General features: G+C 43.1%; 1 protein-coding gene across 1 annotated transcript; it reads left to right on the top strand.

The window, feature by feature from the left end:
* Window positions 1-42,853: 42,853 nt before the first annotated feature.
* On the top strand, window positions 42,854-60,314 carry FAM241A (family with sequence similarity 241 member A). Its single transcript, XM_074148047.1, has 2 exons — window positions 42,854-43,006; window positions 56,467-60,314. The coding sequence occupies exons 1-2, from the start codon at window positions 42,893-42,895 to the stop codon at window positions 56,710-56,712; spliced, it is 360 nt and encodes a 119-aa protein (XP_074004148.1). The 5' UTR covers window positions 42,854-42,892; the 3' UTR covers window positions 56,713-60,314.
* The last annotated feature ends 11,775 nt before the right edge of the window (window positions 60,315-72,089 follow it).

The raw sequence follows: 72,089 nt of genomic DNA, 5'->3' as shown, positions 1-72,089 counted from the left end.
ACTGACATGTGAGCCTTCCCATCGGGCAGTTTGGCCCGCGTGAACTTTGTTCTAAAAGAAAAGAGCAAAAAAGTTCAGATTTTATTACATTTGCAACTTGCAGAGGGCAGACTGTCCTCAGCTGTCGCTTGCAAGCTCTTTCTTGAGCTTTGCTCATTGTCAGAGACAATATTAATTATTTCAGTCATTTTCTTTTCCATTTATTGTTCAACACCAAGCCATGAAAAATGAATACTGACGTAATGATTGATCACGAAGCTGGGGGTTGAAAGTGAAGGCTAGAACTGTTGGGCTGTATATGAAAAGGGTTTGGGGTTTTTCATTTTTTTTTAGATGATAATATATTGTTTGTGAATGGGTTATTTATTAGAGCCATGTGTAGCCTAAAAGGTTTGTAAAGATGATTACTAAAGCATATCCATATGTGGAATGTGTGTGCATATTTGTAAACTTGGCAATTTGTCCAGAATTTTTTTTTCAAGGTTTGTAGAAAAAAGGTCTCTGAAATTGTGTAGGGCTATTGTTTTTCTCAATAGTAGGCAATATATTTTCCAAGCTATTGTGCTTTGCATAACTTATGTTTGAGTTCTGACATCAGATGCATATGTACTGTCGTATACTTCTAAAATTATGAATAATCTAAATATTTGATAGCCCAGCATCAATCGTAGGAGAAAATTGCTTCTTTGCCAGCATATCTTATTCTCCAAATATTGTACGAGATCAGATACAGATCTCCTGATGCATCTGTACTGGAAGGTAACAAAAGCTGGGCATGACTAAACTACCGTTGGAGATCCGAGCACTTTATCGCGATGAAAATTGTCAGATTGTTGTTAAATTTTTAGAATCCTGGAGTACCGGATTTTTCCTAAAGACATTTTTGGCCAGATCACGCCCTTCCATGACTTTTCGAGATACAAACAGCGGAGGATCAGACGAGACACGAATGCCCTCATTTCCTGCTCTTACCTAGTGGGTCTAAATGCAGAGCTGCAGCACTGCTGGACGCAGAGGAGCTCGGCAGTAGCGCTGGCGGGGCTGAGAACGGGACTTTTTTCTCTCATATGTTCCGAGACGCTGCCGGTGTTAATGGGAATGGGTTCTGTTGGGTCCGGTGGCATTAAATCAAGGCTTTTACAAGATCTAAGCATTGTGCAAAGAGGAACGTCCTGCAGCGCACCTCAGAGGCAGGCTGCTATCTATTAGTCTCATTTTAAAGGAAATGAGGCAAGCGGCACAGGCAGGTGCTCCCTAGCAAGGCAGCACAAACATGAAAGGAAACCCATGAGCTCCCGCTGCAGAGAGGAAACGGGCTTGTAACTCAGCGTTGACAATAGCCGGCCAGCGGCGAGAAACTCCAGCGCTTGTGTTCGTGGCTAAATTCAGGCGTAGGGCTTGGTTGCTACTCTCCAGTCTGGGGGGATGTGCGAATCTCTGCCCCTCACTGCTATTCGGAGCTGGGCAAACGCGCCGGACTTGTCTCTTCAAGGTGCCCACAGCAGCACGATGCTGTCGGTCCGTAGATCGCCCCGTGAAGTCCGTGGCTTGGACTTTTTTGTGAATGTTTTCTGGTACCTGCGTAAATGTCAAAGTAACAAAAGAAACAGGGAAAGTGACCTGGGAAAACAGCCCCAGATCCTTTCCGTGTAGTTGGGAGTTTATATTTCAGGAAATAGGGGTGTGATTAAATTACGCCTGTAGTTAAAAGCCTTATTTTGTCAAGGCATATAATATTCACTGGAACAGGCTGCCCAGGGAGGTGGTTGAGTCACCATCCCTGGATGTGTTTAAGAGTCGTTTAGATGTGGTGTTGGGGGATATGGTGTAGGGGAGAACTTTGTAGAGTGGGGTTGATGGTTGGACTCGATGATCCCAAGGGTCTTTTCCAACCTGAACGATTCTATGATTCTATGATTTATTTACAATACTCATATAAAAGAAGAGAAGGATCATTTAAATTCATTTTCAGGTTGCCAGGGTGCCTCGCCGGTTTGGACTGGAACTGAGAAAGATCAGAAAGTCATGTCACAAACACACCAAATATATAAAATACAGGTTTACTAGAGAAAAAGATCTAGTAAACAGACCAATCTGAAACTCAATAAGAAACTTAAAAGGGATTTGGGAAGTCAAACACTGGAAGCTATGATTTGCTTCTCATGTTAAAAATAGCACCTCCTTCACATCTCCTTAGGATCAGGCTTATTTCAAACAATTCTAGTTTATGGAGACTATTCTGTGGAAAAATATTTAATATATTAATTTTCCTTTAGGCAGACACTTCAGCTGCAATAATAAACCATACTTGAATTTTATGAACAAATTAATTTTACATCAAAGCTATGGTTTATGCCCCTATAGAGTTTTGTGTTATAGTCCAATGTGGAAAAAAATATTTAGAAAAGGGAAAGCATTTAATTCCTAAAATATGCAATAAATGTCCTTGAAAAAGGTATACGGTGTCTTGACAGTGATGCTGTTATTTATCTTCAGGTAACTGTTATTTTGGGGAGTAATTTAAATATTTAAAATGAGTAACAGCAGTGAAAGGGTACATGAAATAATTGTAGAATTTTATAGCTGAAAGTTATGAAAACATGTAACTAGGTTCTGATTTTTCAACTTGGTCGTATCTAGTCTCTAATTTTGTACCAACAGTTTTAGGGAGGACGGTTGGGGGGGGGTTTACAGTAATTGTGGGCGTGATTGATGCCAGTTTAAAAGTCTTCAGAGCTGGCTTGTTTCATTTTAGTCAAAGATCAGCAATGGTTACACAGGGTTTAAGCCATTACTGAGTACTTAAAAATTTCTCACCAGATGTCTGTATGATTATGTTATCTAGCCTGATGTTTAATTGGGCATCTAAGCATTATCAGCAGCCCTATGATTCTTTCTGTTCACAGAAATGGAAAGTAAATCCTCACTAAATTCATCAAATTAAATCCTCAATACATCCCATTGCTTGGTATCTTGCAATGTGGAAAATTTACCGTTCTGTTTCTGTCTTAGATTATTCTTTCATCCATCACCATTTACTTTATTAACGTTTTTCTTTGTAACCATCAAGGACTTCATTAAATTCTTTAAGTGAATTTGGGCTCATTTGTGTTAAATTACCGCAGCTTGTCCTTTGTACACTGCGATGTAGACACATGCACAAGACATATTGGTAGCTGCTACGCTGTAATACTTGGTCAACTGCTCCTCCCCCCCAGGCATTTGTGCCTTCTGTCTGAGGGCTTTTATTGCTGTCTTTTATTGCTGCCTGTTAAATTACAGCAATCCCATTAATGCCTAACTAATGTCTTTGTTCTCCTGGAATTGTCGTTATACTGTTGGTCTTCTCCCAGCTGTAGTTCCCAATCTTTGCTAATTATCTCAGATGCAGGCTTGAATTTACTTCGGTTAGATGGAGCACCAAAAGTTCTCCAGCACTATACCAAGGTAATTTCTTGTCTCTTCTATGCTGTGTCTTGAGTCCCTGTTTCTCCTCTTGGCTAGCTTGGCCTTGCGTGCTGAGGGGGAAGCGTCACAAAGAAGATTACTTTAGAAATGTTTTCACAAACTCTGCTAGTTGTGCATCCGGATTTACCATTGTTTCCAGTATGAACTATAACCACGGTATCCATTTCTCCTTTACATACCAGCCCTCCGGCACACATGTGTGATTTATTTTGTTTGCTTTGCTGACAGTTAAAGGTTCTTGGCGTCTGAGAAAGTAAGTGTTGGCATTACCAGTCCTGTGATCGTCAAATACAGGTAAGTATTCCCCTGCAGATATTCAGGGAGAGTTGTGTTTCTTGCTACCTGAGCTGATAGGGTGCAAATATAAATGCAATATAAATATAGGTTTTGAAAGCAAGAATGAGCAGTGTGCCCAGGTGGCCAAGAAAGCCAACGGCATCCTGGCTTCTGTTAGAAATAGCGTGACCAGCAGAAGTAGGGAGGTGATTGTGCCCCTGTACTCAGCACTGGTGAGGCCACACCTGGAGTATTGTGTCCAGTTTTGGGCACCTCAATACAAGAGAGATATCGAGGTGCTGGAGCGAGTGCAGAGGAGGGCAACGAAGCTGGTGAAGGGCCTGGAGAATAAATCGTACGAAGAACGATTGAGGGAGCTGGGACTGTTTAGTTTGAGGAAGAGGAGGCTGAGGGGAGACCTCATCACTCTCTACAACTACTTGAAAAGACACTGTAGAGAGGTTGGTGCTGGTCTCTTCTCACAGGTAGTTAGCGATAGAACAAGAGGGAATGGCTTCAAGTTGCAACAGGGTCCAGAGGGCTGTGCCGCCATCCAGCGTGACCTGGACAGGCTGGAGAGCTGGGCAGAGAAGAACCTAATGAGGTTCAACAAGGGCAAATGTAGGATCCTGCACCTGCGGAAGGGAGGAAGAACCCCAGGCACCAATATAGGCTAGGGATGGATCTTCTGGAAAGCACTGCTGAGGAGAAGGATCTGGGAGTCCTGGTGGATAGCAAACTTTCCATGAGCCAGCAATGTGCCCTTGTTGCCAAGGGGGCCAATGGGATCCTGGGCTGCATGGGAAAGAGTGTGGCCAGTAGGTCAAGGGAGGTCATTCTCCCCCTCTACTCTGCACTGGTGAGGCCACAACTGGAATATTGTGTCCAGTTCTGGGCTCCCCAGTTCAAGAGAGACAGGGAACTACTGGAGAGAGTCCAGCATAGGGCAACAAAGATGATTAAGGGATTGGAGCATCTCCCTTATGAGGAAAGGCTGAGAGAGCTGGGGCTCTTTAGCCTGGAGGAGAGAAGGCTGAGGGGAGACCTTATCTATGTTTACAAGTACGTAAAGGGTGGGTTGAAGGAGGATGGAGCCGGACTCTTTTCAGTGGTTTCCAGTGATAGGACAAGGGGCAACGGGCACGAGCTGGAACATGGGAAGTTCCATTTAAATATGAGGAAAAACTTCTTTCCGGTGAGGGTGCCAGAGCCCTGGAAGAGGCTGCCCAGGGAGGTGGTGGAGTCCCCTTCTCTGGAGATCTTCAAGCCCCTCCTGGATGCAGTCCTGAGTGATGTGCTCTGGGCAACCCTGCTTTGGCAGGGGAGTTGGACTAGATGATCTCTAGAGGTCCCTTCCAACTCTGACAATTCTGTGATTCTGTGAACTCAGGCTGCACCAAGGGCAATACCTCACGAGGGATTTGCTTGCTGGAAAGGCATAGTGCTTTGGGTGCGTGTATGTCCAGACTAACTGGACAGAGAAGTATTGTTTACTGAATAAATGGCTAATAAGCACAAGATACTACTGATTAAAAAAAGCCAAAAACAAAAAACCATCTAATTGTATTTAGTAACCTGGTAACAGTTGCAAAGGTGTCTGCAAAGCAGGACGCTAACAGATGCTGCTTTGTAGTGTCTCAGTGAAGAACAGCAACATCAGCTTCTGTCTCCAACATACCTTTCACAGAATCACAGCGTCGTTTAGGTAGCAGGGACCTCTAGAGTCACCTCATCAAATCCACTGTTCAAAGCAGAGCAGACCTGCCTAAGTTACTCAGGGCCTTGTTCAGTATTTTGTTCAAGATGAGGTTTCTTTTAAATGTGAGTTGTTCCACGTCACGCCAACTGGTCCGCTTCTTGTGCGCCTTGCTTTGCTCCTGGATAGCTCCATCCATGTCCGTCAAGTTATTCCTCATCCCCAGTGCTTCCAGAAGGGAATGGCTTTGAATAATCATAGAATCATAGAATCATAGAATCCTCTGGGCCGGAAGGGACCTCCAAAGGTCATCTAGTCCGACCCCCCCCGCAGTCAGCAGGGACACCCCCAACTAGACCAGGTTGCCCAGGGCCTCGTTGAGCCTCACCTTGAATGTCTCCAGGGAAGGGGCCTCAACTACCTCCCTGGGCAACCTGTTCCAGTGTTCCACCACCCTCATGGTAAAGAACTTATTCCTAATGTCTAATCTAAATCTGCTTTTTTCCAGTTTAAAGCCATTACCCCTCGTCCTGTCACTGCAGGCCTTTGTAAACAGACCCTCCCCAGCCTTCCTGTAGGCCCCCCTCAGGTACTGGAAGGCTGCTATTAGGTCTCCCCGGAGCCTCCTCTTCTCCAAGCTGAACAACCCCAGCTCCCTCAGCCTGTCCTCATAGCAGAGGTGCTCCAACCCCCTGATCATTTTCGTGGCCCTCCTCTGGACCCTCTCTATCAGGTCCATGTCCTTCCTATATTGAGGGCTCCAGACCTGCACACAGTATTCCAGGTGAGGTCTCACCAGAGCAAAGTGGCAGAATCCCCTCTCTGGATCTGCTGGCAACACATCTCTTGATGCAGCCCAGGATGTGGTTGGCCTTCTGGGCTGCAAGTGCACGCTGCCTGCTCATGTCCAGCTTCTCATCCATCAGCACCCCCAAGTCCCTTTCCTCAGGGCTGCTTTCTAATACCTCATCCCCCAGGCTGTATTGATAGCGAGGATTGTTCCGGCCCAGGTGCAGAACCCTACACTTGCTCTTGTTGAACCTCATGAGGTTTACTTGAGCCCACCTCTCCAGCCTGTCCAGGTCCCTCTGGATGACATCCCGTCCCTCTGGTGTATCGACCAGACCACACAATTTGCTGTAACAGTGCATGGTACTCTCAAAGAACCCAAGAACTGATGGAACTCACATGGCAGGGAACTTCAGACTTTTTTTTAGAACTTCTTCAGCTGAATGCTTATCCCAAGACATGGTTATTTCCAAAGACCATCTGAAGGAGCCTGCAACTTTAACTGCAGGCTTTAACTGCATTTAACTGCAATATGCCTTAAGTAAGCCAAATTCTTGTCTGTGCTACGTGTGGCTTGTAATTATGTGAAAGAAAATAAGGCTACAAGCAACAACTTATCAAGTAGGAGGAGGACATGAAAGAAGGGAACAGCCTTCATTGCGAATGGTCTACACTTGCCTCCATGCCATTCCTAGTGTAGTTCTCGCCTGTACCTATGGCACATGATGGTCATATGTTTCTCAAGAAAAATTATGATCTTTCTAATAGACTGAATCTCTGATGTCAGTGCTTAATGCAGAAAACATCACCAGCATTTACTGCAGCAAATGGATACAGAGAAGGTACCACCAGCCTTCCTGGGAACCAAAATGTTATTGACCCTCTTTCACATTTTCTTTCACATATTCTAGTGCTAATCCAAACAACTCTTCTTCTCAACTTTCATAGCAATAATTATCAAATCCTAGATAGGGCAAGAGTGTATCAGGCCCAAGCACAGTTCATGGGCTCTGTGCAAATGCTGGAGGGAAAAATGGAGAACACCTGCATAACTATTTTATTACTGAACAGGACTCTTTGTCTAACCTGTCAACCACCCGGCTGGGAATCTCTCATTTTGACACAATAACGAGAGAACCAGTTTTACGAATGAATGTTCAGATGCTGAAAAAAGCAAGTCCCAACTCATATGCTCCACATGTCACCTTTCTGTTTAATAAGGTGTAATTTAGATGCCAGTTCAGTGGAGGTTTCACCCCTTGCTTTTTCACTTCCAGTTAAGCACGTCAGTGGGTTGAGATGTATATACCCTGGAGCTGTGGCAGTCTTCCCTGATAATAGCATAGAAGGGATTAACCAAAAACACATTTTAAAATAATTCCCCCTCTTGGTTCGTTGGTTTTCCTTTTAAAGTTCTCATTTTATTCCTTTGACTTGCTCACCTGGTTTAACACTGCGGTGAAGACATAAAACTAGCTCCCTTGGGAAAAGCGATAATGTAGCTCTCACCAGTGCAACACCGTCCCAAGTTATATTTGCCCAGGCTCTGCCCCTTCATTTTTCAGGAAGTCAGGCAACAAAACTGCAAATCTTGTCTTCTAAGCCCGATTGAGCCCTCTGCATGCGTCGGGTGTCTGCCAGGTTGCTCCGTTCAAGTCCGTAGGATTTGTAGTCTCCTCCAGAAAAATGATCTCACTTGTTCTGTCTGAGGTGCCTTGTACGCTGGCGGTTGGAGTACGCGTGGATGTGCAATCCCTGCAACTGGAACTGCCAAAGAAGAGAGCTGTTGGATGCGGGCCAGCTTTAGAAAAATTAGCTCCCCAGTAATTTGTGATCGCAGCAGTTTTGAAGGTTTGGTGACTCTGCAGCCAGAGACCAGATTGTGGCCACTGTACGCAGGGGTGAATGATACAGGAAGCCTTCATCGCCCCATCTGAGGCACTGGGCAGTGCCTCCACCCAATGGCAGTCCCCAAGAGCTTTGAAACCAGGCAGTGCTCCTTCCTTAAAGCATCAGTTCTCTATCAGCAAAAACGAGCGGAGCGTACCTCTAAGTAAAATGTGGAGAACAAATAAATGGTGCTGGGCATAGGGTCAGTCTCTTTGTTACTGAATGAAAGAGGAGACAGTAACACTGGCTTGAGTTGGTGGCAGGAGCCCAGACATCAAAGAGGTACAAGGAGAGGGTGACAGGGAAGGGACACTAGCAGACGCTGTGTCATGAAGAGAGCGAAAGGCCAACATGACCGGTGGGGAGAAACACCAGCCACCTGGGAGACAGACAAGAGAGATTTAGTGGAATAAGAAAGGAAATCCCAACCCTTTGAGAATGGCAGACTCTTGGTGATGGAAGTGCTTTTCCCGAGTGATTAGTTGATCAGTTAGGTAGCTTTACTGCAGCTTTTGTATGGATGGATGAAGCACTAGCCCAAGGTAAATCAGTGGCTGACAGAATCCGTGCCCTTCCTTAGATGTTGGCAGACATACCTGTGCTTCAACAGGCAAGAGAACTTCATCAGCATTTGGATGAAGCCAGTGGCCATTTGCAATAGATAGTTTCACTATCCAAGACCTTTTTTGGTTTCAGATATGGCCTTTATTCAGTTTTATTTCTGTCTCTTAAACTTTATTCCTTGCTCTTCCACTGGCCTGCTGGTTGATTTTGAGCATTTTCTGTGTACCTCAGTTTCTACATCTGTATAATAAGCATAAAATAACTTGTCTAAGGATGCTCTATCAACCAATATGTGGGAGCTCTGGACTCAGAAGAGAGAGAAAAATATTTTAATTAGATTAAATTACCTTTTTAAAATCAAATTATTTTTCTAATGCGTTTCCTTTCCATTTGGAATGCATTTTAACAAGTGTTGCATCTAATTCATTAGATGTGGCTTGTCTCTTATCTACCTTATTTCAGTTTTTACTTTATTTGACTGCAGAGAAATTTGACGAGAATCCAGGGAATACCAAACATTTGGTTCATCTGTCTCTGATATTGAACAGCCACATTGCAGGGGTTGTGCCTAGCCAACTAGGAGATGTCTATAATAATGACAGGTTTTGACTCTTTCTGAAAAACAAGGTTTGCTTGTCTGACACTAAAATCTCTGGCTCTGACACCCAAAATTGAGAAGCACACTGAACGTCTGAGAAGCATATGTTCCAAATCAGCTGTCATTAAATGACCGGGCAAATGCATGGAACAACGTAGAAATACTTCACACATTGCAAATGCGTAGACACTTTCCTCTAATTTTTTTCCTTTACACTCATGTTCAAATGGAAACCTCTCCAAAAGCCAGGTACTCTGGTACACAATGGGAAAATAGCACTGGGAGTGATTGATTGCAAAAAATGGAAGATGTATTGTGTAATCACACGCCGGGAAAAGGAGCAGGCAACTTGACTTGGTTTCCATTTCAAATAAATAGACAGTGGAACAATCGAGAAACTGCCAAAGTAAATGAATTCAGCATGGTTGGAGCACCAGCACATCGCTGCTTCAGAGAAAGTTTCTGTCACAAGTTACAGCATCAATGGTGAAAGACACGGGTCTTCTGTTTTATTTTTCACTTCCTGAGCCCCACTCTGCTCTCTGTTATTCTGACTGACATCTGGAGGAACGCCAGTGAGTTCACTGAAATTAGTCTGGTTTTAAATTATTGTAACACAGATCAGATTCCTGCCCACTGTCCTTGAACCCCTGAGATATGCAAAACGTGTGATGGACTCTTTCTCGTGGGGATTTATACACTGATGCAACTGTTCCCGACAGCTTCTTTACCACATTATGAGCTTTAGGGGAGACAGAAAAAAATCTTTTAACTATGAAAAAGTGACAGAAATAAAGAAAAATTAGTTACTCTCCAACAAAATTGTAAGCGGTCCCTAGGCCATATCAGAGCACATTATATAGATTCTTTTAGCTATCATCAGCAGTGCAGAAATTCTCTTCGAACATGTCAGAATCTGCATTTGGTCTTGTAATTTGAGAGATGTTAAATTAGAGGTTATCATGCTCCTTTACTTTGAGATCTGTGTCGCCGGGGCTTCTTGCAAAAGGCTTTGATTTTGCATAAGCTGAATATAAACATTACAACCTGCAGACCCCGTGACTCGCACCAAATACTGTACCTTGACAAACTTCACCGGCGTTGCGTATGTGTGTAAGCAAGGACTAACCAACACACCAGGTCATGCACAGCTTGTGTCAGAAGGACAGAGCGCTCAAACAGTATCACGATCCAATGCCTGACGTGCTTTATGTGAAAGCAGGGCACTCCTTCATTAGCTGAAGGTCATAGATTATAATAATGCTTGGCACTTGCAATCCTGAAGGTGTTGTACCCCATCTAATTAAAATTGGCAGATATGTAGGCTTTTATGCGTAGGGAAAGTAAAGTAGAGATTTCCCTGAAGGCACAGATAGAAGAGGAAAGTAGTCATAGGCACAGAATCCTAATTCTGTTTCATTTCCTGGGCACCAGTCCTTCCTCAGATTCCTGGCCACGCTTTCTAATAATAAGGGAAGAATTAGAATTTCATCCCCCCCAAAAAACCCCAAAATGAGCGACGAGTAATAAGCCTATCATTCATGCTAAAGCATGACACAATATCTTGAATAACAAAGAGTATTTTTGGGAGTATGAGTAGAAAAGAAAAGCATAACACCCACTGGTGTTAGAATTTATAGGACTATTACAAGTCCAAAGTCATCTCTTATTTCCCTTACTACTTCTTTCACATCTTCTTTCCCAGAGCAAAATTGTGGACTATGTACCAGCAGCTTTAAAGAATATTCACCCTGCTGCATATGAGAACGTCATCTTATACAGACTTTGCATGTCAATGTATTTATTAAGCTGAAAACCATAACATTACTCTTTAGCTTACATTAACAATGAAAGTAGAAGGGGAACCCAATTCTAACCAATTCCGTCCTTATATTTTAAGATTTTTTTAATTCTCTTTTATTTTTCAGTTAAACCAAGTTTTACTGATAAATGAATACTTTGTAATGCAATTTTCAATACTTCAGAAATCACAGGAAAGCATCTTCACTGGCGGTTGTGTGAAGCTTACTTCAGCTGGGAGTACCACTATCTGTCGTTCTTCACTCTTGACTATGTGATGTGAGAGGCGTTCACGAAAGCCAGCTCCCTTGGCTTTCTCCATGCTCATTGAGGTTGGCTGTTACTAGTGTTTGGAGCAGCTATGGTCATATCCCTTTTATTGAGTCGCCAACTGAAGGGATGCACCTCCTTTGCTCAGAAAATTCCCTGACATCTGCAAAGTGAAAAAAAAAAAAAAAAAAAAAAAAAATTAGGTTTATCTTCAGAAGCGTTTTGGAATATTTCTGCATCACGGACAGACTCCGCTCTCCCTGGCTGAGTTACGCCGCTGATGGTCAGCAAGGCCCACTTGCAGTAGGAGGAGCAATGGCCAAGGACAAATGTTCTCTGTGTTTGGGATGCAGCCTTGCAGTGTGTCTTCAAGCAAAATGCCACGGAGCTTGGCTTAAGTGCGAATGTAAGTTAAGGCCTGTGTATCTTCTCAATCAATAAAGAGAGAGGCGGAAAACTGCAGGGTACACACAGTTGACTGGCTGTAGCTTGCAGTTTGTAAAGTTTCCTTTCCTGTTATTCTGGAGGGCAACATCATTAACTTGAAATGTTAATAATCGTATATATATATATATTATAGCGTGTCTATTCTGCTCTTAAAATTGAATACATGCACAACTCTTCTAGGGTTTCTCCATTTCATTGTATATGAGCTTAGAGAACATCTTAGCACTTAATAAATATTATCAGTTTCCCAAACCATACTTCACACTCTTACAACACTGTGCAAGCATTGTCTAGTGACACCTGAAAAATATGCAGAGATCAGTGCTCAGTAAAGTGCACCACATAGGGCTTGTTACCTTTATTCAGTGGCCGTCATTTCAACTCTTCTGGAGATAAGGAGCAGACAGAGTGGGCTGCCACCATCTCTGTGGTATTTTGTGGCTACCACCTTGATTTTTTTTATGTCAAACCGGGGAAGTCAGGAAGGACATTCTTAATAAAAGCAACAACTATGGAGAAGATGAACTGTATCAAAGAATTAATTTTTCAAGACCAACCAGAATGGTCTCTCAATGCGTCTTGTGTTTTGAAACAGAGGAATACACTGGAATAGCTTTTCTAAATAGGCTACATTTGCTTCTGATAAATTGAAAACAGTGAAAATGATAGTGTGGAAAGCTGAAAAGTTTTTTTCCTCAAAGCACTAGCTAGAGAAGATTTCACGTTAAGAGTGTGGAAGACATTTTCAGGAGTTGAATAAACAGGCACAGTTATTTATACTGAAAAATTCCAAAGATTAAGCTTCTGCTTTTTAATGTCTCAGCTCTAAAAGGTATATGATATATGTGTTCGGTTTGTTCTTTTTACATTTGCCCTTTAAGTGCAGAGTCCATTGATATCCATTTAGAAAGCACCCAGGACTTGAGTGCCATGTGTTTTAGCAAAGCTAACAAGACAGAGATTTTAGATATGGGGACTAGCGTTTAAAACAACCTCGTGAAATTGCTGGTTTCTATACACTGCTGGGAATCATCCCGGGATGGGGGGGGAGCACGTAAGCTTCAGGGAAAGTCTTAAAAGAAATGAGCTGTAGCCAATGCTGTCATGGATGCCAGGGAGGGTCAGACCGGCAGTTTAGTCAGGGTTGAACTAGTGTCTGGAATTTGGACACCCCTGGCCAAAACTTATTAATGCCAGGGAGCTCCGTAGCTGCCTGGCACTTCAGCCAGCCATACAGACATGGAGTGGCTGTCCTGCCATGGATGACACGTCTAACCTTTGGAAAGAGTAAGGGATCAGGTGGGTGGGTGTCAAGAGGATGGGGCCAGTCTTTTTTCAGTGGTGCCCAGGGATAGGACAAGAGGAAATGGGCACAAACTTGAACATAAGAAGTTCCACCTAAACGTGAGGAGGAACTTCTTTACTTTGAGGGTGGCAGAGCCCTGGAAGAGGCTGCCCAGGGAGGTGGTGGAGTCTCCTTCTCTGGAGACATTCAAAACCCACCTGGACACGTTCCTGTGCAACCTGCTCTGGGTGGACCTGCTCTGGCAGGGGGGTTGGACTAGATGATCTCCAGAGGTCCCTTCCAACCCCATGTCATTCTGTGATTCTGTGATCAGAGGTACACAGAGATGACAACTAGTTGCTTTTCTCATGCCGTCACATGGGATGGTTCAGAATCATATTTGTCCTTCTCTAACAGTACATTCCCATATTTTTTCATCCATTTTACACCTCCAAGGAGTCATCCTTGCTGCTGAACAAGGCAGGATGCTGCAAAATTATTCAGTATTCCAGAAAGATATTTAAAATGTAAGCCACCGGCTTTAGAGAGGGGACAGGCCTTTTCCAGCACTCACCAAGTCTCTGGAACGTTTTTCCTTACTTTTTCTGAAGCAGTCCAATTTTTCATGGCCTTGGAAGAAACCTTTTTTGAGAGGGTTGCATGTAACGCAAGGGTTTCTGGAGATGACTGCAGACTGTCAAATTTGACCCACTGCTGTGATTTGATGGCGGTATTCAGAGTGGCTGAGGATGCCTGAAATGCCTGAAGATGAAGTCATCTTCTGTGTTGTTATCTGAATTGGACTACCAAAGTCATGAAATTGAGGGTGCGATTCGGTGAGACATGCCAGAGTCCCTGTCGGCTGCTGAGGAACAGAGTTCCAGAGGGACTGATGGGAATTGGTGGATCTTGATGTTTCTCCGGATCAGACCTACGTCCCGTTAGGAATAACTGTTGCCCCATGATTGATACAGCTTTCTCAAATTTAGAATATATTTGCATCCTTGTTTTTTTAAACATAAACTACAACGAGAGCCTTAGTCTGGGGCACTTCAGTGGCATGCGAAGTTGGCAAGAACTGGTGGTCTGGGGCACAAGCTTGGGTTATTAACCTCCGACTCCCATTAGTTCCCAAGAAATGCCTAGTGATCAGTGTTGCTAAATTAATTTGTAGCGAACTGACAGGAAGATGTGGACCTGCTTTCTCCTAATTGTGTTGCTTTATAAATATGTCCTTTAAAAACCTCGTTCGTGTTATTCTTTAGACTTTTGACCTCCCATTCGTCTTTATCCTGCCATACAACAGATGGACTTGAGTCTAGCGTGAACGACATCAAGTCTTCATCTAGTACAAGCTCTCACCAGGGTTGCTCCTAGCTCCTCTGGCTTGCAAATACCCTGTTTCAATACAAATGAGAAAAATGTTTTTATCCTCATTTCTTTGTGAAATACAATACATTTGGAAGATAAGCCTAGACCTTCATGTTAATCATAAATCAATTATGTTTATCCCTAACCTAGAAAGCATGAAAATTCCTTCTTTCCTTATTGCAAAATCCAGTAGGATATTCACAGTAATTATGCCACTTTTTATACAAATCATAAGCTCATTTCGTAATCATTAGAGCTACAACTGAGTAGTTGTCTACCTTAGAATATTTGAAATGTCCACTTCAATTGCCGTGGAGGTTTGAGGATTTATTTATTTTTAATAGCTGAAGTAAATCCTTTTATTAACCACATTTCCCCTTTTTATTCCTTGTGTAACCTCTTGAGTTTAGTCGGATTTTACACAACAGAATTCTGCATGAAGAAAGTGAGGAGGGAACTACAAAGTTAAGCCTGTAAAATACTATCTACGCCCAGTACCGTTGGCCATTGATTTGGCAGAGAAGCGCCCCGCAGGATTGCTCCTTACACCTCGAGTCTGTAAATAGATTATGTCGGTCGGGCTGTCCCCACTCTTTGTCACCGCTATTACTTGAACCAGCCAATGTGTTTTATCAGACGGAGACCTCCTCTGTGTTACGGGATGTACACGGACGGTGTAAGCGTGCAAAAAGGTGGAATGAAAGAAATATCCTTAATTCTGCTATATACGTAAGCAGCTGGGGTACAGAGGAAGTAAGGATACTTCACTGTCTTCATGCTCCCAGATTTTTGGGATTGTTTTTTGGGGGGCTCTTTTTTTTTTGTTTGGGTTTTTTTTTGGGGGGGAGGGGATGCGGATGTATTTACAGTGCTGATCCCACTTGGAACACAGAGGTTCCAGCTTCTAGGAAAATGGGAAAAATGGGTTAATCCACCATCTGTGGCTTGGACATGCTATTCTATTCCCAATCATGTCTAAAAACTGGCGAGGTTCATCATGGGCTCCCAGCTCCCTTAAACCAATTTACCCCATGTGATACCGAGGTTCTGGGTTTGGCTCACGTTGTGACTAGCAGTGCCAGAGGAATAAATCCACTGCATCTTGCCTCCCAGTTTAGTTGGCAAGACGTCAGATAAGCACAGTCGTCTTCTTGTGCGAGTTCACGTTTAATTGTCAGTGTCTAGAACTCAAGCCCCAGAAATACCCCGTTATTCTGTGTGCGTTATGAAGTCGGTGCCACAGACTCATTTCTCCTGTTCGTCTCGGACCCCATGGAATGTAAGCATGATCATATGGTCGGACCCCGCTGCCCTTTCCACATTAAGCACTAAACTGTCAGAATGAGTGGAAACAGGTGTACGCAGGGAAGGAAAGATGGCTATATCCGAAAGGGTGATTTTGATTGTTGCAGCCACGGGTGAAATTAAATCTGGCTAAGCGCAACCAAAGATTTTCGGGCTCGTTTGTGCGCCATCATGGCTAGTGGCATACGTGCCAGCAAGCGTGTTAGTAATTCTCCCCTCACGGCAATGCCCGCGTCGCTTGCACGTTATTACAGCCGACACTTCTTGAAGACTCTCTGAAATATTTTGGCTTTTTGTGTTAAAATTTTTACACATCTCTGTCCTTGGTCTTTCTTCTCTCATTCTGCATTGCTCCCTGAACGGTCAGAAAGGATTTTTTTTTCTTTTTTTTTTTTTTTAAGATCAGAAAGCCCACTTTATGCTAGCAAAGGTGTAAGTGGGAATAGCAAGTAGCTTGTCATCTTCAGTGGTACAGTAAATGCTAAAACGTGCCCTTTGATTAACTGGCATCCAAACAAATGACAACGACAGATCGGAATAAATATTCCAAGTGGCACTCCTGTGAAGTATCAAAGATGATAGTTCTACCCCTGAGATTTCATTTCTTATTTCTTATTCAGCTTTTTAAAACTATATAAAGATGCAGGAGCTCAGCCCACTTTTTGCACTTTTCTGTGCAGAAATCAAAGCTTCCTAATGAGCAGGCCAAAAGATTTAAATGTACCCTTGGTCTTTCTTTCACTTCTCTAAAAATATGGGACTAAAATCAATCCCAGTCAGTCGGCACGTAATTGCCAGTGCTGGAAAAGAGGCATCTGCAATATCCCATCGTTTTCCATGTGCTGTGGGATAGGGAAAGAGGTGTCTGCTCTGCCTGGCTCGAGCTCTGTAAATATAAAGCGCGCTTTGAGATCACGTACTCTTCCTTCAGGCTGAGGCTACTACTACATCATGCATAAAACCGGCTACTACTTGTGTCAAAGTGCAAGTATGGTAACTAATTTGACAGGATATATATAGCGTAATGAAGAACTGAATTACTAGAGAGGGCTTTAAATCGCCAGTTAAATAGTCTTTTGTCATCACTTTGGTGGGGAAAGGGGGACATCTGGTGGGAGATCTTTGTTAAAATTGAGCAAGGCAATTTCCTACTTTACGCAGTAGGATACAAATCCCGATGGAAATGGTAAATAATGAGTAACCATTAGATTTTGCTTAATTTCTAACCAAGAGTGTTGATTAATCAAGGCATATCAAAATCACACAGAAGAATGTTTTGCAATAGTGCATTCTGTGAAGGCCTCGCTTCCCTTTTATCAAGTTCACAAAGAAGTATAGCGAAACCTGGATGAATGCCCGGTACTCTCTTGTAAGGAGATTTTCACTAAAGGTCTGGGAGAGGAGGGGTGAGAGGAAGTCCAATCCAGAAGAAGCACTTAACGCTTTTTGCTGGGGGGTTAGAAAATAAATATCCGCAATCTGCGAGCATTGCATGAGCACATAAAGAAAGCAAGATGTTGTGGCATTCACTAAGCCTTCAGCAGACCTCTTCTCGAGGATTATAACCTGCTTAATCAAGCCTTGGAAATGCGATGAGGCAAGAGGCAAAGCATACAGTAATACTTGAGCATGACACTTCAAAATCAATTGCAGCAGATTAAAAGAAGATACAAGAATGTGGCACATCCAGGGTATACTGCCCAGTGTGCTTTGGCGCATCATGTACATAATAAGTAATGATTGCATTTATTGATAAAAAGGAGAAGAGCTGCAAGGTTTTGTTGTTTCCAATGTCTCTGATCCTTTCCTAGAAACAGTCAGTCCAGGATGTGCAGCTTTGATCCTCCTGCTGACGTTTCACGGCTTCTGTCCCATTTTGTCAACGATCCCCTTCAGAAGGCATCCTGCGAGGAGGCAGCTCCGGGGTGACAGCAGTCACAGGGTGAGAGCTGCAACCCTGCTGCACTGCCGGGAAATCATTCCCTGCACGGGCATTGCTGCACGGGGCTTTGAGAAGCCAGGCAGCGTGATGCCACTGCCATTGCATGGTGCAACCTTGCCATTGCTGCTCTCTCTGTCAGGGCTACCTGCATTAGAGCTAAGCTGTCGTCTCACCCGTTCTGTGGCAAATAGAGACATTTCTTTTCACCAAAGAGTGCACAAGAGATCTGTTGCGAGCTGAGAATTGAAGTGAGTGTACACTCCCCCTCTACTCTGCACTGGTGAGGCCACAACTGGAATATTGTGTCCAGTTCTGGGCTCCCCAGTTCAAGAGAGACAGGGAACTACTGGAGAGAGTCCAACGTAGGGAAACTAAGATGATTAAGGGATTGGAGCATCTTCCTTATGAGGAAAGGCTCAAAGAGCTGGGGCTTTTTAGCCTGGAGGAGAGAAGGCTGAGGGGAGACCTTATCTATGTTTACAAGTACCTAAAGGGTGGGTTGAAGGATGATGGAGCCGGACTCTTTGCAGTGGTTTCCAGCGATAGGACGAGGGGCAACGGGCACAAGCTGGAACATAGGAAGTTCCATTTAAATATGAGGAGAAACTTCTTTCCAGTGAGGGTGCCAGAGCCCTGGAACAGGCTGCCCAGGGAGGTGGTGGAGTCCCCTTCTCTGGAGATCAAGACCTGCCTGGATGCAGCCCTGAGTGATGTGCTCTGGGCAACCCTGCTTTGGCAGGGGAGTTGGACTAGATGGTCTCTAGAGGTCCCTTCCAACTCTGACAATTCCATGATATTTCTTTTTCTCCTACTGCACTCCACGCCATATTTCACTTCTTTGTCTGAATCATCTTATATTCTGTGTCCCCATGGCAGCATAGTATACTTTTAGCCCTGTTACAAACTTGGATTTTTATTTAATATTTCTTAGTTCTCACTAAAACATTGTCTCTGAGCACATTCCACATTTATCTACAGTCTTTAAAGTGCAGTAAGGGACTATCAGTGCAGACAATTTATGCTTGCATTTGCGTTTAAGTTATCGTTAGCATAAGGTCTTAAATCAGATTATGATTAGCCTGCTTTTGCAAAGCTAAAGCAGAACTTTCTAAGATAAACTGTATCTTGCTACTATCCAAAAAGTTATTTCCTTATAAAGTATGTTTATTAAATGTGCTGAATTGTTATAAAGTTCCTTTGAATTTATGAAAAGACTAAGAAACTGCTTGGCAACAATACTTGAAATGACAATATATATCATAAATGCCTTTCATACTATATAAAGAACAGCATGCAAAAAGAACAACTAAAAAAGTTCAGCATGTTCACTTATGCTCCGAGTATAACATAAGCCAAGCTGACCTCATTTTATATGAGGCCATTTTATACTCAAATATACCACTAAGCTTTATTTTATCTGTTGTATTTTCTTTCTTTTTGGCCAAATCTGAAATGAGAGCATTCAGGCTTCTGAGCTGCCTGATAGAGAGGAATTTAAAAATGGAACAAGGTTCAGAACTGACTCCTCTGAAGGATACCTAATTTATTTTAAAAGATAGGCTTCTAAGCTAGCACAAAGCAGCACTGCTAATGTTGTGTTCTGGAACGCACATTTTAATTCTGAACTTCTACTGCAAACGGAGTTTCAATTCTCTCTTCCAAAAGGGAGTGACATCATACGTTTGTTAATTTTGGCAATCACTCTCTGGGTAGTTTAGTTTTGTAACACACCACAACTGGCAAGTCAAGCGATTAGGAAAATTATTAGTGCCAAGTGCCCTTTTACTGTCAAACAATGAAAAGCAAGATTTCTCGCACTAAATCTTCCATTCCTATTGGTTCCTGTAGGGTTTTATATCAGTGATGCAAAATCGTTTTTACAAGCAGCTGATGGTGGACAACGAAGCAGCTCTGTGATGCCCCATTGCTCCACACAGTTACTACACTGATGACTCTCCAGTGGGATACTAGTTGTTTGAATAACTTTTCTGTTCAGAGATGTGCCCAAACCAAAACTCTGGATTTGAATGCCCATTAATCAAGGAATAAAGTTTTACCACCTGAATCTGAATTTATTTCTGCGGTTGATAGGTGACAAAAGGAATGGTAGATCGTCTTCGCCATTTGTGAGAAAAATCTCAGTGAGCTTGTTCTCATGGGGAGATCATTGGCTAAGCTGTATAACTAAATTTTCAGAAAAATTAACCAATCTAATTGTTCTGTGATTACAGAGTTCAGCACACTTAGAAAGGTAGCCAAATTTCACCATCAGTCTGGTATGTTCTTCTGTTTCTACACCATTTTAGTCCAAGGGGATTTCTTACTTTTCTCTGGGACATTGAATATTTACTTCTTGCAAGCAAAAAATGCCAGCCTTGATGGAGAAATCATCTGATATGTTGAGGTAGGTCCTGCCTTCCTGAGAGTCACAGTAGCTTAACAGCTAGGACATGGCCACAAGGCCAGCTGGAGGGCCAGCTGATGCTCAGGCACTGAGAGGCAAGGTGTAAAAATGGTGTCGTTCCCTGAGGATCGCCGGGACTTCCTTTGCGGACTCCAAAAACGAGAAGGTTTGCATGGCTCCGTGTATGAACATATATATTTCTCCAAATGCCTTCAGATTATTTTTGTGGAAGCGTAGCCATCTGTAAACCTCTTCCTTGCCTGAGCTGAACAATTTTAATTGTCCCAGACTGATCCATGAAATAAATAGGTGACTGAGACGGTTGCACCAGGGAAAAAATAAGTCCCTTGTGGTAATAGATTGCAGCAATCTTCAGCACAAAAAATAACTGACAAGTGTTTGCAACAGAAAGCTTATGCACATATTTTAAAGATACTGTTAGTGACTTGGGTTAAAATGATACTAGCGTTAATGCTTACCCATTCTGTTCTGAAGAGCAGTGCAATGAAGAAGACATATCTATTTTTTAATTGGGGTTTTCTGTCGAATCTCGTGTAAACGAATCCAAACTCCATAGAACTATGTAAATAGGATTCATGCCAGATTAATTTTGTATGGTTGAGGGCTGCTTGCGAACATCACGGGCAACTGGACATTCTCTAGCAGCCGGGCTCCCCAGCACCCCAGCTGATGGTGAGTAACACATGCCTACATACTTTTCATTATGAACTCCGCATAGCAGTCTCCCATCTTCCTGGAAGATTAACACTTTTTCTTTAGCTCCAGAGAGGTAAAAGATACTCTGTGGGAGAATTCAGAAAAGGAAGCATTCATTTGAATTGAAAACACAGGCAGGAAAATGCATGACATTTATAGCACAACAGTTTATTTCTAAGGGATTAGCTGATGAGATTTTAGGAATAAATACGATGTACATTAGGTTTAGAAAAGGCTTTTCCCTAGATTACTATAAGAACATTATGCCATTGATTTCTGACACTGGATTTGTAAACTGAAAATGTAGTGCTGAATCAGTAAGCACAGCTTTCGTGGAACTTAAAAATCATCTCATGCAGAAATTGTTTCAGCTGTAACTCTGACACCAGCAGAAGTGCGGGAAGTGTGATTTCGGTTCAAATTGTACAACGACTGGGCTGAATTTATTAATTTCAATGTAATTCCATTGAATTAACGAAGATACATTAGAAGAAAATTCTTTTCTGGTCTAATTTTCAAGTGGGTCTTTCTTTTTATTTTTTTAACCAAAGATAATGGTGAGGTAGCTGTACTGGTTCCATCTGTAAATGCTCATCCTAACTGGACACCTCTATCACACCGTGTAGTGCTTGTTTAGGTGATAGAAATATTTATAAGGAGGAGGAGAACTCAAAATACGTTTGAGACAGATCTATGGCCATTGCTTGTCAGAAAATAGGATTGATGCATAAGATTATTTGTGAGAATACCGGCACAACTGTTTGTGAAAAAAAACCATCACTGAAACTAGTTTGGGATTAAAGCTGGAATAATTTTTTGCAAACAAGTCTGTTTAACATATTTTAAGCTGTCCTACTTGACTGTTCTTTTCATTAAAATGGAAAAAATTGAACAAAGACTAAGCAGGGACAGTTTCTGTCATTTTCACATCTTGTGTGGGTGTAGTGGTAACAATTAAATATTTTCAGTAATAATAACAGCTAGGGAGACGCAGGAGTGATGTGCTGATACTACAAACTCTCTAAGCTGCTCCTGCTTAGAGAACAGGTCGTGGAAAGATAAGGTTGACAGTAGCACACAGTTCTCTTCCTACACACAGATGCTAACGCTCTCCTTACTGGCCTTACTGTCAGGCTTAACTCGGTGTCGGAAGAATATCTAGGAAAATGTGCTATTTAAAATATTTGAGCTCATTCAATGAAACAAAAGCCTAATGTTTCCTGCTACTGCAAATTCTTCACTGTCATCAAGATAAAGTTGACCTTCGGTAAACCAGAAACTGATCTTTCATCATCCTTTGGCATTGTTGTGCTTCTTCCATTATTTCTTCTTCCTGTTTCTTCTTCTTTGGCCACTGGAGAAACAGATATGGATCTATATTTCTCCATAATTATATATTTCTATAAATACATATATGTTTTTAAATTCATGTATAAACGTATCTATATATAAGTAACCTCGCAAAAGAAAACAATCATCAGTAACTAAAATTCACTTCTCTGGATCAACAGTGCTGAGTAGCTGTCAGGAAGAAGAGAACCCCAAAGCACAGGAGAATTAACAGACTTCTTTGAAGGCAAACTCAGGCAAACCAGGCCGTGTGCTCTCTCAGGACCAGCTCCCAGGATACAGGCAGAGAAAACGCTGAAGTGCCTGGGCCTGCCTCAGGATGCCACCAATGCTCTGAATCATTCTGCCTTACCACTTAGATTTTTAGGAAGTATTTATGTTACAGCAGAGCACAGGAGCGCAACTCAAGATAAGGCACTACTGTGCAAGGCTCTAAAGCGAACTTAGTAATAGCATACCGACTGCCTAGGAAAGCTCCCATCAGCTTAGAGAGCCCTTAGCGAGGTCACTCCTGTAGCAGAAATTACTCATCCTCCCGTCAACAAATGCCTCGTTAAGCTCCGAGGTGTGCGGTGAGACACAGTAATCACTTTTTGCCCTGAAGCGTTTGGGAGTTAATAATTCTTGTAGAGAAAATCCACCTCATTCAATTCTCAGAGGAACTCATTGTCCACACAGCCACCAGATCAGTCCGGTTTTCATCTAGAGATGTTGCTTCAAAGGCACAACAAGTATTTCACGCTGTACGCCGGAACATAATTCTGCATCACTAACTCATGAAAAGATAACAGTGAACATAACAATGGATAATACTTGGCCAACAGAAGCTGGTAAGCACGCGTCGGGTACCAGAGAAACATTGCTTGGCAGCTCAGGTGCTGAGGGGCACGCTGGCTTCCACGTACACAAGGCTGGGTCCCATTTCTGGCACTCTCAGCTGCCCCCCCAAGAGAACTAGGGCCAAGCACGAGGTGGGAGCCGCTCACATCTCCCACCCATCTTGCTGCGAGCATGAAGTGCCTCCTCTCACGTCCGTGGCTCTAATGGTACAAGCCTACTTGAAGGGAAAGGGAACTCAGGCTCTTAGTGTCCCTGTAGCTCAGCTGCTCCTCTTTTAAAATATCGTGAAGGTTTATTTATTTAGTATTGTTTTAACGTTCAGATGCCTTAGTGACAGAGGCCTTTTACACAAATATTTGGAAGCTGTTCTTATGCGAGCTTTTAAAACTTATCTCCTCTGGAGTACTCCAGGGATCTAGACAGATTTATTCCCTTCACATATGCTTTCTTTCTCTTTCTCTGTTCCACCCCCTGCCCATGTTCTGCAAAACATATTAACTTCTTTGTCCTGAAAGGTATTTACTTTTAACTTATTCAAGAGATGGTCCTGAAACTCCGTAGCTACATGAATTAAAGATTATCTAGTCTCTAGAGTTGCGAACGTTGCTATGTTACTTTGACTCTCCAAGTGGGTACAAAAAAGATTTTTCCCTTCTTTTCAGTGACTCATTAGGCATTATTGTGGATGAAGTATCTCCATCCACTGACTTACATATTTTATCAATGGTTATAAATATCCTGGAATGGGTACAAGCCAATCAAATAAATATATACAGCTGATTCCTTGCTCTTGAATGAGATCAAGGACAACCATAATCAACCACTTTAGAGCAAGAGTAAGATTTTGCAACCGACTCTTAAATTTTTATTCCACTATATTTTTAAAAGAGGAGGAAGTGCTTTTAATTTCTACCTTATGCTGCCCCAGAGTTGTAATTATTGCACCACTTCTTTGGATTTAATCTTTTTATGATTTTTTACGTCTCCATGTATCTAGTTCATAAATTCCCGGACATTTTTTCTCACTTTGGATAACTTTACCTCCTTCTGGAATGGCAGATCTCTGTACCATGGAAATAAAAAATACGCTGTTGCAGAAGAGGCTGAAAGATTGATGAAGCACAGGAACTAATAAATTACATGGAGTGAGCATATCCTGCACTTACTTCACATAATTCTTTAAAATTATTATGATGTAATGATTTTGTTTGTTCCGTAAAGAGGGCTTTTGGCAAGAACTTGCCCAGTGACACATCCTGGCATTAAGCCTACACCCACTTTTTTTTTTTTTTTTTTCCTGACAGGAACTGGCAAAAAAAAAAAAAAAAGGCTATAAATGTGAGCCTGGGAGTAGGTCTGCCGGAGGACACCACCACTGCCTGGTCTGCACGCTCCTTTATCGGGTTCATCCTCATTCAGGTAACCCGCATGCCGTCTAAGAAACCAGCCCCTGCAGAGTTGTGTTTTTCAAGTCATTTCCCTCAGGTGACTGTTGCAGAGCATTCACCCTCGGTAATTTGGTATCTTTCAAATATCTGATTCTGACAAATCCAGTAACCTAAGTCGATGAAGCTGTCCTAGAACAAAATGAGGGAAAGATCAAAAGTGGGTATCAAAATTTATCTGTACTACTAAGTTAAACTAAGACAATTTAATGCCATTAAGAGGTACCAATGGTAAGCAAACAGTAGTAGACACGAAGGCTGACTGGGTTTGTTATTTTTGGTTGCAACTTGTGTGACTGTAGTTCCATAAACAGTCTCTCTGATTTCAGGAGAACTCGCCAAGTTCTTCGGCCAATCATGCATGCAGGGCCTTGGCATTATTTCTCGTTGAAGAAGCTTCATGCGTTGTGTCACAAATCTCACCTTTGAAGAAACGATGCATTTAAAGGCAGGCACAAAAGATTTCAACTGCAGAGCTCCAAACAGGAGGTTTACATTGAACTAAGGGTGGAAATGGTTTGGGCCCTTCCAGAAGCACCATCTGTTTCTAGGGCTGGTCATTGTTTGGATTATTTACGACCATAACTTTAAATTTATCTGGTTAACCTTTGGATAGCCTCCTAAAATAACTATTGACTCTTTGAGTTTTCAAGGTAATATATTAAGATGCGAGAGTTTAATGTTATTATTATAAGGGAAGAACCTCAAGCCTTTTTATGTAATATATCAATACCTACAAAACCGGGAAATAGCTATACTATCACAAGCAAAGAGAACTGCAGCATCACATGTTTGTTGTTCACACCATGACCTATGCTAATTGAAATGTCTTCATGAGAAAACCAGAAAAGCAAAGGACAGCTTTTTTGCCTTTTTTTTTTTTTTTTTGAGACTTCCCCTCCCTCACAGTACTTACCGCAATATTTATCTTCATGTTACAGTTCAGCAGAGAGAGAGGAGTAGATGGGATGAAGCTCCTCCAAAAATAATAGAAAAGAAAAAGGGAATGGGTCTTGAGGAGTCATGACTTGCATCAGACTTAAAATGGATGAAAAGGGATGGAAAAAATCTTGTCCATATTAGCCTGTATGGTCTCATTCTGCACTACCAGAGGTGCTGGGGGTCTTTCCATTTTCCTTGAGGGATCAGGTCCCGCAATTCAAAAATATTGTGCTAAAAAAAATAATGGAGAGAAGCCTGGTTGGTTTTGCAAACATTCATCAATGATGGTTCAAATTTAGGTCAAAAATAAGCTAGTAGAAATGAGTATCTGTGGGAAAGGTTTTGTAAGACTGAGGTAGTTTTAGTTGGAGTATAATGACACTTTTCATGCTTGCTAGGTTATGCATACCGATATATAGACTTCAGAATTAAAGAGCATGCACTTTCATGAATTTGTTTGTATTTAAAGGGCAAAACACTAGTTAAATGAGAACATTTATAGAATTGATTCTTCAAAAAGGATGGGACCACAATTTCATGTAGCTTTTGGCTCCTCTGTGTAACAGGCTAAAAAAACTCCTGAGATTAAGATAACACCTTACTGTTTCACTTTGGACTTTGTGGCTTATTTCCAGTCTTGGTTTAAAATTCATTTTACAATACTCTGAATCCACACAGCACTCTACAGAATGCCCATTGATAAGGATGTTAGCAACCTCTTAAAAAAAGAAAACTTTTGAAAAATATCCTGCAAAGGAAAGTTAGTCTTCTCTTAGCAAAATAAGTACAAATTGAGGAAAACTTTTCAGTCTTCCTAATAGTGTACCGTGTTCCCCTTCCCGACAGAGAAAATATTCTTAAATTATGAAAATCTAAAAAAGGCTTTCTTCACAGTGATCTCCCTGCATTCCCCCATCAATAAAAAATAAATCCCAGGGAGATACTGCAGTACAGTGCTACAATCAACAATAGCCCCAGGTATTTTAGGAGGAACTATACATACCTGGTAGAACAAGTGAATATTAGATGAAGATTTCAAAAAATCATTAATTCAGGTCTCCCAGGTGGTACTGCAGAAAAAAGATCTGATTGTTTCATTTGTGTGAAAAAAAAGCCCAAATGCCACATACCTAGCTTTTCTACCCATTCTATGATTCCATGATCCTATGATCTTTGTTACCCAAATTCACTTTGGCTTAACTTTTTTTAGCAGTCAATGAAGGCAATCAACCATGAGCAACATAAGCATGCTGAAGTCAAACACAGCAGGGGAAGTGAACCAGGGCAACTCTATTGCAGCTGGGAGTTCACAAAAGGCACGCTGTATTGTATCCTGTAAGTCATATAATCTTCCTTTCTTATGCGTCTAAACCCTATAAAATAAATGTGTCACATTAGACCCAAGCCATCGTGTTATTTTGTGATTCTAGTTCAGCTCCAGTGTAAGACTGATGGCACAGTGTGATCCTATTGATTGATCATATTGATGTAAGTTGATCATACTGTAGTTTTTTTACATAAGATTCTACAATGGCTTAACTGCATTTTTTTGAACCTTACTGATCAAACACATAATGTGAGGGGAAAAAGATGGGGGGTTTTAAGCACCCTTTGTCCTTGTGGTTAATCAGCCTCAAATAATGCATTTAACCCAGTGCGGAATCTTGGAAGACATATTTTTGTTCAAAGGGTCTTGCTGATTTGCTAAAGAAGCCTGAAAATGTTTTACAAAATTTCTTATGGAGCGGGCATGTGTTTTGAAGTTTGCTACACAATGAATACAAAACTACTAGTTATTTTTACATAACTTAATCTTATGCTACCGCCTAGTGGCCAAGATCTAAATGAGGCGCTGTACAACTTCACTAGGTTTTCTATATGGATGCAGATATTTAGTAGTTATGTATGTTAAATATTATTTTCATTTGTTTTAGAAACCATATTATGTATATTATATGTCCACATAGTAATGGTGTTGCCAAATATGGTGAAGACCAGAGAAATTTCCATGCTGAAGGACACTAATATCCATGTTGAGCGCTACTCTAGTGATTGAGTGCAGTCTTAACGTCAACAAGATCTCCGTTTTAATGTAGCTAGGGTTTGAGATAGAATTACTTTAAAAATGAGCTGTAGAGAAGGACTACAGCCATCATGTTTGAGATATCTATCAGTTGTCACTGTTAGAAAGAAACATTCTTGGGGTAGGTTGTATTATAAATGTCCAGTGAGGAGTTTCTTGCATCTTCCTACCAAGGTTTGTGGCCCAAACATTCATGGGCTTGGTGATGAATAGAGTTTATCTTGCTTGGTGTAACACATCCGGATACAGTAAGCCCTCCTGCATCTATATCCCATTGATTGCTGCAGCTCACATCCCTGGCTAGGTTCACAAAATCAAGCCCATGAGTGTATTAAGCTTGAAGTGTAAATCATCCAGGAGGTCCAGGTTTTCCCCTTTCCTCCAAACCCCGTGCTGTGGATCCTAGCAGCAATACACGACTTAGCAAGAAATCAGGCTCTGGCAGAAGCTTAGAGGGAAACACTAGTAGTAAAAACTACCTCCGCAGCTGACAGTGGCAAAAGCTAGTTGGAGGAAAGGATTCCTTCTCAGGAAGATGAGCTTCCAGCTACTCAAACTACATGACTTTTGGCATTTTGCATGCCTGCTGCCACAGAAGCTGCTTCTGCTACAACTGTCAGCGATCTTCGTGACGGCAGGAGTTGAGGTAGCAAGGAGCAATAGGGACGTACCTTGACAACTTCGAAATTTTTTTGAAAAAACCAACATGTCTGTATGTAGAGCTACATATAGATAGAGAAATTTTAAATTAATTAATTCAGGTCTCTTCCCTAGAGGTTTCTGTAGCTCAGGTCTTGCTGGAAGGAGAAATTTTAGTATGCCAAGCTAAGCGTGGAACAGGAGAAAAAAAAAAAAGTAATTTTGTCCACCAGATGGCACTTCGTTATTGGGCTTCGGTGTTGAGAACACCACCTGGAGGCAAAACAAACTTTAGGTTATGATTATATGAGGTGTGAAGCATTACTGGGCAAGGATCTGCCTGTTTCTGGAAACGTAATCTGCCCAGATCTCTTGTAGGGACAGGGTTTTGATTTTAATGAAGGCAATGGGATTTCTGTCATTGACTTAAGAGAAAAGCCATTTGGCCTCAATTAGGTAGAAGCATTAGGGGAACAAAATCTATTTGCAGCGTGCAGGACATTATTTTTCTTCTCTCTGATTTGTTAGAAGGGCTATATGAGTGATACGGAGTGATTTATATCTAATGCAACAGAGAAGGGAAATGGAAAAGGGGATAGTCACTGAGTGGCACAAACTCAGAATTGTGGATGATGAATAAGCCAAACAGGCAGCACAACTCATTCTGCAAGAGCTTCCTGCCCTGGTGGAAAACATCCTAGTATAGAACTCATAAACCATTATTTTGTTTCAGTTTTAGTCCAACACACACAGAGTGTCTGATGTTCCTTTTCCACCCTACCAGCTGGAAGTTGGGCTGCAGACATTAGTATAGTGTAAAGACATTTGTACAGTATAAACGAGGAAAAAAAATAGCTCTGGTGGGGGCAGCACAGTTTAAGCTTAGAAACTGTCCCTTTACCAATCATCTGTGCAAAAATCTGTAGGTTAATGTTGTTTAAAAAATGTTTTCTTCTATTCTGCCCAGTTTGCATGATTATGCATGAGTATGTTTATGCAAAGGTAGGAACATAAGGTGTGGGGGATGTGCAATATGCTGATGGAAGCTGCAACTGTTTCCCCAGTGGAACAGATCCACCTCATGTGGCAGCAGCCAGTGCACCCCAGTATCCCCAGCCAATACACTCTCCAAAAGACAGCTTCAGGCCAGAGCACTGTTAAAGCACAGCGTTAACTCATTATTTAAAGTCACTAGTTCAAAAAGTGTCTTGACAAGTAGTATTAGGTCTCTTCCCGTAGAAATAAGGCTTCTTTCTAATGATTTGTCAATTAAACCCAAAGAGAATCCATGACACACAGAATGAGAGACTTTTACAGAGAGCAAGATTTGGTTTGGGGGTTTTTTAGTGTAAGAAGTTCTGTCAATAGCTTCTTCTAGAACTAGACCCTTTCAATCCTTTCCTCTCTTTCCGTACAGCTCTCTGACAGTAATGGCTTCCCAGAAGCCACACCATGAGATCACAGAGATCTGCCTTTGTGCTATGACAAGTGTCTGACACTGTCTCAGCTGATGATTAGGGAATATTGTCTTGATGACAAGGAACTGGAGTAGAGGTTTCATTTCCCCCAGTGTGGCCTTATAGTTCTGTTCATTGGCATCAAGTGTGATTTAGGACCACTTGTGCTTTGCTACTCCATTTACTTTCCAGGCTTCTCAAGAAAAGGTATACACCTCTGTATACGTTAATGCTTGTTAAAATAATGAACCGTCTCCTTAGTGCAATACATGCACAATTATTGAACGTTTCCTGAACCCTGGCTAGTGTTGTTCTGCTGAAAAGGCAGGTTTTAATATCAATAGCTTGTAAGTGAGCTGGAAAAAGGCTTTGAGTGGACAGTAATAATTGTAAGAGCAGCTACAAGAAAACTACAAGTATCTCCGGCTCTCTTTCTTAGAGACAATAAAAGGTTTCATCTTGTCAATGCACAAAACTGGCATAGAAGTCCTATTTACTGTGACCAATCTGCTTCTGTTAAAGAGAACTGTTTCCAGGGCATTTGCTTAAATCAGCTTTTCTAGAAAGTGCAATTGTGTGCTAATCTACACTGCATGCTAGGAATCTGCCTGACCCCGTACCATCACTGGAACTCGATGCTGAACTGGAAATGACAGGGCCAATCAGTTTACAGCTGCAGAAATGAGCAGCTCAAGTAATAAGCTGTTCTTTGAAACATAACAGCATCCTGGAATCATGCTGTTGCTATTCGGAACACTTTGCTAGTGTTCTCATGATGAGTTCTAGCTGAGTTGTTAAAAACAAATACTGAAATGAAAACTGACACTCGGGTCTTGCCTAGAGAGACAGGATATTTCTCTTAAATTTTGCTCTGTCTCCTATGCCTTAGATCCTTAAGATGAAGCTGAATTATTCTAATTATCCAGCCACATTGAAAGTGTTAGAGGGCCCCTGCACAGATGTTCGTTATACATCTCAGGGGAATATTGTCTGATGTAAAATCTTTCTGCAAAGGAACAGTCTCTAACCTTCGTTTTGCTGTCATCTCTACCTCCCTTCATAGCTCCCATCCTGCTAGTTCTACCCTACTTCTACTTCTCCCTCAACCCAGAATTAATATTGGAATGCTTTACAAAAGGAATTAAAGGACAAAATTTCTTACCTTTATCAAATTCGCTCCAAAAAGTACTACAGGAGTGGTACTCTAAAACTGAGAATAAGACTATACTTTATCATTGTTGCCATGGTGATCAAAATTAGGACAGTAACCTTTTTTTCATTTTTCAGCCTGTACTTCCAATATACTAAAGAACTTGTTCCCTGGACAGGGATCTGATTAACTGCAGAACACCAAACAAATCTCTGAGCCATGAAAAAGAGAAGAAATTAAAAGTTTGAGACTTTTATGATTGTATCTCCAAAGAAGAAAGAGAAAAAAAGGGCAGGGATGAGAATGTGCTCCTACTGAGAAAGAAGGGATAGGTGACAAAAGAGAGTAAGGATGAGGCTAAGACACGGACATACGGAAGCAACATTTTGAGATGATGAGAAGCAGTCAGTCACCTTAATGTTTTGGGACTCCTCCCAAACCTAACACCAATGCCACCCAACACCGAACTCTTGACCTGGGATCTCAGAGGAACAATACTACTAAGGAGTCATAGACCAACTTCCTTGACATATTGCTCCAGGCACGTATTCTCCCTTCCAAACCTCACTTCAAAGGAAAGAGATCGGTGAACACTTGGTTCCACCTTCGGCCCTGGAGCTGCAAATGACAATGTATTTTTTCACATTCTCCACACCAAGGCAAGGACTAAAAGCAAAGTTTTAGCTTACACACGTTTTTTACAAGACTGGAGGTGTATCAGTATTGTGCATTTGTGAACTCAATGCAGCAGTAAGTCTCATAATGTCTATATTTTCAGCTGCTTTCACCACTTAAGGGCTTCTTAAAGTGATGTGTGCTATTTGATTGCTATTTTAAAGGATTCAGTGCTGTTTCATAGAATCACATGTATACCATATCCATTAGTAAACAATTGCATAGAACAATGAAAATCATATTCAAAGTTCAGTGCAGCTTTTTAGCACACAACCTCATAATTTGATACTGTGATTTGGAGAAGTGCCTCTCTGCAAAGTTCATCAAGTTACAAAATCTCTCAGCTGACATCAAGAGAAAAAAGCCAATCAGACAGGAAGGACAGGAAATTCTAATTGAAATCATATGACTTGATAAGAAATTAAAAAGGAAGAAAAGAAGCATGAAAAACATTGAATTGAGCAAGTAATTTGAATTTAAATGGGGTTTAGTGTAATTTCACAGCACTTGCCTTTCCAAATGTAAAGATCGGAAGCTTTATTAGATAATATACTTGGGATATAATTTCAGCATAACAGTTTCTTAGAATTTCTGACATTTCCTCCTTATAAAAATACTTCCAAAATAAAGGAATAAAATGTTTTGCTTTACACAATCAGGCTTTGCTACTGTGGAATGATACAAGTTCTTCTTATTCTTTTGCTTGGTCGTACCCTCCCTCATAGGGCCATGATAAAACTGGGAGGGAATTTCTGTGGTGAGGGAAGTCAGGTTAAGGTTCCATGTGTAGTATTGCAGGTGAAGTACCGCTTTTCGAATAATCAGTTGCAGTGTCAAAGGCGCTGTAATTTCCCATTAGACTTGTGTCACATCTGCAGCTTTTAGTGTCAGTTCACCTCTCTAGCAATCACAGAAGCACAGAATCTTCATGGTTGGAAAAGACCTCTGAGATCACCGAGTCCAACCATACACACACAAAAAACCCCCACAATCTCGGGCACTAGAGCATGCCCTGAAGTGCCACGTCTACACGTTTCTTAAATACCTCCAGGGATGGTGACTCCACCACCTCCCTGGGCAGGCTGTTCCAGTGCCTGACCACCCTCTCAGTAAAGTAATTCTTCCTAATTCCTCCTAATCTAAACCTCCCCTGCCCCAACTTCAGACCATTTCCTCTGCTCCTGTCCTTATTCCCTTGGGAGAAGAGGCCAACACCCACCTCTCTACACCCTCCTTTCAGGGAGTTGTAGAGGGCAATGAGGTCCCCCCTCAGCCTTCTCTTCTCCAAACTAAACATGCCGAGTTCCCTCAGCCTCTCCTCATATGACTTGTTCTCTAGACCCCTCACCAGCTTGGTGGCTCTCCTCTGGACACGCTCCAGCACTTCAATGTCCTTCTTGTAGGACATTGTCATGCTCCAAACGTTTCCTTCAAGCCTCAAAATGCGATGCTGTTGCCTGCTGCTCCTCTGAGTCCCATTGCTCTAGCCACACCAACCACGAGCGGCACAGCTCTTCCTGGCAGCTGACTTTCGGGACACGCTGGAACCACACTTAGAAGGAAAGGCTACAGGGTGTAAATGTCTCCAAGAAGGTCGTCATACAGTTTAAACAAAACTTGGGATTAACAACAGGCATGGGTTTGGCAGCTTGCCTCTTTCTTGATGAGGTGTCTTAATTTAATGAGCTTCTCTCTCTTAAAATCACTGCCCTGAGTTTGTCTAAATTGAACAGCTATTTTAGCATCTGTTAGATCAGCAAAGCTGGTCTAATGGGCTGGTCTCCATGAGATTGGATTGGAATAAGCTGTCTTACTATGAATGTTGCAGGATAGCTGTCCAGAGTGGAAACCCCATTAAAAATAAATAAAATAGCTTTAGTCCAGTACTGTTACACTCTGATATTTTTTAGAGTTAAAGACCTATGTAGTTTTAGTAATTTAAAAGGGAGGAATGAGGACATGAATGTGAACATAAAACTTAGCTTTCAGAAAAGCTTTCCACTAACTTCCTTTTCCATTGTTTTTCTCCTTGGAATTAGCCATTTTCTTTCCCCCCCCTTTTTTTTTTTTAACAAGCAAAACAAACATGGGGACTGGAGCAGTCGTACAACTCTCTGGTGGCAATAAATACACTGCATTCTGTTTGGATGTCTCCCCTGAATATGAAGTACAAAAATAATCTGAAAAGGCAAAAAATCCTAGGGTATTTTAAAAGCTAAAAGGCCTCAGTTGTTAGTTTTATTATGAACTACACCAGCTCTCCATAATTAGACGATAAGTCATCTAGACATAGGAAATCTTTTCATTGCGTCTAAGTACAACCTCTACTGAAGCCGAATCGCAATCCTTGAGTGGCTCTTAAAGACTTAATAGCTGTTTCTCTAAAGTAACTTCATAATGATCTTTTATACTAGTTCTCCAACACTGATGTGGAAGGAAAAACAAAATAAATTAAAAAAATAGTAGTCATTTCAAAGCAGCACTCATTCAGTATTCTCAGTATCTTAATAGGTAATATTTAAGCCAATTTGCTCAGGAGATGAGCAACAGAAGGCTTGACAGCCATGAAAAACTCAATTATTTGGGATTCGTTTGGGGTTTTTTCCTTCATATTTCTGAGTTTTTCCTTTCCCATTTACTGTGTTTGTCTTTTGTTGCCCTGAGGAGAAATTGTAGTAGCAATAGTAGCTTCTTTGCATTTTTTTAATTAAATTCTGAAAGGCGCCAGATGCTTCCATTTGCAATCTCCCTTTCTCTTACTACAGCACAGAGGAGTTAATCAGATAGTAGGCTTTAGTTTACTCTGAAGCCGGGCTGGGGCAGTGTTAATTAAGTCTTGCCATTTAGTTAAGTATAGCCTGTCATCACAACAGGTCTCCGCTGCATTGCTTTGTATTGTTTTTTCAATCCAGTAGAGAATTCTGATATTTTAGCTCTCTTTGTAGTTTCAGTTATTAAAGACTTGATCTGTAATAGGTTGTTCTTGTCCAAAAACCAAGTGTTATTATTTGGTCCTTAGGAAGCACCTGGTTCAGTCATATTGAAATGTAGATAACTAAGGCTTGAAGAAACAGCAGGAGAATTTCAAAGGATGATGGTTCCTATGACTCTAAACCAGATTGAAAGGTTATTTAGGTGCCCAAGTAGGTGTCCTCTGGGATTTTCACAAACATCTCAGGCCACTTTTAAAAATCCCAGTGTGTCTTATCTGCATCCTTAGGTGTCTAAACACTTCTTGGCGATGTTCTTGCCTCTTGCTTCCTCTTTCCAAGGGTACTGCACTATTAAGTATTTAGAGAGCTGGGATTGTTTAGCCTAGAGAAAAGGAGGCTGAGGGGAGACCTTCTCATTCTCTACAAGGAGGGTGTAGTGAGGGGGGGGTCGGTCTCTGCTCCCAAGTCACAGGTGATAGGACAAGAGGAAATGGCCTCAAGTTGCACCAGGGGAGGTTCAGATTGGATATTGGGAAAAATTTTTACACTGAAAGGGTTATTAAGCACTGAAATAGGCTTCCCAGGGAAGTGGCTGAGGCACCATCCCTGGAGGTTTTCAAAAAACGGGTTGACATAGTGCTTAGAGATGTTTAGTAATCGGGGGGGGGGGGAGAGAGTTGTATGCTTTTCTTTTGCTTTTTTTATCAGAGTTAGTTTGCTGGTTGGACTAGATGATCTTAGATGTCCCTTCCAACCTAGACGATTCTATGATTCTATGATTAAGCAAGGCAAATGTTAGGCAGCTATTTTGGCATATCCTCTAGAAACAGCCAATGAATCCACAGCCTTTCCTTTTCACAATGGAAAGTTTATCCAAATAGTCAACAGTGCAGCTGGGATGCATATCACTTCCCAGGTACATCATCAGGCTGACAAATGAGGCTTTACTTTTTTCCTCCGCACATCTGATTCCTGTAGGAAGAAAATGTGGGCACACGAGCCAGAAGAGACCACCGGAGCGCTCCGAATGGGTGCCCACCTGAGGGACTTGGGCACTCAGTACACAAGAGACCGCAGTAGGAAAACATATCCTACTCTACCTTTTTGTCTGACAAGATGACCCTCAGATGCTCCCAGAGATTTATTCATGGATGAGTTGCAGACCCAGAACTTTATTTAAAGGAAAGACTTAACAATTTTTAATAACAAACATTTGAGAAAAACTTGCTCTGCTTGGGAACAATTAGCAAAGAAGAGAGGCAAAATTCATCAGATAAATTATCCATTATGAGTTATTCACATAATTTTATGGAAAACTTTAAATTAGTGCAAGATAAAGATCCTGAAGCACAAGAGTATGTGAGAACTTCAAACAACTAGGCTTTGTTAAAAAAAAATAATAATTGTTTAAGGTATATTGCTTAGGCCTTTCTGAGTCATTAATAACTCACTTGGATGAACTTTATCAGATTTGTAGTTATGTTAAATTAATTACAGAAAATGAAACCGGGGCCACATAAAGTGAAGTCATCACCAAGCACAGCCCTGGCTCCTCAGGCCTAGCTTGAGTCTTACACACATGCACACACACACACAGCTCTCTCACAGGCTGCTATTGTCAGAAAATAAAATACCGTCTCTACTGCAGGCGAAAAAGAAAAAAAAAAAAGCCCTAGCCAGGCTAAAAACAAAACATGAACTGTGTGGTGTTTTTGTCATTCTTTCTCCCAGTCTCTGTTCATCTGCCCACTCTGGGGTGCCAGGAAGCCTTCTCAATGAAATGCTTTGAGTAAGGCCGTTCCTCTTCATTTTGTTCTGTCTACCTCGTGCTCATATAGATTCATTGCTATTTCTTTGAGAATATCGGGTTACCGCAATCCCTTTTGCTTGCCTGGATGCTCAGGATTTTAATCAGGAGTTATCATAATCTTTCCCAGTTTTAACAAAAAGAGCTTTTCTGCTGCCACATATCTAGCATCACCTTTGTTCTCTCTGTAGTTCAGTTTTATATGCTCAGAATCACTTAAAACCATAATTCATTTCTCCACATGAGATTTAACACACATGCACACACAAACCCCCTCCATACGGTACCCCGCTGTTCTGGCCTGTCCTTACTTGCACTTGGACAACTGACAGCACAAGGAGCACCATTGATGAAAGCTTGGGTTTTATTTTAGCCTGACAAATTTTATATTACAAGCTCATACTTGTTAAAGTGCCCATAGCCTAAATATCCTTGTCCTCAACATGAAAAAGAGAAAACAAAAAAGTGGTTTTTTTTCATGTAAACACACAGAGATTCTTGGTGGAGGTGAGGAAGCATAATTAAACGTTGGGCATGAGGTCAGAGATCCATCATATGAAGTGTTTGGCACCAGTGCCTTATCAAGGAGTTTCCCTCTCCCTTCTCTTTCTCATGCCTCAAGCCATTTGCTTCTGTTCCTATGACTCAAAGCATCGTTCTGGTTTAGTGGCAACAAAACCGTTCATGGGACTAGGCTAGAAATGATCACGAGCCCTTTATAATACTTGGCCAACATATTTCGCCACCCCTGGAGGTACTTCACCACAGGTAGATGTGGTGCTTAGACACTGTTTAGTGATGGTTTGGGCAGTGTTAGGTTGATGGTTGGACTTGATGGTCATAAAGGTCCCTTCCAACCTAGACAATTCTAGGAGTCTGTGATTCTATTTCTACCCTGGCCCACAGCACGGACCCCTCTGCGGTGTGCAGGAACAGCTGTGGGAGGGCAATGGGCCACCAGGAGAGGCGAGGAGGCACTTGTGGGACTGGGATGGCACACTAATGGGTATGCACTGTAAAGACAAAGCACCGTATTAGTAACCCATCAGACTTCTTTCAACTTAAGAGGTGAACCGAGAAAACAATTTTATTGCTACTGAATGCAGCAAAGAGGACTGCAAGAAGAAAAGGCTGTATTACTGTGGAGAGCTGCCGGAAGCATAAGAGCTTTGTGAGCAGCAGCAAATTGGACCCACACTTCCAGTGTCCTATAAACAAATAAATAAATACACTGCTGTGAATTTAGACTGTCTATATATTTTCAAAGCCTTTGTTGTTGGTTTTTTTTGGCTGCTTTGAGCTTATACTGCAGTGGAGTAAATGTTTATAAAAGGTTCATGGCAAGAAAAAAAAATCAAAACTCTCTTCTCAAATGGTAGCTAAAAAGAAAGGTCATAAATTAAGAAACATCAGAGAGATTGAAGTAAACAAAATTAAGGTTCTGTTTTGCAAACCTTCTAATCCTAATAGGGTTAGAGATAAATATTGATCATGCAAGCAGGCTGTGCAGAAAATCAGGCTCTCATCAAGGATGATAAATTAACCTAACCTAATAATTTCATGAAAGAAAAAAAAAAGGAGGGGGGGGGCGGGGATTTAGACTTGATAGCCAGGAAGGAGCCTTTTGTCAGATTTTTTTCATGCTGTGAAATAATATCCAAGGGAAATGGCAGACTTCACTTGAGACATAAAAAAAAAAAAAAATTAGACTGGCAAATGCATTAAAAAAGGTACTGCAGAAAACTACCCTCAAATGCCTGGGAGTGCTCCAGGTGACCTTTTGTAATAGAACTTCTCCATTACTGTTTTGTTTCTCTTTCTGAGCCCATATATATGAGCCCACGTATATTTTGCTTTGGCCCTTAAATGAGATTGCATGGTATACATCAACTGTTGGAGAATAGGGATTGCTAATGGGGGCTGATCTTCAATGTCCTTTTGTCATTATACACGGAAGAAAAAGGAACCAAATTAATTGTTTCATTTCATTTTTATTCAGTATACTCTAATATATTTTCATGTTGTGAATTCCAATTTCTCCCAGTTCACTTTGTATGCAGTATTGGAAAAGCCATTTCTTGTATTTCTTAATATGCTTGAAGGATCTAAGGAAATTACAGAATTTAACAGCTTTACCTCAAAAATCCATGTAAGAGCTCCAATGACCACCATAAGCTGCATGGTCATACTGGGCAAATTGTCTGAGAGTTTAGAGAATTTACTTATATTAACATCTGGAATATAAAGTAGATAAAACCCATCAGTTTGAAATGTTCCATTCATCAGTAAATCCATTATACTGTACAAAACCACATTGACCCCTTCCCAGTTATGACGAAAGTTTCCATTACTAAAGGTTTAAAGAACCTCTGTCTTTTCCAAGCCTTTTAATATTTAGATGAACTCTGTAGTTTGGAAAGATTCAGGATTAAACCGTGCACTCAGCAATCTGAGTGAATCTCATATTGAAGTCAGTTATATCTGTTAGATGCATAAAAAGGGAAAAAGAATAGTTGGTTGTGGGTTTTGTTTTTTCTGAAGGCCTTGGCCACAAAGTTGGCTGAGTCACCACTGGTACGAAATGGCAGGTAGCAAGCAGGTAAGAACTTAGGATGTCCGTTGTATCTTGTCCCTGTCCTTTCAGAGTCCCCACAAAGGGTAAGTTTTGTGCTGAGAATAACCCCAACGGCCCAACTTGGTCCAGAGCAGTTGCAGGGACACAGTTGTGTATCTGTGGAATCAGGTAGTACACAGGGCCAGTCATGTAGGCTGGTGGTAGGTGCTCATGCCAGCTTTCTGCCAGCTGAGGAAGAGGACACATAGTGTAGAATTATAGAATCATAGAATCATTCAGGTTGGAAAAGACCCTTGGGATCATCGAGTCCAACCATCAACCCTACTCTACAAAGTTCTCCCCTACACCATATCCCCCAACACCACATCTAAACGTCTCTTAAACACATTCAGGGATGGTGACTCAACCACCTCCCTGGGCAGCCTATTCCAGTGCCTAACCACTTTCTCTGTGAAGAACTTTTTCCTAATGTCCAGTACCTGGAGCGCGTCCAGAGGAGAGCCACCAAGCTGGTGAGGGGTCTAGAGAACAAGTCATACGAGGAGAGGCTGAGGGAACTAGGCATGTTTAGTTTGGAGAAGAGAAGGCTGAGGGGAGACCTCATTGCCCTCTACAACTCCCTGAAAGGAGGGTGTAGAGAGGTGGGTGTTGGCCTCTTCTCCCAAGGGAATAATGACAGGAGCAGAGGAAATGGTCTGAAGTTGGGGCAGGGGAGGTTTAGATTAGATATTAGGAAGAATTACTTTACTGAGAGGGTGGTCAGGCACTGGAACAGCCTGCCCAGGGAGGTGGTAGAGTTGCATCCCTGGAGGTATTTAAGGAACATGTAGACGTGGCACTTCAGGGCATGCTCTAGTGCCCGATACTGTTGGGTTGGGTTTTTTTTTGTGTGTGTGTGTGTGTATGGTTGGACTCAATGATCTCAAAGGTCCCTTCCAACCATGAAGATTCTGTGATTCTGTGATACCTGCTCTGGCATAAGACCTGTATAAACACTAATAACCAATCAAAATTTGTTGACCTACTTAAACCAGCAAGGTGTCTCTGTGCTACGTGGCTATGGCCTTTTTGATCTGGAATTAAATGGCCTAAAACTGGTTTTATTATATCATCAAACCACAGCCTGCACTCTGGCGGGCTTCTTCTTTGCCTTCAGGCCCTCAAGGCAGGTAGCTGGGATGGGGACGTCCCGTCCTGGGGGCAGGAGCAGCTGACATCCCTGGAGAGGGCCCTCGCTGCCCCAGCCATGACAGCACTCCAAGGAGGCACTAGCCAATGTCAGGGACATGGCGGGGAAAAGAAGCGCAGGATGAAAGGGATACAGTCCCCTGGGCAACAAGACCGACGTAAGCACTCTGTCCAGCCTTGGCCACATGCGATCCCCATGGTAGCACGCCTTCCCTCAGCTGCCTTTGATCCCACCACAGAAATGCTGCCCTCACTATCTAACCTGGCGCCCAGGCCCTGGAAGTCTTTGAACCTCAGATGACTGGAAGCCAAGCAAATACTCTCAAGGAGTGTATTCCTGCGGCACCTACTGTTGGCTACGGTTAGAGAGCAGGTACCCATCAAGAGGGAGTTTTTGTCTTTGCCCCTGGGCACTGGGGCTGTTGCCCCCAGAGGTGCCTCCCCTTCTAATACACCTTTTTGTGGTCCACAAACCAGCCAAGATTTATGGATTTAAGTGTACTGAAAAGCTCACTGAAAGGGACACCTAATCAGTGCTTTATTTAAGACCTTTTTTTTTTCCAGAGAGAGTTTACTGCATGTCAGTACTCTGCGTGACACTCCATTTCTTCACAAATCTCCTGAGGAGCAGAGAGGCTGGGGGATGTTTGACAGAGTGCTGCTGAGCAGTCACATTGTGCACAGAGATGTATCACCAGGGCCCTCGGCAGTGAAGTCTGTAGGATTTTAATCTATGGGGTCCAGTGTTTCCCCATGCCAGCAGGATTTCCCCACGCCATACAGGCTGGAGAGGTGGGCCCAGGTGAACCTCATGAGGTTCAACAAGAGCAAGTGTAGGGTTCTGCACCTGGGCCGGGACAATCCTCGCTATCAATACAGCCTGGGGGATGAGGTATTAGAAAGCAGCCCTGAGGAAAGGGACTTGGGGGTGCTGATGGATGAGAAGCTGGACATGAGCAGGCAGCATGCACTTGCAGCCCAGAAGGCCAACCACATCCTGGGCTGCATGAAAAGACGCATTGCTAGCAGATCCAGAGAGGTGATTCTGCCACTTTACTCTGGTGAGACCTCACCTGGAATACTGTGTGCAGGTCTGGAGCCCTCAATATAGGAAGGACATGGACCTGATAGAGAGGGTCCAGAGGAGGGCCACGAAAATGATCAGCGGGTTGGAGCACCTCTGCTACGAGGACAGACTGAGGGAGCTGGGGTTGTTCAGCCTGGAGAAGAGGACGCTCTGGGGAGACCTCATAGCGGCCTTCCAGTACCTGAGGGGGGCCTACAGGAAGGCTGGGGAGGGTCTGTTTACAAAGGCCTGCAGTGACAGGACGAGGGGCAATGGCTTTAAACTGGAGAAGAGCAGATTTAGATTAGACATTAGGAATAAGTTCTTTACTATGAGGGTGGTGGAACACTGGAACAGGTTGCCCAGGGAGGTAGTTGAGGCCCCTTCCCTGGAGATATTCAAGATGAGGCTTAACAAGGCCCTGGGCAACCTGGTCTAGTTGGGGGTGTCGCCGCTGACTGTGGGGAGGTTGGACTCTAGTCCTATCTAGTCCTATCTATGACCTTTGGAGGTCCCTTCCGGCCTCTACCATTCTATGATTCTATGATTGCAATGTTTTATGGGGACCGCTTCAACACCTTGATGTGGCTCCAAGGCTGTCCGCGTTCCTGAGAAATCCTACTAACAAACAGGTCACGGACCAGAACTCTGGGAAACCAATTAGTCAAATCGTCAGGGCAAACTGCTCTTGGCCACCAAACAGCCCGGGGAGCAGCCAGAGCCAGCTGCTCCATCAGCAAGGGGAGCTGCGGCTGAGCACAGGCCCCACCTCAAATACTGTGTCCAGTTTCGGGCCCCTCACTACGATAAAGACAGTGAAGCGCTGGAGCATGTCCAAAGGCGGCCAACAAGGCCGCTGAAGGGTCTGGAGCACAAGTCTTGTGAGGAGAGGCTGAGGGAGCTGGGGGTGTTCAACCTGGAGAAAAGAAGGCTGAGGGGAGACCTTCTTGCTCTCTACAACTCCTTGAAAGGAGGGTGTAGCCAGGGGGGGTCAGTCTCTTCTCCCTGGTAACAAGGGATAGGATGAGAGGAAACAGCTTCAAGTTGTGCCAGGGGAGGTTTAGACTGGGTATTAGGAAAAAATTCTTCCTAAAAGGGTTGTCAAGCATTGGAACAGGCTGCCCAGGGAAGCGGTGGAGTCGCCATCCCTGGAGGTATTTGAAAGATGAGTAGACATGGCGCTGAGGAGACACGTTGTAGTGGTGGACTTGGCAGTGCTGGGTTAATGGCTGGACTCAATGATGTTACAGGTCTTTTCCAACCTGAGCGATTCCATGATTCTCTCTCTGCAGAGGCACCACCAAGGGGACCGGGAGCCAGACACACCGCTGTGTGGTGGCATATTTTCACTGGCGTTTCAGTCCTCCATACCCTGCCTCCACCCCCAGAGCTTTGCTGGGCACAAGGACTTATATTCTGGATTTGCTGCTACATTTCCTTCTTCCTCGTGTGCGTTAAAGAAAAGAGGACCAGCTTCAGAAGAGCAAGGCCAGTGTTTTCTCTTTTTTTTTTTTTCTGGGGAAGAACGGCAAATGCCACATCTCCTCCTGCCAAGAGGCTGCCAGCCAGGCATTCCTCCCAGGGACGCACCAACGGGGAGCAGTGCTAGCATTAACCCTTTAGTAGCACCTGGTGTTAATAAAAGGTTGAGAAATGGCGGTGTGGGGGTGTTTTAATTAGCAGCGGCTTCCCCAGACGAAGGCCCTCGGCGGCTCCCGCTCGGGGCGGGCCCCAGCAGCCGCATCCTCCCTCCCTCCTTCCACCAGGCCCCCGCATCCCCGGTGCCAGGGGCCGCCTCCTCCTCCTCCTCCTCCTCCTCCTCCTCCCCGCCCTCCCGCCGCTCCCCGGGACCCCGTGACGGTCCCGCCCCGCCGAGGCGGCAGCGGCGGGGAGGAGAGAGAGAGAGAGAGGCAGAGAGCTATGGGCTCGGCGGCGGAGCTGGTGCTACTGCCGCCGCCCCCCTCGCCGCTCGGGGAATGCGAGCGGGAAGCGGGGGCGGACTCCGTCCGGTACCGGCGGCGAGCGGAGGAGCAGGTGGGTGTCGGTGGGTCTGGCAAGGCGGGACGGGGGCCCCGGGGATAGGGCGGGACGGGGGCTCCCCTTCTCCCCACCCCTCCCCCCCCGGCGTCCCGCCGTGTCCCCGGGGGCTGCCGTCGGGCAAGAGCTAAACCCTAAACGCCGTTTTGATTCATCTTCCGTGGCGTTGCCCCCCCGCCCCGGCTCATGGGGTTGTCCCCGAGAGATGCTGAAGGATCCCCCACCGGCCTGGCCCCCGTGCTTCCCTCCGAGACGCTGGTTCCGCGTGGAAGGGGATGGGAGGCGATGTACAGGGGTGGTCCCCGCGCAACATCCGCGCTGGGAGTGACTGGGGTGCTCTGGCCATCCCCGGGATTCCCTTTCTTCTAAAGGCTTGGCTTGTTCATTTAAACATTTTCAGCTTTCAGTCTCTTTATTACTTATGAAATGGAATGTATCGCAATGGGAGAAAAAGAATCCACCTGCACCTGAACTCTTTTTTTTTTTTTTTTTTAACTCATTTGCCGTCTCCAGGACATGCAGGTTCATGGCGTGGTGGATGGAAGCGGGCTTCTTGCTTAGGAAATGCAAAAATTGAAAGGAGCCGTGTAGGTTTCTCTGTTGTTAATTGTGAAACACCTTTCCATGCGCTCTTTGTTTTGCCGACAGCGTTGTCCCCGTGCTTAGACAAAGGCAGCATTCCTAATGCACCTTTATTGATGTTCCATTTAAAGGAAAAAAAAAAAAAAAGAACACAACCTTTTCTGTATTCGATACTTCAATGTAATGATCCCCTCTGAATGCCTTGAGCGGTTAAGTAAGAGAAATGCACTGGCACTGATAATTGCACAGGGACAAACAGAGCTGCTGGAGTATATCCCAAAGTAATTTCCAGACAGATTTGTTTGATTTGTTAATTATTTCTGTTGAAAAATCTTGTAAGATGGTCGTGACTGCACTCAACCGTAAGAGAGCCCTTTCACAGCTAGAATAGCTTAATGTTTGAAAGTGTCTGGTAGTACTTGCCTGACGTTACAGCTAGAAGCAGGCCACTTCTGACAGGCGCTGGTACTTGAGAATTCACTTGGCGACCATTTACGTAAGTTGGTCCCTTCCCATCTTCCTAGTCCCTTTCTCTAAAAAATAAAAAAATTAAAAAAATGGGACAGAGCAGGGCACCTACCCAAATGTAGGGTAAGGCTGGATGCTCTGAGAGGTGCAGCAGTTCCCCACGCGGTGTCCACGAGTCCTGCTGCAGGATATCATGAGAAGAGAGTCCAAAATATTCCCTGGTTCTGGCTGCTGTCTTCCTTCCCTGAAAAGAAAAAAGCGGCGTCAGATCATCTATCTGGGATGCTGCTGCTCTCAAGCTGGTTGTAACTCCTCTCTAGGGAGGGAGCTCCCTAAAGGTTACCCCCGCTTCTCTCAGCGACAAGTGTGTCAGGGTGGTTTCAGGGGTCGATGTGGGGCTGAAGAACTGCATTCCAGTGTTGCCTACACAGGGTTTAAAATGAAGTTGGTAAAGGTGCTGCTTGGGTGGCCGCCAGCACGCTTGGCAGAGAAACTCTCTTCCTACCTGTCTCAGGCGCAGGGGGTGATCGTGGCCCTTCCTGACAAGTTGGGGTGTAACGTTGAGATGATGAGGCAGAAATACTAAATGGGCCATGAGAAGAGAAAGAGAAAATGCCTCCTGTTTACAGGAAATGTTTCGCTGTCGTAGTGTGGAATATTTTTTTCTGCATACTGAGGTGCCAGCAGCTGGGCAAATAATAAACGAGGTTTGGAAATAAGGAATATCAGTTGCCTTTATTTAATATGCATACAGAAGGTGAACATTGCATATAATAACAGTAAAAATAATCACGGTTTGATGAATAAATAGGAGTATTTTATTTTTATGTGTAGGGAAGAGTAAAGCTAGGTGAGGGTTTAGCAGTACACACACCTGCTGCAAACTTTGACAGAAAGCCCCAGATTCTCTTGTTCTAGAGAAGCACAGGCACAAAGCTTGATTGGAAAGGATTAGGTCATCAAGCCTAGTGGTGTGCTGTCACTTCTTTGCTTTCATGTGTGTGTCCAGATTTCTCTCAGAATAATCAGTTCACCCTGCCCTTATGTTCTCATGGAGGGGCCTTTTGCTGAACCCTGCCATTCCAGTGGGCATGAATGCTGTTTCCAGGCTGGAATCCCTCGTGGAGGCCTTGCGTTGCTGCTGTGTTTGCTGAGGGTGTTTGCACTGGTAAAGTATCTGCTTGTGCCTGTGCTCTCCTGTTCTGTGTTCTCTTCTGAAGTGTGTTACATGCCGTGCAAAAGAAATGGGTCAAAATCTGCTTTTATGATGGTGTAAACTCTTACTTCTCTCAGCTGGTGTAAAAAGTAAAGCCTGCGTGAGTGCAAATCCTTTGGCCTTTTTGAGAGCTTTTTTTTCTTTTTTTTCTCGGGTGAGGATCTGGGGTTGGTAACCTGGGTGTGATTTGGTTTTTTTTTCCCCATTTCCTCCAAAATAAACTCATTTTGTGTAAGATCGTACCTAGTAACATAATACTATAAGAATACATTCCTGTCAAGCAGGATGTAAATAATAATGTATACACCCTTTAAGATTTATTTTTTTTTAAAAGACAGTACTCTGTAGAAATAAATCTATTTATTTAATGCCAAACCCTCTGGCTTTTATTTTCTATTGAAGCTTATTATTATGTTAGCAAGGACATGCTTAATGAAATTACTGACAGGTACATTTTTAAAAGTATAGAAGGATCTATCACCAGATGCTATACATAGCCCTTGGAATTCACTATTGCAATAGGCTGTAGAATTACCTACTTCAGTGATTAGATTTAAAAGCTGAACTAGATGATAGTGTGATGAACATCCTTTGTGGGTTTGCGTGCAAAGATGAGAATAATTACCCTTACTTTAGTCTTTGAAGCGCTGCAGAACCTGGGTAGTTTCTTCCACCTCTCCTGTATCACATTGCTGGTGTTCACAAGTGGTACGTGAAGGCACCGAAGGATTCAGCTGCTCCTGAAGCCATGGGGGTAGGTTGCTGCTGTCCCTGCAAGTTCACAATTTTTTCCTAACTGGTGATTAGTCAGACGCCCAATTTGTCCTGTATTTTCAACATTGCAAGAGTTAAGGACCTCAAATCTCCTTCCCTAACCCACTTTCTAAAATAGGTTAGCCTTCGTCATATTACTACAGTCTAAATCTCATCAACACCTCTAAATTAAACCACGAAATAAGAACAGAGAGATGGAACACATGCGAGTGTGTGGTAATAAAAGGTGAGGCAAAAGTCCTGCGTTGCAGTAGGGCGTGAGGCGGTGGTAGCAGGAGACACAACACCCGCTCCATCCATTGGGGACTTTGAAGCCGAGCTGTGTTACAGCAGACGGTTCCTGAAAGCTGTGGCACTGTGGCTCTCTTCTGTACGGAAAATTGTCTGTCTGGGCTGTAATGGGGTTTAGGCTCTTGTAATCTATAAGTTGAAGGCAACAGCAAAATTCCCAGTTGCTTCAGTGAGGCCAGGATCTCCACCTCACGCCGGTTTAGGATACGTAGAATCCGAAGTGCTGCCCGACAGCTAGGCTGAAACCATCACTTCTCCTAGAAAATGTCTAAACGCAGAGTTAAGATGTGATACATCTATTAGCAAGTAGCTAAATTAGCTTAGACAATTACCTTTTCATTAACCTGAGTCTGTAATCCTTCGGGATGTTTCGTTATTATTTTGAATAGTGTTTTATCACTGTAAGTGGAGTATTTTATCTTCTACTAGATGGGTTCAGATTTAGAGAAGCGATTACAAAAGGGTTTTGGTGTTGCCCGTTGAGAATTACGTTGAAGAGGTGTGGGTGTCTTAGCTAAGTTCAAGTCCTGAACTTTTTGAATAATTTTCCATTATCACTATTATTTCTCCAGCATGGACAGAATGAGCAGAAACAAAACTAGAGGAAAATATCAACAGCCTTGTGGGATCCCTCCATGTAAACGTTTCATTGTTCACTGTACCGTAGGATGGATGTGTGCCCTGTTGCCTGGAATCGTACAATTTCAGTCAGAAGTCAGAAGAGGCCAAGAATGTTTTAAAGTCTATGGTATGTGTGGAAACTGTGGTGCCTAAGGCTAGAGACCTATTTCTAATTTATTCCACACTGAGATAATCTGAAAATTGTAGGTTTCTCCTGCTTGCAATTGTTGGGATTTGTCTCCGAACCGAAAATAGTAATACCTGACAGGAAGGGCTTAATTCCAAATTTGTTCTGGTTCTACAGATGATTTAATTCTGCTCCAGATATTCATAGCTACATGCTAGTACGTGATAATAACTTTCTTGAAAGCACTAGTGGGTTTTCTGAGGCTTTTTTGTTTGAAGAAAAACAATAAAATTCCTTCCGACGTAGGTGTAGCACCTGTAACAGATAGGATGGCACGCTCTGCTTGAGTACTGTGAAGATCCCTTTTTCTTAAAGAAAAAAGTATTCTGGGGATAGAAGCAAATAGAATTTTGCCTTTTAAAGAGAAGAAATTTAACAAGTGTTGCTTTTCAGCAAGCCGGTGCATTGGTGCCACGCTGAATGTATGGTGGACTGCAGACCCAGCAGCAGGAGCATAAGGAAGAGTGCAGGCAGCAGCCTAAAATGGGGGGGGGGGGGGGGCAGCAGATCTTAGCATGGGGGCGGGAAGGGTTCCTCTCCCTCCCACCCTCCCGGGCTGGGTTCTGGTCTGGGACACTCTCGTCCAGTGCTGGATTGATGAGTGGGGAGATCTGCTCCTGAAATGATGGGACTCAAACGCAGTTTGTCGCAGGAAGCCTCTGCTGCTCCTGAAGCCTCCTCTGCTCTGCACAGGCACAAGTTCGGTGGCTGGAAAAGCCTTTTCAGCTCCTTAACACAAAACTGCTCCTGGTGTTTCAGAGTTTGTTTCAGCAACTGTTGATGCTAAACTTGAGTTGCTGTAAAAGCTGACTGAAGGGAATACGGCGCAGTTGCTTTTCTTGTGTTGTTGCTTGTTTCTATAGAAACATCTTGTTACTGTTTTATAAATGGTGTCTAGGTTCTTGCTATGAAATGAAACTTAATCTTTGTTTTGCAATTTTTTTATTGTTTGGTTTTTTTTAATTTAAACTCCCTCTATGTAATTTTTATTGGTAGTGGTTGTACTTTTGGTATGAAGAATTTTTGTAGTCTTGCATTTGCTTTTTTCTTTCCTCCCCCCCCCCCCCCCCCCCCCCCCCGCAGAGGAACAAGTTAAACTTAGTTTTTCTCTGTCTTGTTTTTCATCTGGAAGTGAGGTATGATATTTTTTTCTCATTTCCTAATCTATTAATCTTTTCATATTTAAATATCAGATTAAAATTAGCCTAGGGAAATGAGCCTGTTGTTGTTTGGTGGTGTTTTTTTTTTCTCCAGACAGTCGAAATTAATTTTGTTGTCTTAATAGTCTATTGGCTGAGTATCAAGACCTTTTTACTGCTTACATTTACAAGGTCAAATGCTAACTGTTAGTTTTGCAATGGATGCGCAGGGATATCGTTCTCCTCCTGCTACAGTAGAAGAGGAAGAAGATCAGAAACACCTCCAGTAAAATTATTTGCCCCTCTTAGGCAAATTTCACTTTCTTTTAATGAAACATAAGAAAACTTTTTAAGTATGAGAAAGCGGGGTGAAACCCTGGTCATGTGCCAGGTGTTACTAGTAAGGAAACCACCTAGTTTGCATAGGTGGAGGAGCAGGAGGCAGAAAGGCTGTGCCCAGCCAGCCCCTGCATCTCGGGGTTCCTGCTGGTGCCCTGTGGTGGGGCAAGGCTGTGGTTCCCAGGGAGGGGAGGCCACCACCTGGGAACTTGCCCTTGGCTGCAACTCTCCAAAGCCTCTCCGTGGCCGTACGCTGGGCGGTCAGATGGCTGAGTACCAGCAAGACTGGGTAACTCGTTCCTCCAGGACTTACCTTGCTGGCCTCCTAACTATCGAATATCTGTAGCTGTGCGTTGACTGGTGCATGTCCCCGCCTGCACCCAGCAGAAGTTGGCCTCTTATTTTGGAGGGGAGGGAACTTGTGGTTTCTGCTGTCCTGGTCTCTCATCTGCTCACTTTCTTTTCATGTTTTCCTGTAAGATTGGGCTTGAAGTATTTTCAGTTTGGGTTTGCATCCTCTAAAAACAGATAACTTTGTGAGGCACTCTCTGATGAACGTTAATGTTCCAACTTTCAAAAATACAGAAGTATTTTTCAGTAAGTAAGCGTGTTCCTAACGTCACATCTCAGTGGCTTTTTTGACATTTAAGTGTCTATGGGCTTCAGCTATCGGATACACCACCTGTTCCCTGGAGTAAAAATAACCCTGACTGGAGTAAAATAGATAGTGAGCAGTTAAATACTGCAGAGTAAACTTTTTACTTGAAAAAGAGGAAAATGTGTGGGTGGGTATGTAAATGTGATATCCCTGCATTTCTTTATTACACCTTTTTTTTTAACGTTTCATTTAGATGTTGTTAAACACGTGTTTGCTACTAAACTCGAGAGGTGTCTTTTCTATTTAATGTGGAAATAATTCTCTTAAATATGCCGTCTCTTTTTATTTCTTTTATAACTGTAAATGTGACCGACTGTGATCCGAAGTGTGTTATAAACCATTTGGAGACACTGCTGCTTTTCTGTTGGAGATGAACTTCGTGGATAACTCTTTTCTACTCCCCTCTCTCTTTGCCTTCTTTGCCCAGCAGCATTTTTTTTTACTCTAAAATCACAAGGTGATCACATGGAGAGCAGTTCTCTTCCCAATCCATTGGACTTTTCTCCTTCGTTGCTGGAGTTCACATTTGTGTAATGCCCTTTTGGGCAGCTGGTGCAAGAAAAGAGAAACTGGTAGACTTGTACTCAGCCTGGGGCTGTTTTCAAGTTGAGTATGGGGTGGGAATTTTTCAAGTTCTCCAAGCAACAGGAAACTCTTGTGGTTTCTTCAATTTATTAATCATGAAAAATAGGAAGAGGGACATTATTTGGTTTGTTTTGAAGAATCTTGTACCTTCAGAGTAGTTGAATGGAATTTTATCCTGAATCTTTAGGTGGAGCAGGTTCCTTATGTTCATCTACTCCCTCCTCCCACAGAATTAAGGCTGTTGAACTTCATCCAATAATCTCAATCAAATCAGTTACTTAGGATTTTTTTTCCACACAAAAAAAAAATCCAAAACCAACCATCTCAAGATCCTTGGTCAAAACACTCTTGATGGGAAGGGCATAAGCAAGAAGTAGCTTCCGATTGTGACTTACCAAGTGCTTTCCTGAATTTGGGCAGCAGTGAATTTGAGTCCATGTGGTGGAAGTTTGCCATAAGCAAGGGTAGTTAGTGGTCAGAACACACGTAATTTTGTGTGTTATGTTGATTATGAACAAAACTGGTAAAGCCACAGCCGCATGTTCGTTGGTTTCAGTAAGCCAACTTGACTTTACCTTCCCTGTTGTTTTAAAGGTAGTCTAGGAAAACTTTCAATTACACGGGAGATTTTTTTTTCAGAAGCACTTCAGGGATGTAGGAGAACCAGCTGTGCTAGAAGTGGACAGAACTTTCACTTACTATCTCCTCAGCGACCTCCTCAGAGACTTTAATTATAAAAAAAGGTCCTTTTATGGCATCATGCATCCGAGAGAGCAGGTCATGGTTCTGCTGAAGGCATCCCACCCCCCTAAGCCATTTGGCCATAACAGCTGGGTAAATTTGGTTACGAAGTTTCCATAGTAAAGTTTTTCAGAATTTAGATCTTCAGGTTATGACTTTCTGCCAGTAAACAGTGGGAGACAGCAGACAACAGCTTTGCTGATGAAAGTATGGGCTGTTGAATAGGGAGGGAGACTTTATAACACCAAACATCTGAAAAGCCAAGAGCAAACAGGCTGCTTGATGGGAACCTTCGGGTAGGCTTGTGAAGAACAGTGTGCGTATGTGCTGAGCAACGGGACAGATCGGACACTCTATTTTTAATTTTAAATAAAGTAAAAAATAGAAACCAAATATGAATTGAAGTGTGGAATACCTTGTCCAGCTCTGGGGCCCCCAAAATAAGAAGGACTCCTGTTGAAGTGGATCCAGAGGAGGGCCACGAAGATGACGAAAGGGCTGGAGCACCTCTGCTATGAGGACAGGCTAAGAGAGTTGGGGCTGTTCAGCCTGGAGAAGAGGAGGCTCCATGATGACCTTATAGCAGCCTTCCAGTACCTAAAGGGGGCCCACAGGAGAGATGGGGAGGGACTCTTTATCAGGGAGTGTAGTGATAGGACAAGGGGTAATGGTTTTAAACTGAAAGAGGGTAGAATTAGATTAGATCTTAGGAAGAAGTTCCTTACTGTGAGGGTGGTGAGACACTGGAACAGGTTGCCCAGAGAGGTGGGAGATGCCCCATCCCTGGAAATGTTCCAAGGCCAGGTTGGATGGGGCTCTGAGCAACCTGATCTAGTTGAAGATGTCCCTGCTCATGGAATGGAGGTTGGACTAGATGATGTTTGAAGGTCCCTTCCAACCCAAACTATTCTATGATTCTATGAAATATTTTTTAAATGAAAAAGTAATTGTTACACTATATGAAAGCATTTAAGAAATATAAAATAAAAAGGAAATTGAGGCAATGAAGTCATACACAGTGGTTGTATATTTGTACAAAGGAATCTGTGAGTGTAATTTGCTTTAAGGACGTTGATAATCACAGTATGTCTGAAATAAAATCACATAGATTTAAAATTCATTTAAATTACAGTAAGGAGTAATTCACCACAGCAATTTGATAAGAAACATTAGGTTAGGAAACAAATGCTCCCCACGGCCCCTCTGAATTTTTTCATCGCTCCTGTCTTTCAATGCCTGAGGAAAGGCAAACAAATTACTGCAGATGAAGTAGGTGTCTCCTAACGTTCCCTCCTGCATCATTGTGGCAAATGAGGTCTGGGGGTGCCCCCTGCACAGCACGTGGTAGCAGTGAGAAGAGCTGCTGTAAAGGCCTTGAAATCATGCTTTCTCTGGGGTTGGTGCAGGTAGAGGGCTGTAAAGATGATGAGGGGCCTGGCGCATCTCTCTTACAAGGAGAGGCTGAGGGACTTGGGTCTTTTTCATCTGGAGAAGGGAAGACTGAGGGGGGATCTAATCAATGCTTAAAGGGAGGGTGTCAGGAGGATGGGGCCAGTCTTTTTTCAGTGGTGCCCAGGGATAGGACAAGAGGAAATGGGCACAAACTTGAATATAAGAAGTTCCACCCAAATATGAGGAGGAACTTCTTCACTTTGAGGGTGGCAGAGCCCTGGAACAGGCTGCCCAGGGAGGTGGTGGAGTCTCCTTCTCTGGAGACATTCAAAACCCACCTGGACACGTTCCTGTGCAACCTGCTCTGGGTGGACCTGCTTTGGCAGGGGGGTTGGACTAGATGATCTCCAGAGGTCCCTTCCCAACCCCATGTGATTCTGTGAAAGACGTTCTCTCCGCTCCCTCTTGATACACCAAAAAACTTTCAAAGTGATGAAGCTGAGGCTGGGTGGTTGATTTTTAAAACTAGCAAGTTTAAAACAGAAACTTCTTTTGCTTTTATATGCAGAAGCTCTTTTATTTGGGGATGGGAGGGGTGGGAAGGAACTCAGAGTGGGTACATTTTCTCTTTCTGTATTTTTCTTTTGGCTGTTTCCGTCTCGTTTCGGGCCGATTTAGTATGAAAATAGTGCTAGGGAAATTAAGAGTCAGCTGGGAACCGTGTGCTTGCTGAAGAGAGCCAATTTCTAAAAACGTTTGGAAAAGTACTTGGGGGGGCGGGAGGGGAGGTACTTTTTGGTTCTAAGGATACGGTTTGAGAGCTGCTGGCACACATGTGGGACTGAATGCCGTTTTACCGTCACCCTGAAAATCAGTGAGAGAACATCTACCTGCTGGTGTTTCCCCTACTGGTTCTATTTCAGCTACACCTCTGAAGAAACAGATTTGTCCAGCATGTGAAACGTTATGCAATATAGGAAAGAAAAATATGCCATCTGTGTTTTACGGCTGATCGTCTGTTTTCAACTTCACTTGGGTGTTTTGGTGGGGTTTTTTTTGCTGGGTTGCCTGAAGCAAGATGTACTCAGCCTGAATTAACTGACGCAGACTTTGAAAATTTGAGAACTTCCGTAATCATTGTGAAAGGTTTTGTAAGCTCTTGAAAATATTTGGAAAAGCGACTTGACGCTTGTTTAGTAATTAAAGACATACTTGTCAGTCTCTGTGCCTAGAAGCTTGCTTTGCGTAATTGCGTTAGGGATTCATGAATCTGCCCCTGTCTGAGAAGGAGAGGGTGAGATAAAGTTTTGCTTAAAATACAATAAAATAAAAAATAAATAAGACGTGGACAGCCTACGCAAGGTGAAATTTACTGTGTAGCCTGCTGTGTAACTTCTTGCTGTTAGTTTATGGAAGTGGAATGGGGCTGTTAGGAAAATCCCATGCCTCGGAGTTGCCTCGTTCCAGGAGAGAGGTCAGGGTGGGCACGTAAAGTCCATCGTGCTTCGCTGGGCTGGCGACATGGAGCTCGTGGAAGTTTGCCTGCTGGTGGCCTCCTTTGCAAGTGCTGTGCTCCCCTTGCCCTGTGCAAAGGCTTCCAGCACCTTGCTGAGTACCACTAATTAATCCAGAGGCAAAAGAAGTGATTCGTTTGTTTCCCCCCTCCTGGGTGTGCTGGCCACTGGCTCAAAGCCGAAGCTACTTTGCAGGGAAAATGTAGTAATTTCTCCTGCAGGCACTAACAGTTTCTCTCATCCCCTCCACCATCATCCTGTGCTCCTGGTGATCTCTGCATGCAGGAAGCATATAAATATATTTTTTCCCTTCCCAGCACACTCCTTCTCTTTTCCTTAATTATTGTGATTAATATACCACATAGGCTAACGGTGTGTTTGTCTCCCTGGGCTCTTCAGGAATTAGGGAGGTGAGAGTTCCTGTAATAACGCTGTGTTCCCAGGGCAGCAAGCACCCTGCCCTGCCCAGTCTGCAGGGGCTCGCAGGGGGCTGGTATTAAAGAGGAGTCAACATTTATTTGCATTAAATAAAGCACAGTTCAAGCCAAAATGCTGAAAACTGGGGCTTCTGTCTCCAATGATGGGGGGGGGGAAACGACCTGTGCCAGAGAAGCGGGCTGGAAAGAGAGGTGGAGGTGGCTTTCCATACGTAACCTCCAACGCTGCAGTTCTCCATGTTCAGGTTTGTCGTGGTTTTGACCAGATTGACCAATCAGAACGACAGGTGGCCCCTCACCCCCCCCCCCAAGGAAAAGAGAGGAGAGGAAGAGATAAAAGAGATTTATGAGTTCAGAAAAAACTAAACTACATTAATGAAAATATTAATAAATAATGACATAATAAATAATAATAATTTTAAAAAGGGGCAAAAAAGTAAAAAAAAAAGTATACAGTATATACAAAACCATATCAAGCTCCCAGGATGATGATCACGTCACCAGCAGGCACAGGGGAAAGTCCCAGGCTGGACTTGGTGATGGACAGGAGCTGGATTCCGGATCTGGAGTCAGGAATGCTCGGATCAGGATCAAAGGCAGATGAACAGACAGGGTCCTCCTCAGACGTCGGCCATTGAAGGAAGAGAGTTGAGCTTTTGATCCCTCAGCTTTTATACTGGGCACGGGGCAGATGGGATGGAATACCCCGGTTGGTCAGGTTTGGGTCACCTCTCCTGTCCGCTCCTCCCCACAGGTGGGACCCCTCTACGCTTTTCCGCTTGTCACCCTCCAATGGGGCCAATAACAAATGTACCTGACCTTGGTTGTTATAGCAGTAAGTATAAGCAAGGGCCTCTCTGCATACCATTCCTTGGTATAATCAGGTCTTATCACTGTGAGAGCGAGCAGTTTCTGAACAATATGCTGTTAATTTCAGAGTTTAGTTAGTTAGAAGAGGCCCAGCTAAAAAGGTAAAATTACTGAACAGAAAATTAGTTCTGTTTTACCTCAAACCAGGACAAGGCTCTTCTGTAGAACTGCTGAAAATTTGAATACAATATTCATTACTCTTCAGGCTTCCTGCACCCCTCCCTTTCTGGGATTCGGTACTGAAGCTTAAACCAAAACCATTCTGAATAAGCATATAAGAAAAGTACCCAAGCACACACATCTGAGGAAGACTGTTGGGTTTTTTTTCAGTAGCAGCTGTGGTGCTTTACCCAACCTTCATTCACTCAGAAGTTCTGCATCGTGGCCTAAAGACTGGCCTAGAAAAAAAGAAAAAAATTAGCTTCCTGTGGTCTTTCCTGGGTATTTTTCTGTGGAAATGGGAATTTGCTTTATTACTTGCTATCCAGTGGAGAGTCTGGCACTGCTATGGGAGGTAATTTCTGTTTCTCCGCTGAGACCGTGCCGTGTAACCAGGGGCACAGAATAGCTTTCATCCTTGGAAGAGCGAACTAAAGCTACAAGTTTGCTTTGAATCCTGGAGTAGACTAATTGCACATAGAGTTTGCAGGCAATTTGTTGGACCTATTGATCAGTTGACTGAAATATTGATGAGCGTGTGTTTTCATTGCTGCCTACTGGAAAGATTAGAAAAGCCACGTTCATCTTGCAAGCACATTCAGCCTGTCGTACCCAAACACAAGGCAGTAAGGTTTTTCGCAAAGAATATCTGGACACTGGGGAAGGAGGGATGGGATTTCAAGCTCTAATCTAGGTACAGTTTACATGCTGAAAGAGTAGCTTGTTTTTTGCAGTGATATTCAAACATGGCATGTTCATCTAAAGTTGTGCTTCTGCCTATCCTGTGCATTTGCCCCATCATTTTTCTTTTTGGGAAAAGTGCAGAACTTGTTTCCCCTCCCCTTTGCTTCTTCGTACCACCACTTTGCATCTGTGCGGTCCTTGGGTCTGTCTTCCTTTGCCTGACTTTCACAGCTTTCTGCACCAACATCAGGATGGACGTTTGCCTTCTTCCTGGTCCAATCCAGTGCTCCTCTTTCAGCGGTGACAGTAGCCCTGCAGTTCCCTGTGCTTTGGTGTGAAACGCTTTATAGTTTGTTCTTAGTAGTTTTTGGGTCATTCTTGTGGTTCTGAAGATGTTCTGCAAATAATTTATAATAAATCTACTTCAGTCAAATCCCCTCCCTGAAATTACAGGTGTCGAATTCCATTTTGGTTGGCCTGACACCCATGTTGCCCAGACAGGTGAGATGTATGACCTACGGAGAGACCTTCACCCCTCTAGAGTGGCATCTGGAGGGGATACGGGCTGTTGTATGTTAGTAGTATCTCTTCAGATGTTTGGACAAGCGAATGTCATCCTTAACATCGTACTGAAGTCACAAGCTATGTAACATTTTTAATTTCTCAATTTAAGGAGTAGCTTTATTGCATGTATATCTTATTTTTATGCATTCAATTAGAAACAGCTGTGACTTGTTCAGGATCACAGTAATAAGAACCCATTGTATAACATATTTCTTAATTTTGTCTTCTGTCCACAGGCCCAGCAAGAACAGAGTAACCACACGGCAGAACCTGTAATAGATGACTATAAAAAGATGGGGACTCTCTTTGGTGAACTAAACAAAAGCCTTATCAGAATAGGCTTCACAAGGATGTACTTTGGGGAACGGATAGTAGAACCTGTAATAATTATATTCTTCTGGGTTATGCTCTGGTTTCTTGGCCTACAAGCTCTTGGACTGGTTGCTGTTCTGTGCCTTGTCATTATTTATGTACAACAGTAAAATTTGATAGATGCTGCTTGGATTATGTATTTCAACACTGTCACTATGTCAGTGGATTTATATGTTTAAGTAAATGGGTGGCATATCAAAAACTGCAACTTCGAATTGCATTTCGCTGAACTTTCAATGTGAGGGGGACTAAAATTACACATTTTAAGCAAAATCAGCAGTGCCCTGCTACATCTTTGAAGGGCAAAAAAGGAGATGTTTGTAATATAATGGTGTCCAATGTACTGTTTTCTACACTTTTGGGGCGTTTGTCCAAGGATTGGCTCTGTGTTCCCACCCACACACAGACCTCCCTGATGTTCTTGCTTTGTATAGTGAAAATTTCCTGTCTGATTTTGAGGACAATGATTTGAGTGTCCTGTTTCACTGCCGAGAAGGGGCTCGTGTGCTGTTTGTTCCCTGAATCTGCATAATTTGCTAGTTTTTTTGCTGAAAAGTGAAATCTGCACAAGGGAGGTGTGCTAACAAACCTGCAATGACAACTGTTCATAAGGTGAATACAACTTCCCAAACACAAAAGCATCTTTGGGTAGTATAGTTTGCAGCAAGCTTTCCCCCAGGAAACAAGCTGTGCCAGCAAAATGCTTTTATACCGATACTAGTGGCTTCACACAAGGCTTCAGCTGTTGTTTAGGAGGAATCGCTGTCCTATATTGGCCAATACAGGACAATATTCATTACTCTTCAGGACAATGTTGCTCTGCCTTGGTTTTGGAAATGTACTCGGCTCCTGCTGCTGTTATTCTTTTTTTTTTTTTTTTTTTAATACTTGCTCTTTCCCCCAGCCCTCCTTCTGAAAATAAATATTTGGATAATTCATGGACTTTGTGGGTAGTTACAGCTGCAGTGTTGGAGAGTTGCCATTCCAGAGTATTGTCTGCTTCCTCTGGGAAGTGTCTGAACAACCTGAGGGATGACAGATGAGATCTCTTATCCCGAATTTTGCTGCAGCGTGGACCCAACTGGAGCTGGAAGCTTTGCATACCTAAGCAAATCAGACCCGTTTCCTCATGCAAGGCAAGAATGTAGTTGTAATGAGGTGGTGATTTTACTTAGCAGTCTTAACCGATTCCTTTCTACGCCGGGCAACAAAAACACGTATCGATAGGTGCATATGGTGGGCAACACAAATCGGAGAATGGGATATATACATGCAAGAGCAGGTGCAAAATTCAGTCTGGCTCCCAGGGAGACAGAGCAGGCGTGTATTGAATATTTCCAAGTTGAAGGTGCTCGTTTAAAGAAAAGCAGTAAAATGAGGCAGAATCTTTACTAAATAGGCTACCGATTTAATATTTGCTGTACATTACTTTTAGTAGGAAACTTAATTCCAAAATTGACTTCATGTATGGTAGAGTGAAATTATACATTTACTTAGAGAAATGTAATAGATGTGAAATTTACAGAGAACTACTTAACCTTTTGCAGTGACTTTTTTCCTAAACATTTTTATACTAGTAGAGGTCAACAATTTCAACGAATAGTTGAAAATGCTGTATTATCCAGAGACTTTTGAAGTTAAGGGGAGCTTTTCTATGGTCCCAGTCCTGCACCTGGATTTTCAAGGCCATTTTTATGCCTACATGGATCGTGTTGGTTGCTGGGCTCTATTTCCAGGACCCTCGGCCCCAATCCTTACAGACTTTCCTGTGAGTGAAATAATTGTTATTTAGGGCAGTGAACACGAAGGCCCAGCTCCTTAAAGTCTTTATGTGCCTAAATGCCATCTGTAGACTTGTATCCCTGCTTGTCTAATGAATGCATAGTTACCTTCTGAGGAGCCAGATCTCCTCTCCAGATCTTCAGATGACCTTGACTGTGGATCCGAGAGGCTCTGCTGAACCGGCAGGGCTGCGGGGCAGCGGGACTGAAGCCCAGCTGCGTATTTAGATGGCAACCTGTGTTGGTTGGCACCTAGTTAAATAGTTAATGCTGATGGCAGGGAACCGGTTTACAACAGGAGGTGTTCCTGGATGCAGGGGTTTGTTACTCACAGCTGGAAGTCCCAAAGCAAACAGCAAGTACAGGCTACGCAGAGGCAGGAGCTCTGTACTCACAAGTGCCTAGGGGTAAACTTTGGGTTTGTTTCAGGTCCCTTAGAAGGCAGAACATCTGTTTACACCTTTGCATATTTGTATAGATATAATGGTGGGTTTATGTGTATTCTTCTCCTGTATAAGGGCTGTACTACAAAGCATCTTGTCATTAAAAAAAAAAAAATAAAAAAAAATCTTTCCTTTCTTACCACAATCAAATCGTTCAGAGAATCTCATCAATTCCTTTTGTCCTGTAGGAATACGTGTCCCTGTGATGTCCTTGTTGCAGTAGTACTCTTGTGTAAAGACTGTGCTGTGAGATGGCATGTAGTATTTCCTGAAGTGGTGATTTTGCTCTGTGCTTAAGGAACAGGGAACAATGAACCAAGGGTGTAACTGACAAGTTCAGAAAGGAAATTTTTTATATGTGTGTAACCTTTTATAGCGTGCATAACTCTGACTTTCACTCATGAAGTCACGTCAGTTGTTCTTTTGATGTTCATGTTTGTATACACGTATCCTAGGGAAAAGTAGCTTTTGGACTAAGATTGTGTTTGGTAAATGTTTTATATGGTTTCTCTTAAGGGTAACTTACTACGCCTTGTCCTTCACAGAAGTTTTTCATTTTTAAAAATCTGAAGAAACATCTCTCCTAATTAATGGAGTTAGGTTGGCTGAAAATGAAAGAGAGAAATAATGTATTGCGTGGAAGATACCCCTCGCCTGTTTGGTTTCATACATTCCATTGTATATAAGAATTTGCACCGAATCATCTGTCCTAATTTTGTGCTATTGCTACATTATCTCCCTGTCATTTGCAGGAAAGGAAAGAGGAGTTACGGAAGAAAAAGGGGACTGGGCTGGAAACGGACATAATGAAGGGAAAATGGAATGCATGAAAATGATGCATATATGTGTGAAAAGAAATCTGATTGTAAACCTGTGCCAAAAGTGAGAGGGGAATAGATGAACAGCCCTTGTGTTGTGTTCTTCCTTCCATCCAGATGTAGTTCCAAGGCAAAGGGAGCACCAAGTGTTCAAAGGATGTCCCTAGCAAAAAAGCAGAAGGTTAATTTAAAAAAAAAAAGATTAAAAAGAAAGTGTCACTTTTGTCTATGTAGTAAAAATTGATAGTTATTTGTATTGGTATATGTGATTATTATTCTTACAGAACTGAGAGCACCTTTATGCGTCCGTGTATAGGACTGTATGAAGGAATTATGTCCCTTAAATCTGTGTTAAACAACAAATGATGTAATTCCTGTTGGTCAGTGTAACGTATTGAAAGCTTTTTACATAACCTCCATTTTTTAAACAATGGACTCTTCAGTACTGTTTCACACCCGCCAAATGCGTAAATGCTTGAACTACTGTGTACAGAGAAGATACTCCACATGTAGGAGAATCTTGGAGAACCCTGTTTGCACTGAAAAATCATTGCATCGAAACTGTCGCTATAAAAAGGAAAAATCGTATTTCTTAAAAACTCTGTATTAAATGAATCCTATGGAAAGCACTTTGTAATTCTTTCTAATAAAAAGTATTCTCATCAGTGAGAACTGTGAATTCTTTGTGGTGCTTTGTGCAAGGTTACTTGGCTCCTCTCAGAGTTTCATGGTAGGCCCAGGTGAGATGGGGCAGCGTTCGGATACCCGCCAAAATCCGTTAGCTTGCATCCAGTGGAGAAATAAACTGCAATGTAAGAGCTGAGTAAACTGCCTCAGGTCTCTGTCATTGAGTGTGCAGCAGGTTACACTGAATAAAAAGAAAAAAAGCAGTACGGCTAGATGTTAACAAATAATGGCAACGTTATGGTGTAAAGTAGCTTTTATTTTATAGCGTATCTATTTTGCAGCCTCTCAAGGAACCAGATGTGGTCGGGGGTGTGAAAAATTCTTTAAAGTGCCAATTGCTGTCCCACAGAAAGGTTTGGGAGGTTTTGAGTTTGTTTCTGTTTTTTAAAATACGCATAGAACAGCGTATGGTTCAAAACCACTTCAAAATGTTCATTCTTTTTTTTCCTGCAGGTCAGAAAGGTGGTCGTTCTGCCAGATCCACCAGACACTTAGATGTGTCTGTGTTGCTTGGGGTGCACAGTTAAGCACTATAGGTTTTCTAAAAGTAGCATAGTTGAATTCCAGTCATAGAATCATAGAATCATAGAATCGTCCAGGTTGGAAGAGACCCTTGGGATCATCAAGTCCAACCATCAACCCTACACTACAAAGTTCTCCCCTACACCGTATCCCCCAACACCACATCTAAACGTCTCTTAAACACATCCAGGGATGGTGACTCAACCACCTCCCTGGGCAGCCTGTTCCAATGCCCGACCACTCTTTCTGTGAAAAATTCTTTCCTAATGTTCAGTCTAAACCTACCCTGCTGGAGCTTGAAGCCATTCCCTCTCGTTCTGTCATTAATTACCTGTGAGAAGAGAAGGACTCTCTACAGTGTCCTTTCAAGTAGTTGTAGAGAGTGATGAGGTCTCCCCTCAGCCTCCTCTTCCTCAAACTAAACAGTGCCAGCTCCCTCAATTGTTCTTCGTACGATTTATTCTCCAGGCCCTTCACCAGCTTCGTTGCCCTCCTCTGCACTCGCTCCAGCACCTCGATATCTCTCTTGGATTGGGGTGCCCAAAACTGGACACAATACTCCAGGTGTGGCCTCACCAGTGCTGAGTACAGGGGCACAATCACTTCCCTACTTCTGCTGGTCACGCTATTCCTAACAGAAGCCAGGATGCCGTTGGCTTTCTTGGCCGGCTCATATTCAGCCGCTTGTCAATTAGAGCCCCTAATTATATATTAGGTCCTTCAAACTCCTATTGGTGGTTGTGCACAAAATAAGTAAGGCTCACTGCTTGAATAAATTCAGGACTTCGGGGTTTATTTCTGATAAGGTGTCTTGGTCAGGCCATTTCTAGGGTGCATACAAGTTCAAGAACAACCTGGCTTTGACTGTGTTTGAGTCTTTCCATCCTAAGCGTTATTCTAGGTTTTGGAAATCTATTTCTTAGCCTCTCCCCTCTGCCAGAACTGACACCTCACCCCATTTTTACTGTCCTCCTTTCACTCCATAGCATTGCCTTCTCTAGGGCTGTTCACTAGAACTGTCTCTGTGCTCAGGGTTTAGGCTTTTTCATCATTCCGTCTTCTTAAAAGCTGCCTAGACAGAAAATCTATTTTCATTTGGGTATTTTGTTTGTTTTGCTGTGTGACTGCTTAACACCAGAGGGGAGGAAATTAGAGGATTTTAAAAAATATGCCTGTGTTGGCTACTCACTTCTTTTTTACAGTGCTTACCTGTTGGCTTAGATGATGGTTACCAAACGGTTTGCGGTCGCTGAAGGTCCAAGACCTGTTTACACAAACGTGTAGAGTAAAGAACTGTCGGTAGATTGGCAGCAGGATTTTGAGACTAGATGGGTCAAGCAGCACATGGCTTAGCATTGTTTCAAGCTTATACAGGCAGGTAAATAACAAGACTGGTAGCTTCTCCTAACTACTGCCAACCCCTCAGTTTCTTCTGAGAATGTCTCCAAATACATATAATATTCCTTCTGCATTCACTGTGGAGAAACTGAGCTTTCATCAGCTCTTTTTTACACAGAGGAACCAAAACACAATGAGAATGGGAAAGGGGAATTGGACTTACAAGAGTGTTCTTGACTTGCGGGCAAGATTGTAGTCTTAAACTTTTAGTCTCATACTATCCAGATAGTGTTCTTGTGTCTTGTATAGAGTTGTCAGAAGGCTTTGTATCAGCCCTAGCTTATATCTATATTATATTATTTATTTTTCAGTTAAACGGGATTTGATCAATGCTTATAAATACTTAAAGGGAGGGTGTCAAGAGGATGGGGCCGGTCTTTTTTCAGTGGTGCCCAGTGACAGGACAAGAGGAAATGGGCACAAACTTGAACATAAGAAGTTCCACCTAAACATGAGGAGGAACTTCTTCACTTTGAGGGTGGTGGAGCACTGGAACAGGCTGCCCAGAGAGGTGGTGGAGTCTCCTTCTCTGGAGACATTCAAACCCTGCCTGGACACGTTCCTGTGCAACCTGCTTTGGGTGGACCTGTTTTGGCAGGGGGGTTGGACTAGTTGATCTCCAGAGGTCCCTTCCAACCCCATACCATTCTGTGATTCTGTGAAGCAGCTGAGTTAATATATCCTTTCTCCCAAAGAATTTATTGCAAACAACTCCCACCCCCAAGTGGCAGGAGGGATGTGACTGGCTAAAGCCCTTCTGATGATAGGAGCTGCTCTTGGTGCAGCCTCAGGTGAAGTGGCTCCTCCCCAGGGTACCTGAGTGCTGGGGAAAACATCTTGCCCAGCCCCAAGCATCACTGAAACTGCAGGAGTGCAAGTGGCATGGAAGGGGAAGGATGTTCTACCACAGCCCAAGGATTTGATCAGTGTGTTTGAGACAGACCTGTTATGGAGTACCGTGTCTAGGGTTTATGTTCATTAAATGTAAGTTAATTAAGCCCAATTGTTGCTTGGCTTGCCCTGGCACATCATTCCAGAGTGAATGCTGCTTGCAGCAAATGTTTCTGCTTCTGGAACCTGTCTGTGTCTGTCTAGGCATATTTTAGAAATACCATTTACTGGTAATTGCATTTTAAAGCATGACAAGGGAAAAGTGGCTCATCTTCCAGTCCTCATTTGGATGAGAGTTTAATTAATAGATGTGAAGAGGGAGCCAAATTAGCCCTTGGCAAGCTATTGAGGGCTTCCTCATAGAGGAAGAAGCTGCTGACCAATGTGTGGGTGATAAAGGTACAAAAGACATGGGTTTGCAGAAAGCGGCCATTTTTCTGTCCTCATTCACAAATAAATTCTCTGTTTTCAAGGTAGCTGGAACATGCGTCCCAGGTGGAAGAAGTCTATAGCAAGGAGATGAATTATTAGGGAAGGAAAATCCTTTGGCAACCAAAATCTTGTTCTGTTAACTGGCAGACACTGGGAAGTCTCTTCTTGACTTGAATGAGATTTGAGTTCTTAAGTGCTTTGGCTTGTTAATTCCTTATTTTGAACATTTTGCCTGGTTATCCTTTTAAATCATTCTTTCCTTCATGTTCTTTGTAAAAGCTGCTAACACCAGTCCAAAATTCTTGCGAGCCACTCCTGTCAACGGCTGTTACCGGTGGGGTGGAGATGGCCCAGGCACACAGGATGGCAGGTCACGGGGAGAGACACTGGTGGGTCTTCCGTGCTACCTGGCCTGGTGTCACAAAGCCTTAAGGCCAGTCTCCCGCAGTTCCTTTGCTGCCACTTTCTGTATTCGTGCATCTTGTTAGGTGCTTAGCGAGAGCCGACATCAGCCGAGTACCTCATTTCCTTGGGCATTTCAGTCCCTCGACTTTCTCTGCTGCTGAACAGACTCTGCCCATCGCCAGGCAGTTGAGCACCCGCGGAATCTCCTTGGCTTCTTGTTACAAAGTGGAAATATACTCCAGCCTGCTGCGGTCATGTCCTCCTCCTAATAAGATCAGGAAAAGCATGTTTTCTTGAGAGAACAGACATTCCTATGCCTCTAACCTTACTTCAGTAAGTCTCTCTGTGAATCTTCCTGGTGCAGGGAGGAAAAAAGATTTAAGAGTCTATTGCCCATTTTTGATACTTAGTAGATAAGAGAACCAAAGCCATGCAAATGTTTGAATAATTTTTTTTTCCTTTTGAGTCCTGGTTTCTTCATTCCATCTGTGATTAGAGAGATAAGAAAGTACTTGGCTGAGCTCTGCTAGCAATGGAGATAACGTGGCTCTTAGTTAACAGATTCTTATCCCAAGGTCTTCAACAGGTACATACAAATTGCTGTTAACAAGCACTTTTTTTTAGCTTTCCTTCACAGTCTCTATTTTTTCTTGCTCTAATGCATAAGCCTAGGTTTTTTTATTTTAAAAGAAAAACACATGTATTTTGGGGAGGGTCTGTTCCTTGCCGTGCATATACCTCCGTGGAGATGGGGCTGTTGGACAATTTAGTGTCTTGACCCTGCCCTCGGCATGGGTTTTGTCATTGTTGAGACCTGCCTGTCTTGTCAGTGGGGCTTTACCCACTGAGGGGATTGCTGTGCTAAGGAGCAGGTAGGTTTCAAAGTATAGTTAAGGCTTGAGATTAATAGAATTTACTTGTGCAGTGGTGGCTGCACTGCAGTTTCCCAGGAGACTAAGCCATGTGTTGTAATGACGGTGTTTTGCAAGGAACTCTATAAAATAAGCTAAAAAGAATTCAGGTCTTCCTTAGTATCTCTGTTCTGCCATTTATGCCCTCTTCTTCCATTGTTACTAAAAAATACAAAATAAAAAAAAACAAACCAATGTATTTTTAAATCCTCTACTTAAATGGTTGCCAGGTTTCAGTGGTTGTCAGTGAGAGGACGAGGGGCAACGGGCACAAGCTGGAACATAGGAGGTTCCACTCAAATATGAGAAGAAGCTTCTTCACGGTGAGGGTGCCAGAGCCCTGGAACAGGCTGCCCAGGGAGGGTGTGGAGTCCCCTTCTCTGGAGATTTTCAAGACCCGCCTGGATGCAGTCCTGAGTAACATGCTCTGACATGCTCTGGGCAATCCTGCTTCAGCAGGGGAGTTGGACTAGATGACCTTTATGGTCCCTTCCAACTCTAAAAATTCAGTGAAATTCAGTGAAATGATTTTAACAACAGCAAAAATGTGCAAAACCATGCTAGCGTTGCAGTTCACAGATGTCTAATAGCTGTTACCTTCCCACCTGGACAATGAGGTACAGGACAATGTTACAGGTAAAAAATTTTTTACACCTTGGATTTGTTTCTTTCGGGAGTGTCCTCTTCATATTCTGTTAGTAGTAATATACACATTAATGGAAACTACTGTATTATTTAGAAGGTTGTCACTACAAAACACTTTGAAATGTCTTCACAAAGGATTTTTTTAAAAGCTACTGCAGGCAGTATCTTAATTTATGTAGGATCTCATTTCTTGAAACATAGGTCCTTCATCTCGTGCATCTGGGAAAGGGCTGCCTCCTTCCCTGAGCTGTGCATGGCATTTCCCTGGCTCCCGTTCTGGTCCCCGGCCCAGCTGTAAGTATGGGGGTGTGCACTTCTCTCTTTAGAGACCTGCTCTTGAGAAGTGTCTTGCAGACGCAAAAGCTCACGTGAAGATGGGAATGAATTATCAAATGACTTCAAGGATCAGAGAGGGCGATGAAAAGCAGCAGCATCAGAAAGCCAACAGGTAGAACTAGAACTCACACAAGCATGTTATTTGTCAGTTTAGAACAAAATTAAGAGGATGGGGCCGGTCTTTTTTCAGTGGTACCGAGTGACAGGACAAGAGGAAATGGGCACAAACTTAAATATAAGAAGTTCCACCTAAACATGAGGAGGAACTTCTTCACTTTGAGGGTGGCAGAGCCCTGGAAGAGGCTGCCCAGGGAGGTGGTGGAGTCTCCTTCTCTGGAGACATTCAAACCCTGCCTGGACACAATCCTGTGCAACCTGCTCTGGGTGGACCTGTTTTGGCAGGGGGGTTGGACTAGATGATCTCCAGAGGTCCCTTCCAACCCCATATCATTCTGTGATTCTGTGAAAATTAGCTGTAGATGACTTAAAATAGAACTGGGACTGACTACTGAGTTCTGGGTGGCCTGAATAGCTATTGGTTGCATATTGGGCTTTTATTTGGTTTGTGTATGTCAGCTGTGGTGTATGCGGTCTCTCAAAAGATCTCCAGCCCTTCTCAGCAACGTACAGCTTGGACATGTGAGAGCCAAACTGCAAATTTGTCCCGGTACTGAGAGAAGGCTTTTATAATGCATCTCTCCACGAGTTCAATCACTGTTTTCTCCAAAAATGAACTACTACAGAGCATTTCTGGAATGCTCTTGGACTCTTAACATGCTAAAGCGTGTTCCTGTTTGGTCTCAGAAAAGCCATTTCTCTTCCTCAGAAGGGCTTCCTGCTTGTTTGTGGTAAGTGCAGAGCAGGAACCAAGCTCCGCAGTAGCGTCAACTTGTGCCGGGTGCAGAGTGTCATACAAGGAATTTAAATCATTTACGTGCCTCATGGCTTGCTTTTGAGTTTATCTTCAGCAAGCTCAGCTTTTTTTTGAGCCTGGTGTCATCATAATGGGGCTTCGATGCTTTCATACGTGAGTCTTCTCCTTTAAGAAACAAACCAAAAATAGCTCGAAGCCTTTTCCTGTATTTGGCTTTTCCAGGAAGTTTAGTACATTTGTATCCTTTGCTTGCGTTTCCTATTTTGCCTTTTGAACAGTGAAATTGTTGACCTGATCGCCTGAAGCCCTTAGAGTTAGCTGGAAGCTGCTGCGCTTCCTAAAATTTCTTACTTGAGACTCCCCATGTGCTCTATGTGTAATACAAATAGAAATAATTTTCTATATAGGAAACTTATCCTCATTCAGAAAACTAGATATAAGGTGAGCTTATTTCTTAGAGCCATGTATTTTTGATAACTGATTTCTTAGTCAGGAGAAATGTGACAGATCTAGCCTGCCGGTAAAATAGTAACGTAGTTATACAATATGGGAAGAAAAAGAGTAATAATTCAAACTGAGACAAGGGAAACGAAGAAAAGAGCTCATTAGTTAAAAGTGACAAAGAAGGATTAGCTGGAGTTTTAGCTGAACACAGGATAAACAGGAGCCAAGAGTAAGATATGGCTGTCAGAAAATATAAACCTAGAACGTTTTGGACAGTATATTTTTACTATAGAATGTAACAACTCATAGCATTGCACTGAATCTTGTTAATCTTACATACATATATAAAAGTATGTAAAAATAACAAACTCAATCTGGTACAGAGAAAATTTCATGAAAATGAAAATCTTATGGAAGCTGGCTCATTGGTAAGGGCAAGATGAAGTCACAGGGCAAAGCACAGGGGGGAAAACTATGTGAAAGGGTGGCGTTGGCTGAAGGGTAATTGGGTAAAAACTGCCTGTTAGTAACTTTAATCCAGATATTTCAATCCCTCATTTGAGTAAGACTCTGAAGCAGCAGCAGCAGCGACAACAAGAACCGTAAACAGCTTTAAGGATAAAGCTTTATTGTTTCCAAAAGAGATGCTATGGGATGGTTTCCTGCAAGAGGGGAAGACTGGACTCTGGCTCTGAAGCAGATTTCTTCCAGTTCTCTGGTACAGCTACAGCTAAAAGCTGAGCTGAGTTTCGCTCGTACTCTTCCAGGGACATCAGTGCAGGGCGGGGGGCACATGAGGTAGTCTGCAGAGATTGTTGTTGAGTAGGCTGCAGTACTGTGTATCCCGCAGAGATTATCTAACCTCATCTTTGCCCTGACTTTGGCTGGTTTAACTGAAAGATTCATTTCTGAGATAACACAGTTTATAATTTGTTTAATGCCGGTCTCTGTTTCCGAATATCTGATTTCTCTGGCTTGGAGGCAGGGGTGATATTATTTCCTATTGAACCAGCAAGCTGATATGATCTGTGTCAGCATCATTGCAGGGGAAGAAAGAAAGGGGTTAAATGCTTAGGCTCTTAAGTTATTGCCAAATTCTGCTTGCTTGCTTTTGGTTTGCTCAGTAAACTGTATATTGTAGCAATGTGCCCCCAGCATCCTGGGTTGGACATTCAATTACTTGTGACCATAAAAGCTGATAATCTCGTGGCCAATGATGTGAGCAACACTTCCCTTTTCAGTTTAACAGAAGTTGCTCAACAGTTTACAGCACCTTCCTCCCCTTCCCCGTGCAGCTCAGCAGCACACAGCTGCCTGGGCAAAAACAGCCTTTCACGAGAGCCACGGTATAAGGGGAACCTTTTCAGCTCTAGCTGATAATTCAGGTCCAGTCCAAGTGCCCAGGAAAACCACAGCTGCTATCACCTCAGTGCGTAGGGCTTCTGCAGTTGGAGTAAATGACTCAAACCCAGTTCCTAGCCAGTAAACCTGTAATCCACAAAGCACCTGTCACAGATGGCATTATTTGCTGTACTTCATCATCCAGTGAGGCAAAAAGTACATGCCTAGGAAAACACAGAGTCCGAATTCAGCTTTAAAGGAGGGTTAGCCCAAGGACTAGATCTTTGGGTAAGTGAATCATAGAACTTTGATTAATTCCTCCTTAGCGCTGTTGAAGGAGAAAGGCTTGGCTTTATCTCCCCTTTTGTAAAGGTGGAAGGAAGAGGGGCATATATAAAATAGGTCATTTAAGGGAAAAGCAAAGCTAAGTGGGATGACATTCTGAGATGAGCAGGTTTATGCTGCTTCAATCTGCACGTAAAAGCTATCCATCTCCGTGATGTGCTCTTCAGAGCACAGAGTTCTCTGGAAAAACATACAGCAGCAATGCAGACCTGTACTCCAGGTTTGTTGGTGGGCATGGTTAAAACACGCTTGCTTTAAAAACTTGTATATTTTTAAACACACTGACAAGATGTCATTTAAGAAATCCAATTCCAGATAACTTTTTAACATACATGACACTATGTCAACATAGGCCCTGTTATTGCAGGGTGATCAGTGATCTCCCCACGTGGCAGAGTCCACTAACCACAAAGGCTGGTCACGACGGCAGCATATGTTATTATTTACTTTCCGCTAGCACCTGCAAACCTCTATGCGTATAACCTGATGCTGTAAAATCCCGTTGTAAGAAGTCGTACCTGTTTCTAAAGGCTTATAGCTAAGGAAATGAAAAAAAGGCAGGGGGCTGAAAACGGTATTTTTCTTGGGGAGATACGGCAGGGTCGTAGTCGGGACCTGAAACTTGTCTGAGATCAGAGGAGTCTACGGGAGAGCTGGGACCTGAGCATCGCCCTCCGGGGTCCCAGTTGCAGTACTTCACCACTCACGCTTGTGCTGGAGGCCCACATGCTTCAGGAGCTCATTTCAGAATTTGTATAAATGTAGGTAACAAGTTATTGGCTTCAGTTCTGGTAAGAAGAATAAACGTTTCCACTGGCGTGACTGTTCCCCGACTACCCCATCAGCAAACACCCGTGCAGCTGCTGAACCTGCTGGGCAGCTGCTGGCAGGCCGTCGGGAGCTCTGCAGAAAGGAGAACATTAGCATCCAACAGTGGTCACAGCCTGTGCAGCTGGCTGCTTCGGATCTTCCAGTGGGAATACCGAGAAATGGTACTCAAGAGGTTTAGTGCACTAATGGGAAAAAAAAAAAAAAAAAAAAGTCATTATCTTGCACACGGGATCCTCATTCAAAGTTCTCGCTCAAAAAAACAAGTTTGAATTTCAAGTTCTGCTATTAGGTAAAGCTATAAACCTTCAATGTATCAGCCAGTGGGATCTGACCATGGGAAGGTCATGGAGCAGGTCATCTTGAGTGCCATCAAAACCCACATAATAGGCAACCAGGGGATCAGGCCTAGTCAGCATGGGTTTATAGAAGGCAGGTCCTGCCAGACGAACCTGATCTCCTTCTATGACAAGATAACCAGATTATTGGACAAGGGAAAGGCTGTTCATATTGTACACCTGGACTTTCAAAAAGCATTCGATACTGTCCCCCATACAATTCTTGTGGAAAAACTGGCTTCACACGGCCTGGATGAGCATACGATCCGCTGGGTCAAGCACTGGCTGACTGGAAGGTCCCAAAGAGTGGTGCTCAACGGATTTAAATCCAGCTGGCGGCCAGTCACAAGTGGTGTGCCTCAGGGCTCAGTGTTAGGACCATTTCTGTTTAATGTCTTTATTGATGATCTCGACAAGGACATAGGATGTACCATCAGCAAGTTTGCAGATGACACCAAGTTAAGCAGGAATGTTGATTCCCAGGAGGATAGGGAAGCTCTACAGAGAGACCTAGATAGATTGGATCATTGGGCCAAAATCAATGGTATGAGTTTCAACAAGGGCAAGTGCCAGGTTCTGCGCTTGGGCCACAATAACCCCAAGCAGCGCTACAGGCTTGGGGAAATGTGGCTGGAAAGCTGCCTGGAAGAAAGAGACCTGGGGGTTCTAATTGACAAGCGGCTGAATATGAGCCGGCAGTGTGCCCAGGTGGCCAAGAAAGCCAACGGCATCCTGGCTTGTATTAGAAATAGCGTGACCAGCAGAAGTAGGGAGGTGATTGTGCCCCTGTACTCAGCACTGGTGAGGCCACACCTGGAGTATTGTGTCCAGTTTTGGGCACCTCAATACAAGAGAGATATCGAGGTGCTGGAGCGAGTGCAGAGGAGGGCAACGAAGCTGGTGAAGGGCCTGGAGCATAAGTCGTATGAAGAACAATTGAAGGAGCTGGGACTGTTTAGTTTGAGGAAGAGGAGGCTGAGGGGAGACCTCATCACTCTCTACAACTACTTGAAAGGACACTGTAGAGAGGTTGGTGCTGGTCTCTTCACACAGGTAACTAATGACAGAACAAGAGGGAATGGCTTCAAGCTCCAACAGGGTAGGTTTAGACTGAACATTAGGAAAGAATTTTTCACAGAAAGAGTGGTCAGGCATTGGAAGAGGCTGCCCAGGGAGGTGGTTGAGTCACCATCCCTGGATGTGTTGAAGAGCCGTTTAGATGTGGTGTTGGGGGATATGGTGTAGGGGAGAACTTTGTAGAGTAGGGTAGATGGTTGGACTCGATGATCCCAAGGGTCTCTTCCAACCTGGATGATTCTATGATTCTATGACCAAAAAAAAAAAAAATATGAAGAAATAGTGCCGGAGGGTGTGAGATGAAGTAAAAAGTGGTGTGCCGCAGAAGACTGAAGAAACAGGTAATCTTTAGTACCTGATGAAATACAGCAGGGGTTCATCTGTCACAGCTCAGCGCTTCGTCCTCACAACTGTGGCTGCAGCACGGTAAGCTGTTCTGTGTTACCTTTTCAGGGGAGTCCAGAGGCTGTGCTGGAACTAGCACAGATAGCTCTCCAGGAGCTTGAGGAACTCGCCTAATTTGACCATATGCTTGTATAAATATGGAACTAATTGACACCATCTTTGTGAAGCTAATCATATCTGCCATCACGGCCGCCTCTCAATGAATGCTACAAGAGAGACGATGTACCGGGTATGGCTGGGAGGATTTTTTTGTCTTCAAAGTAAATCGGATATGAGAGAATAAAACACACTCTCAAATTTCCATTTCTATGGCTGTTTTGAAATGAGACACATGATCTCACTTTTCCTGTGTAGGTTGATCCATAGGGTACCAATGACACTTTTTCACCCCGAGAAATGTCACGTGTCACCAACCCGTTCATAACAGAATACTTACTTTCTTGGTGTTTGGTACTTACTAACCAGAAAAGGTGTTATAAAAAGTAGTTCTTGCTGCATTGGAAAATCTTTACCTCACTAAAAGTTATTCATAAAAAAATCCTAGACATAAAGAACAAGATATTTGT

The sequence above is a fragment of the Numenius arquata genome, chromosome 5 (assembly GCF_964106895.1).
Source record: "Numenius arquata chromosome 5, bNumArq3.hap1.1, whole genome shotgun sequence".
Lineage (NCBI taxonomy): Eukaryota > Metazoa > Chordata > Aves > Charadriiformes > Scolopacidae > Numenius > Numenius arquata.
This window is presented reverse-complemented; position numbering and strand designations above follow the sequence as displayed.

Bases quoted from the DNA above. Each gene is read 5' to 3' on its own strand.
- FAM241A (XM_074148047.1), top strand. From the start codon at position 42,893: ATGGGCTCGGCGGCGGAGCTGGTGCTACTGCCGCCGCCCCCCTCGCCG. The intron at 43,007-56,466 runs GTGGGTGTCGGT...TTCTGTCCACAG, and splicing joins GGCGGCGAGCGGAGGAGCAG to GCCCAGCAAGAACAGAGTAA.